This window comes from Thalia democratica, chromosome 2, assembly GCF_965202585.1.
Source record: "Thalia democratica chromosome 2, ktThaDemo2.hap1.1, whole genome shotgun sequence".
Lineage (NCBI taxonomy): Eukaryota > Metazoa > Chordata > Thaliacea > Salpida > Salpidae > Thalia > Thalia democratica.
This window is the reverse complement of record NC_139166.1, coordinates 68,451,534-68,523,622: the sequence shown is the minus strand read 5'-3', so window position 1 is coordinate 68,523,622 and position 72,089 is coordinate 68,451,534. Positions and strand designations below refer to the sequence as shown.

The window sequence follows — 72,089 nt, the reverse complement described above, 5'->3', positions numbered from 1 at the left end:
ACAGTGCGGAGAGAAAATAAAAAGTCTTGATTTGATTGCAGAAAATTAGAATAAAAAGTCATACTGTATTATACTAATCAGTCAGAATTATTTTATGTGAGCAATCGCAAAATTTTGATATTTGTAATTAAAAATAAATATTTGATTGCCGACTTGGGTACATTTACTGATTTAGTGAGCTTTTAACATTTATACTGATAAAGTTTAAATTAGAAGTGAGTACAAAACAAAAACACACATTTAATGCTAAGCTTAGGGTTCAATTACTGAATTTTCTTTATAAAACAAAGGTACCGTGGGACGATCTTCGGTACTTGTTCGGCGAGATCATGTACGGGGGACACATCACGGACGATTGGGACAGAAGGTTGTGCAGGACCTACCTGCAGGAGTTCATGAACCAGGAGATGTTCGATACCACCATATACCTTGCACCGGGATTCCCCGTACCCCCATCGTTAGATTACAACGGTGCGTTTGGAATTTTATTTTATATTTTAATGATGTATATTGATTGATTTTTTAGATATCTTGTTTTTGTTTAATACGAGTTCTTTTCTGTAAAACTTAGTAGATGGCATTAGTTTTTTTGAATGTTCCAAATTTTTCAACTAAATTATTCAACCCTGATCCCTATAAGTATAAAAGTGTACTGGAGTGATTCTTTAAGTACTTTATATGGTACACGTTATTTTATATAAAACTCAATAAATAGCAATAAAACGATTTTGATGAATTAAGTTTATCCTCTAAAATGGTTTTGGAATAAAGCAATTATCAATTTATCCTTTTTAGAAATACAGTAATCATAATTACAAACAATTTGCTTAACATTGGCTCACCTACGACCCGTGAAAATTAAACATTCTTAAAAATATTAATTACAATATATAATTAGTTTCACATTTTATTTCTAATTTTTTTAATAAAATAGAATCTAATACTGAACAGGGTACCACCAGTACATCGACGACGCGCTGCCGCCAGAGTCCCCGTACTTGTACGGGCTGCACCCCAACGCCGAGATAGACTTCTTGACTTCGACCTCAGACAACCTGTTCAGGACCATATTGGACCTCACCCCCAGGGACTCGGGGACGAGCGGCGATTCTGGCGATACCAGGGAGGAAAAAGTTGGTTGAACTTGTTTGATCAAAAAAAAAAAAATTGCGGGTTTTTAAACAGTTCAGTGTACAGCTAGTCAATTGTTATTTTAATTTAAAAACTTTATTTCAACACCATCTCTGGAAAACGTCAAATTTGATATTAACATTTTTAAACAATGTTTAGACAAATGTTTACTTTGTGCAAATGTCTAATTTTTTTTTATTGCAGTTTTTAAAATATCTGTTATTTTGCTGAATATTGTTTCATCCCAGTATAAAACTTCACACTAACACACAAAATTGCACAAGGGTTGATAATCTGTTTAATAAAATATATGAGTTTTTTTTTCAAGTTTTTCAACTAGTTTGCAACAAAGTTTAAATTTAAACATCACGCAAACAGATAAAGTCCATATTAGACGAGATACTGGACAAGCTACCGGACCAGTTCAACATGTTCGAGCTGCAAGCCAAGGTGGATCCGAGCGAGAGAACTCCTTACATGGTGGTGGCGTACCAGGAATGCGAGAGAATGAACGTGCTCATCGGTGAGATAAGGTTTGAAAAAGTTATATCTTAAAAACAAAATAAATACTGTTTTTTTTTATGAAAATAAAACTTTAGCACTAAATAAAATATCATTGTTAAGTTTATGTGAAAGTATTTACACCAATGTTTTAAACATTGGCAGCATTTTGACTGTCTACTGACTTTGAAGTTTATAAGTATTAATTATTTGTAGTAGTTTTTAGCAACTTGAACAAATGTATTTTGCCAGGTCCACACTGAAGTCGCTCGACCTTGGTCTGAAGGGAGAATTGACGATTACTCCGCAGATGGAGGCGCTGGGGAATTCCCTGTTTCTAAACACCATTCCGGAAAGTTGGGCAGCCAAGGCGTACCCCTCCATGGCTGGATTGAGCTCATGGTTTGTTTGTTAAACAATGTTTTGTGTTTCTTTATAAATTTTAGTCTTATTATAGTATTTAACTTATATTTCCTTATATTTTCTGTGTTAAGCTCGAAAAAATTGAATTTTTATTAACTTAAAATACAGTTTCAAGTTCAAAACTGTTGTCACAATGAACTTACAGTTTTATAACAAAAACATAAAAATGTTTAATTAGACATTCTGGTAAAATAAAATAAGTATACTATAAACACAGGTATGCTTACCTGCTTATTTTATAAAATGTAGCATAGCAAAATAGTAAGAATGTCAAACATAAAAAAATGTTTAATAACAATACAGAGTTGCTTACAACAGTTAGCTCTCACAAAATCTGGTAAAAATATTTGTTACAAACACAGGTACGCTGACCTGCTGAGCAGAATACGGGAGCTCGAAACGTGGACGACAGATTTCCAACTGCCCGCTGCTGTGTGGCTGGGAGGACTCTTCAATCCCCAGTCCTTCCTCACCGCCATCATGCAGGTTGGTTTTATATATAACTTTTGTGTCATAGCTCTTAATTGCTTTTGTACAAAGTCATTGACATTACTGCAAAAACTTTTTTTTTGAATACCATTCATTAATTATAATACTTACTTTACACTGCTTAAAACTTTGCAGTAATATTTTTTAGTTGTTTACTAAAATTAATTTAAACAAAAGCATATTTTTTCAAAAATTTCGATCCCTAAACAAGTAGACAATCTTTGGAAAAAAAAAATTACTTTTTCATTAAAATTAACAATAAAATTGTTTAATTATTGTATTAGAAAAATAATCTCTTCATTTCCAAAAAATTAACAAGAAATATTTTTTTTTAACAGGCAATGGCTCGAAAGAACGAGTGGCCATTGGACAAGATGTGCCTGCAGTGTGACGTAACAAAGAAAACTAAGGAGGACTTCAGCAGTTCGCCGAGGGAGGGCGCCTACATTCACAGCTTGTACATGGAAGGTTTGTGTTTGCAAGTTTTTGTAATAGATAAAAAGTTTTTTGTTTTATTGTTATAACCACGCAGGTTTATCTGGTAGTTGCTATCAAATACAAAGTTTTTTAAGTAATTTTAGATGTGTCTCAAAACTTTTGAAAAAATCTCACATACTATGTAATGTTTAACATAATTCCTTCTAATTTTTCACACTCATCATCATTATTGCACCATGAAATTATTTAAACTTTAAATTTATTACAACAGACAAGTATTAAATTAAAACGTTTTTACAAATTTTACTCAAAAATGATCGAAACTAGTTTAGGTAACATCTAATGTTTAAAATAATTCCTTCTAATTTTTCACACTCTTCATCGTTAATGCACCATGAAATTGTTTAAACTTTCAAGTTGTACATTAAACAAGTTTCAAGTTAATATAAATATTTATTCACAGGAGCCAGGTGGGATCCTCAGGCCTCTGTGATATCTGAAGGAATCCTGAAAGAGCTCACTCCGAGCATGCCAGTTATTTTCATAAAGGTACATTATGTTTGTAAGCTAATAACAAAACAAAAATGTTTCGTGTTTTGGCACTTTTTAAGGTACTATTTATCATACTTCGCTTAAGCATGCTAACGAAGTTTTAAAAGCTGTTTCTTGTTTCTATAAGATTTTTATTTACCATAAGTTAATATACAAAAAAGCTTAAAAACAATATCAATCTCATTTTTGTTAATTAAACTTTATGAGTTTAAAGCTGTCCGTTTTCTCAATAATGGGAATTAGATGTAATTAAACTGTTACAATTGATTAATGCATTTAAAAAAAAGAAGTAGTGTTCACAATAACAAAACACTAACAGACGGTACCGGAAGCGAAAAGTTATCAAACTATGTATATTTTTAATTTTTTGAAATTAATTCAAATTACATAATTTTCAAAAACACAGGCGATCCCGGTGGACAAGCAGGACACGAGGAGCGTGTACGCGTGCCCGGTGTACAAGACCAAGATGAGGGGACCCACATTCGTGTGGACGTTCAACCTCAAGACCAAGCTCCCGCCGAACAAGTGGACGCTTGGTGGCGTGGCCATACTGCTCCAAGTTTGATTTCCCGCGCTTTTGTCGTTTACAGCTTCGAACTTGTTTCTTCGTTTTGTATAGTGTATATAGTATAATTATTACTGTGAATTGAAAAAAAGTAACATTTGTTTTTAAAAAAGCTGTGGCAATTTATCGCTTTCTAAATATTTATCTTATCTTAACGCTCATTTTTAATCATCTAGCAACTGTGAAACAACATATTCAAGATCGCAAGTACTTTAGTTAGTATAATTATATTAATTTTTTGTTTGCTATATATTTAGTTGTAAATAAACCTCACCTTTTGAAAATACTGGATAATTGCAATTAAAACTAACAAAGGTAGTTGTAGTTGAAAAACGATTCTTCAGATTAAGTAAAACAAACTATTTACTCAAATAAAACTGTTCAATAGATTCTTTGAGAAACCGTTTATTTTTGAAATCATTGCAAACAAGGTAACAATTTATTATACTACATAATTAAGATGTAATAAAATCTAAAGTGATAACTTTAAAATATGTTGATGTTCACGAAATACAAACGAAATATTTTTATTCAAGAAATATAAGAATTCTTGTTAGTTATCTTTAAAATCATTTTTTAAATCGATATCATTATTTTAGTAATTTTTAAAAGTTTTAATAATATTTATTAAATCTTAAGAACTCTACAAAATCTAATATCAAACAAAAGCTTAATTGATATGTTGAAAACCGAAAAGGTAAAGATTACTTTGCTCATTATTTACAAATTTCTGTTGAGTTTAACAGAAGCGACAAATTTTTATTACTATTGTTAAAAAAAAGTTGGACTGTAGTAAGGGTATATGTATTTTGAAAATCATTTAGACTTAAAATCTTTCACACTGAGCTAGGTAAAGTTATCGTGTAAATATGTGAAAAAAAGTGATTTGATTTAAATAGTTTTATCATGATAATAAGGAAATAATTAAAGAATTGTTTCAAAGTGTTATATTAAAAGCTATTATTATTTTAATAACTGCTGATTGTTATAGAAAATAACTTACAGTAAATTAAGCTAAGCTGTTTTGTCATTTTCGATTAAGTTTTTTCACAAATAAAAGTTAAAAACTATAGTTATACGACTGAAAGCAAGTAAAAAACCATACAAAATTTCTCGACAGCTTATTAGAGTTGAAAATTAAAACTTGTTTTTGATGAGATTAAAATAATCTTTAACAAAAACTAAAATATTTTTATTAGCTATAGGTTTTTAGAAAAGATTTAAAATAGTTGCATAAAAAGTGCAGAAGTTTTTACAAAAGAAATAAGGCTACAGATTTTGTAATTATAACTTTAGTTAATTAAAAAAAATTATTTGCTTGTTTTTAGTTAAAGTTTATAACTAAAAATTGTAGTAAAAAATATTTTTTAGCTATACCATTTATACATGATAAACTGATTATAAAATTTACATACTTAGAAAATTACAATAACAGAATAAATTTTACAGGTTCTCAGTTACAATATAACATACAAATTAAAATTAACAATTGTTTCATATTATAATGTGTATTCATAACCAAAAATGTTTAGAATGTTCCTAAACTTGGTTATTTTGAAAACAAACACTTTCAAAAGGTTAAATGTTTTTGTAAGCTGTTTTATTAATACCAGACATTTTTTCGAAGAGTAACCGTTGGCACATTTTATATGATTAATAAACAAAAAGAATTTAACCTCTTTTTGCTAACTCTTTTAGCAAGCTATACCTTTGTTAAATAATATTTTTTGAAGTGAAAATTGAATCACTGTACTTGGTGTTGTTTCACTTAGAAAAAGAATAGTTAAAAACCATAGCTTCTAATTAACAACAAAAAAAGAAACAGAATTTAGTTAAACTGGGTGGAAAAACGTATAAAAATTTTAGTAAAACAGTCATACGTTTAAACGCTCAATTCACTGTATTTAGGTGGACTGCCTTGAAATTGGTTTGTATTAATGGTACAATTGTCGCGGTTGGAAAATGGTTGGGGTATTGGCACCATTTGGCTAAATTTTGGTTGGTAAGCGGAATTCGGAAGCCAATTAGAATACGTTGGTGCATCTAGAGAGATTAATTAAAAATTAATTCAAATACTCTTTTCAACCACATCTAAACTATTACCTAATTTTAAAAAATTTAAATTTTTAAATCCATAAGTCCTAATTTAAATCCATAATTTTTTTTTTAAATAAGCAATCAAAATATTTCTTTAAATTTACAAAAATAAATTAAATTTCTTTATAAAGGTATTATGTTAATATTTAAACTGTAATTAAAGCTTAAAAATATAAGTCTAGTTTGTATTAAAACATATTTTTTTTTAAACAAAAAATGTTTAAACCTGAATTATTCTGCCGGTTTGAGCAACTAGAATTATACACGACTCGTTCTGATGAAAAAGTTTTCTGTGAATATACATTTTTTAATTTGATGAAATGTCTAAAAACTATAAAATCAAAAAAAAAAGTTTTCTTTAACTTTAAAAAGAAAACTTATAAGCTCCAAAATAAAAAGTTCTATTAATCTTTAACAAAACTTATTAGTAGAGCTCTAAAAAAAAACAACCAAACTTCAACAATACAAACTTTATTACATCCTATGTAACTGGCACACACTAACAGAACAATCAAGTTTACAAAGGCTATCAGCGTAATAAATATTTGAAGTACCAACAGTGCTACACTATTTCCATCATCAAGATCCTAAACAAATAACTTTTAAATTGGTCAAGATTTAAATTAATTAAACTTTCTAATAGTACTCAATAAACAAATAAAAAATTTAATAGATGTCTTTAAAAGTAAACAAAATAAAACTCTACTTAAAATAATTTACTGCTTTAGGTGTTTTTAAATACAAGTTATACTTTTTGCTAGCTGAGCAAAACTTATGACAAATTTAAACTCACAATTATTGAAATTTTTGCAACTATTGGTTGAAGAATTACCAATAGGAATGTTGTTACAGCTCCAGCAACATTGAATCCAAGTGTAAAGCTAACCTTATTTTAAAATAATTGTAGACTTGATAAACAGTAAACTTAAAATCTACACTATAAAATTTTCATACTTCTGCTTACTTGAGTTTTAATAAAACTAAGTGTTACTTAAGTAAACTTCCTACATCATAATAAACTACCTGAGTTTTTGAAGAATAGTTTGAACTGATTTGAACTCCAAAAGTTCCAGCGATCAGAGGCTAAAAATATTTGCAATGTTGTTTAGCTCCATTTCAAGTAAAAAAATAGCTAAACACTATTGTTATCATCTTTTTAAAGCTTGCATACAAAGTTTAAAAGTTTAAACATGTATTAAAATATACTAAATGTTTTTAAAAGCTGCCGACGAACAGAAACTGAATCTATTTTTACAAATTATAAACAAAAAAGTTATGTTTGTAAAACATACGATGACAGAGCACCATACTGCTTGGCCAACTGATGCATTATGAAACTTGTTTGTTTTGTATTTTTGGCAAGGAACAATTATTGCTTCTGCGGTTCCAGTTCCTAGTAATACTACCGCCAGTTTTATTGTGACTAACTGTATTTTTAATTTTGCTTTGTTATTTGGTTTTAAACATATAAAGTGAAGACCTCATAAAACTAAGTTTAAAAGTCTTTGAGATATTAAACTACCGTTAGAATATTAATATTTTTTTCAAATGTTTAAGTTTAGAAGCAGTGCATAACTCAGAAGAATTTAGAATTTATACTACCGTTAAATCTAAAACAAAACCAAATACTTTAATTAGTTCATTATTGTTCATAATAATGTTAAATTTCTTATTATTAATTAAAAGCACTAAAACTCATAAAAACATTTATTATAGTTCATTATATTTATGAAAACATTTTATTTCTGATTTAGTTTAAGTAGTTACAAACAAACTTACACTGAGGGCTTTAATAACTTTGTTGATATGTTTCATTCTTTTTAGTCTAGCACGAGTTTCGTTATCTGAGGTAGACTGTAGTGAGTAAGTTAGTCGGTAACTTGTGTTAGATGATGGTGTTTCTTCCATTCTGATGAAATCTTTCTGCGTTTAATCTTTAACAGCTTTTTGTGTTATAAAATTTTCAAGTTGAGCTCGGAAAGTGCAGTTGATCAACTTAAACAAAACTTAATTGTTGTAAGTAAGCGTTTTAACTAAAACAAAGGTTTAAGAAAGTTTATTTGTGGCCCTTTCCATCTTCTTTAAGAATCTGAATTGTCCGAATTTGAACAGTCATGCACCCCTTGAAATCTATAAATACTAAATAGTACATAAAACTTTACAAATCAGTTTTTTATTGTTCTATACCTGATTAAACTTTTAAGTTTCTGATATTGTTAATTAAACGACAAAAAAACACTCAAAATATTTGGTTCTAGGACTTGGTGCACAAAAAATATTTCAGTTATCGAGTCGCACACCACTTGAATAAACGTCTTGTCAAGGACCAAGAATGTCTGATAAATTTAATTTATTAAGCTGATTTTTATAAATAAAAGTAAAAGCTATTGTATTTATATAAAATAAATCTTAAAAATCAGTCAGGTAACTATATAAGAGAATATATTTGTTAAAATATTTTTTGGTTTTAAGAATGAAATTAATGATATATAGTAAATTATATTCCAAAATGTTTTCATAATCTTTTTTAAATAAATAAAGTTCTAACAGGTGGCGACAAAGTTTTAAATCTTTTTAAGTTAATTAAACTACAACTATTATGCTGATAAACTTTTGTTTAACACAGTTAACCAAGTAAAAGAAATTTCTAGATAACTTTGCATTATCTATAGAAACATAAACAAGAACTTTGTTTTTCTAAAAACATAATTATTGTTCAAAGAAAAAATTGTTTTCGATATACTATATTATGTATACACTTAAATCAGTAAACAAAGTCGAACTCATAATATGTTACTGATATAAAAGTTATTCAAATAAAACTGATATATAATATTGTACTATGAAAACTATCAGATAATATTGTATAAAAAACAAACGAGTTGATTTTTTACAAAACTTTAATTAAAAACCTGTATAAACCGTTTAAAACTAAAACACTAAATACGAAAAGAAAAAACAATTTTAAAAAATGAAGTACTAGAAATTTTTTAAGCTTTATAAATTTCAAAAAAAACAAATATTTACAAAAACTAACAACAATAAAGTTACCTCAAATTAAAAAAAAAATTAGTAAGAACTTTACTTAGACTTTTAAACCAAACTTTTTTGTTTTATTAAATTTTACAAAATTTCACATACTAAACAAACTAATGAAATCTCACTAAAACAAAGCATTTTGAAACAGTTTAAAAGTTTCAATTGCAATCAAGATGTAACAATTAATTAAGTCGTTTAATAGCTTTTTACTTGGAACTTGAGTTTCATATTAAATGTAAAGCTTTAGTTTTTATAAGTTCAATTGCATTGTAAACAAAATTATAAACCACTTGTACTAAAAGTTTTGTTGTAACTTTTTAACTATTTATTTAAGTAAGCTAAATTTATCTTTTTTATACCACTTTTTTTTTTACTTTAAATCGATATTAGTTTTAAATACACCTTAAACGTATAACAGTTTTAATGAACCTATGAGCGATACTTTAATAAACCAAGGGCAATAAGTAGTAAGGTATACAACAACAAACTTGCACTATATATTTCAAAGTTTTATTTAGCACTAAAAAAAGTACCAAGAATAATTGACGACACATTTGAAATTTACATTAGAAATTTTTGGGTTTGTAATGAAGGGAGGCATTCAAATTTTAACTTTATGAATAAGGAGCGACTATGTAAAAGAGTTTGGTAAACCTAGTGAATTTGAAAAGCTTATTTCTTTGTTAGCTTTAAAAGCGGAAGTACTTTGACTATATTAAGTAATCCTAAAAATTTAACGTTGCTTTAATCTTCAAACAAAAAGTAAAGTTGAAAAATTTTAGAAATACAAGCTCTGTATGTGTTGACCAGGAATATACTTTAACCAAAAGTTATTTGCAAATTAAAGTCACTACATTTTTGTTTAAATTTATCAAAAAAATTTACACAACTTTTATGTAATTCTTTTAAATAATTAATGATTTTAATAATGTAAAACAAAAACAACAAAACTACTGTTAGAAAAATTTAAACATTCTTTTATTTTCAATAAGTTTATTGATAAGTTTTCTAAACAACAGTTTTATCTTTCAAATTATTTTTGATAAGGAATTGTAAATAAAGGCTAAATGTATTGAATAATTTTGTAAAAAAATATAGTGTTTATAACTTGCTAACGAAACAACAAATTTCTTTCCTACAACAGAGTATGTTAATTTTTGTAATTGAAAATTTCTAAAAAAATACTTTTACTAAATATTTTACTGGCATTCTTGTAAAAATCAAGTTGTCTGTGCTCGATTAAAAAAAAAGTCATGATGCTTTAATTTCGTTTCTTTTTGATTCGTTTTTCAAAGTAGTTTCTTATGAATAATTGTGGCATTTAGCCGGTGGTTTACGACAAAAACTATTTTTTACAAAGACTCATGTTGTTTGAAACCAAGGTTTCCCCACACTTGGCCATTTCAGAGATTTAGGGGGTAATGAGCAGTAAAGGGGCCAAAAGGAGGCCTTGAGCAGTAAAGGGGCCAAAGGGGTGGTCTTGAGGTCATAATTTGAAAATTACATTAAATATTCTGGTTTTGTCGAGGAGGAGCAAAAAAAAGATTTTTGTGCTTTTAATGGTAGTGTTGAAACTTGTACTAGATATTATGGAAAAATTTGAACCTTTTAAAAGAAAGTTTGGGAAACCCTGGTTCAGTGGGAAGTTTAATTTTTGCACTGAAATTTGTCCTCTTCAAAATTTCTAAGCTAGCTCATAGTCTTTTTGTTTAGTTTATAGTGTTTTTAATTAGTATAATTTTTATGTTATGTTAAGCATATTCCAGATCTATTCGAATTGCAGCTGAGGACTAAAAACAATTTTTTTTTTTTTATGAAACTTATGTACTGTTTTTTTTAAATTCGAATAATCGCAGTAAACTAAATAATAGAAAAATAGTTATTATCAAAATTGCAAACTGTCTACACTTTTTTCTTCTAATTGTTCTTTTTGTAATAGATCTTTCAGATCGACCAAGTACTTTTGAAGATGACCCTGATTTTTTAGGTCATTAAGTATATCAGTAACAATCAGTACACAGTTCACTATCCGGATAAACTAAATATTTGTACCACTGTCTATTTCAGATGTATTACAGTACATCATAAAAAACAGTTTTTTTTAATAAGATCAATTGTCTACTTTATCTACATTTTAAAAACAATTTTAAAAAAAAAAAGAAGTTATGTTTGAGTATTTACTTGAAGACAGCTAGATCATAAATAAATAAATTTTCAGTATTGAACATTATATGTTTCATTTTCGAGCTTACACTTCATAATATATTTTTTTCTGAAAACGTCGAAAAACTTTGTTACTAAGTACATTGAATTAATTGAGACTAGTTCTGTTTGCTCTGCCTTATAAAGCACAAAAAAACTGTATCTTATGTGGTTTAAGAAGGGTAAGTTGAATACTGAATAAAAATATATTTTAGTTTATACATAAACTAATTGTACTTCGTATACTTGATTTTAGTGTATGTGAATATTCTGTCTGTATAGTGTATACTATTATTATCCATTTTTTATAACTAAGTTTTTATAACTGTTTCATCTGTCTCTGCAGCAATAGTTATACTTTTCCAAGTTCGTCTTTATAATGAACAAAAAAGAAAACCTCTTGTTTTTTCGGGTAGTTTTGTCAAGGTGTTTTATCAAGAAAACATATAAAAAAAAGAAATTAAATTGCGTAAGTTGGTTAGTCATGTAATCGATTATAGTTAAACCGAAAAAGAAATGACTTGGGTGTGCTGAAATCATTTAGTGTTCGAGCTTTGAAATTTATAACTCAAAAATATTTTCTGCTTCAGTGTTGTACTTTGAACACAGCACACAAGAGCGTACTCAACAACGTGTTTTTCAAATAAGAAAGTTACCTAAAATACAGAGTTAGTTAATTCAAAAGCGCGTACTTATTAGGAAGTACGTACTTGAGAAACGAACAAGTTGAAGATGACTTCAAGTATGAAATATTTAAAAATAACATTAGTTTGAAACGGTTCTTTGTATCGATGATGACGCTTTATTATTTGCAGTGTTATACCAAATACTTAAACCCAATTTTGTGTTACCACCTTAACTTGAATGCTGATGAATGTTCAGATTTTCCTTTAGAAAACATATATAACTCAATATATACAAAACTGATGCCTATTTTATCTGCAAAAAACCAAGATTTTAGAAAACTAAAGTTTATACTTGTTGAAGAAACTATTTACTAAAAAGTTATTACTAACAAATTCTTTATTTATTAAATGATATATTAAAAAAAAAGATATATATAGTATTTTTGACTTTAACTATATTGGTATACTATTATAATTTTAATACAACAAGTGCAAACATAAAAAAAAACATATAAAACAATCACTTTGTAAACTGTATTACTCTTCTTTAACATTTATTATGTAAAACCTAGACAACTTAAATATTTTTACAACTAACATATATTTATGTATTTAAATAAATTATTAGCAAAAACAATTACTTTAAGTAAATAAAATGACAAAATTTGAGTTTTATTTGTTTTAACTCTATTTTAAGAACAGCTAAGCTTTATTAGAAAGCTTTAGTTTAAAAAAAAAAGGCAACTTAATTTTTTACTGAAATAAATAAACTTTATGTTAATCAGATATTATAAGGAGTAATTTCTTAAACATAATAAAATCATATTCTGTAGTCATAGCATTAAATTTGCCTTAATTAAATAAAATCAATTTATTAAAAATTGTCAAATTTCGCTGTAAAAAAATTTCAACTATTTTTGATAGTTAAAACACTTGATGACAAACTGTTTTATTCCTTATTCATCGTTTTTATTTTTCGGATGATTGCGTTTCACATGGATTTGCAACGATTGTACGTGTTTGTAAGCTTTTTGACAATGAGGACATGCGAAATCTCTGTTTTTGCTATGAACCCTTTGGTGAGCTGTCAAGTGGACTCTCCTGTAAAATGTGGACGTGCAATTTGGAAATGGGCATGCAAACGGCCTTTTTCTATCAGTATGAATCTTCTCGTGTTTTCTGAGAATTTGTCTGGTTGCAAATGTTTTGAGGCAAACGTCGCATTGAGGCCTTTCATCGCCCGTTTTCGCATCTGGAGCAAGTCTGTTCTTTTCTTTGGCTTTGTTTGTATCTTTACAATCTAAAACAAAATTATAAGCTTACTATGATTAAGGGCTTGATAAGACGTATTAAAACAAGTTCAACTGTTTGTTTACAGCGTTAAGTTTTCTCAAATATAAAACTTAAAATTATGCAAACTAGTTTCGTTTCAATAACTTTTATAGATTAAATTTGAAATAACTTTTAAATTTACAAATAAATTTAGATAAAAATTGAAATTCTATTAATCAGAAACATTAATTTCTTAGTCAAGCATCAAATATATAAGCATAACTAAACTAATAGGAAATTTAGGGTTAGTTTAGGAACTACAACAAGTGTGAAAACTAGGTTTTTAATAAAGACTTTTAATTTTATTACTTAAGTCAAAAACCTTTTATGTAAAATATATAAACTTAAAGTTATAAGAAAAATATGATATAACTCAAAATGAAAAAAAAAACCTTTCTTACTGCTAGACAGATCATCAACTTCAGCTTTTCCTGAATTACGTAAACTTCCTTCTAAACCTGTTTTCGATATGTAATTTTTACTACTTAACTAGGAGATTTGAAATTTTATAACTTTTATTTGTTTTGAAACTGTTTTTAAGTTATTAATGTGATATGAAAGTAAGACATTTGGCGTAAACAAAAATTGTTTTTTTTGTTTTTAGAAAATTAGTTCAACTTTTTTTAACTTTATGTTTAATTTTGTAACCTTAAAGTCTGAATAGTTTTTGAGCTGAATAGACTGTATTAAACAGTGAGTTGAAAATAAAAATCAACTGTTTTACCTTCGTAGTATAGTATCAAAAGTGTTTAATTGTATTTACTTAAATTTGTCTTAGCAACTTTTACAGATAATCAAAAAAAAAAAGTAATTAAGAAATTTATACTTAAAATATACAATCAAGTGTTAAAAAATAACGGATTATCAATAAAATGTAAATGAATACTTTTGTAAAATATAACTTTTTGATGAATTAATACGAAGTTAAGACTAAGTTAACGAGTTCACCAAGTGTGTAAACACTTTTTAAATAGGTAAGGTTTTTTAAACTTGTCTAAAACGTAAAGATTCTAAGGAAATAAGTGTATTATAAAGACAGATTAAATCAATTAAATTCCAGTACTACCTTCTATTTTCACAGATAAGTCGTTAAATGTAGCTTCTTCCGGTTTAGGTAAATTTTCTTTCAAGCCTGTGTTTATTTTGTTGCTTTATTACTACTTGACTTTTAATTTAAACCTCATAACTTTTACAACTTGTTGGCTGTAAATAAGTTATTTAATGTAATAAGTAAGATATCTTATAGTTGATTGTAGTTTATTACATTTAGTTCATCAAACTAATAAACTTTTGTTCATTTTAAAGATACAGTATAAATTGTAAATTATAACTACTCTGGCTTTAAACAAAAAAAAAACACGAGAGTTTATAACTGTTTTTGTATTATACTATTATATATATTAGTTTCGTTCATACTATTTTAGAAGAATTTAATAAAAGTAAAGTTTTATGTGTTTGATTTAAACTTCTACAAATGCTAGACAACAAAAATAGACTTACTAATATCAATTTTACAAATATGACATAAAAACACTTGATTTGTTTAGTAAATAATCATTTTCAAACAAAAACTTTTTATATCATTGTTGATATTTAAATTTAGATAACCTATGGATGTGTTTAGTATTTTACTATTATTATCGAAATCGAGGGTTAAAACTAAACAAGAGTTTCCCGAAACTCTAACCGCCCCCTTCAAATAAATCAAATAAATATTAGACCCTTAGTTAAATGTTATTACCCACATTATTAAAATTACCTTTGCGATTGTTACCAACACTATTAATTATAACCCTTGATACCAAAAGTTGCTTCAAGAAGACCAATATAGCCCATTTTGGGAAAGCCTGTTTTAGACACCGTTTTCATTTGAAATGAGTAAAAAAGCCTTGTTTTTATTTTATTTAAATTTACGGTATAAAACTGAATAGCTTTGATAAAATAACAAGCCATAATGTAGTACTCTATGACTGCTAAGAATTTTATAATCGCCCAGAAGGAAATTCGACAAAGGATCTTGATCTTTTTTTTCACAAAAAATCCAACTGGATCCGCAACTTAGCGTGAAAAGCTGGTTTGTGGATCGGGTAAATCACTTGTAAATACTTTAATTTTATAAGTTTTTTAACTTTTAAGGGGGCTCAAGAAAGTACCTAAAAATATTTTTGCTATGCTCTTACTGCTTGTTAAAAGTATTAAGTTTAAATACAAAAGAAAAGACAGTAAAGAATGATTAATGCTAACCTGTTAGGTTGTTGAGTGCCAGTTCACTTTTTTCTTTGTCATTCAAGTATTTGCTAGTATCACCACTAGTTTGATCTGTTTTACTCCCAGCTCCACAACTTGATTGTTGATTATCGGTACTTACTTTTTGTGTACTTAGCTCACTTTCTGTTTCACAAGTAAGACTGCCATCATATTCAGAAATTCTTCTATAAAACAGAGAATACGCAGCGGCTTTCAAAGCAAATTTCAAATCAGTTTTTCTCACCGACGTGTCGTTGTACACATTCCACCGACCATCAGGTGCCTTGCAGTAAGCATAGTAATGCCCATTGTCTGTCCTACGGTTGCCCACGTAAACTATCACGCTGTACAGCTCATACAACGCCGTTTCGTCTTGTTTATCTCGTAGATACGAGCTTATGTCAATAAATTTTCGGAATTTTATCGGTTTTCTCACTTTCACAACCAAAACTTGCGGGCAAGATGTGATCACATTTTGTTCAGTCCAGCTCGTTTGTTTGTTGCATTGATCACAATTTTTTTTACAATCTTTTACATCAAAGTATTTATTCAGGTTGTCTACAACACCGCCTTTTCCTGAGCCAAGGTAAGGAAAGCCTTTAATTCTACTCTCACTACCGCAGGCCTTACATTGACTTATTTCTTCTTGCTTGCACACAAAAATATCTTCCAGAAAGTTTCCTGAACAGCTTTTATCATCGACTCTTCCCATTTGTTCTTCCAAAAGAGTAAGAAACTCTATCGGGTCATTTTTGTCGTTAATCTTCATACCTAAATTGTTTCCATCCATGACTTTTTTCAAACAGGCAACTGGCTCAATGGTAACTGGCTTCTTAATTCCAGTTTTGCTCAACTTGTCTAAGTTGAAAAAAGTTTGCTTCATATTGCAGTAGTGACAACCTTTTTCGCAGGTGCAGTCGTACTTCAAAAAGTGGTTGAACACCGAAGGTGTGTGCATAAGGGTCTGCATTACAGAGTTTGCGTAGCAATTTAGGTTTTTGTTGACCAATCCTGGCATTCTGCTTACTAATGCTAAATCAGATCGCCATTTCGATTCAATTTTGTAGATCATTAAAGTGTATATTCTTTTTTTGGTCTGTAAAAAACAAAAAATAAAAAGAATACTTTTTAATGGATGTTAAAACGCTACTTAACATACATGTATTAAAATGAATACATATAAATGTTGTAAACAAGTATATAACTTCGTAGAAAGACTGAGATGGCGCGCAAGTTTCTTTGAGATTCAGCAACCCGACAAAAGAACTATCAAGACGAAGACAAACACCATCAAATAAATGTTTTACCAGAAACACACCACAACCGGACGCAAAGTTAGCTGATTTTGAAAACGCTTTGTACAAGTTGATAAGTACCAATAAATTATAAAGATACAACAACAGTTCATTAAATACTATGAAAAAAGAAATCAAAAAATTAAAATCCTCCGACAAATAGTTTATTTATTCTGACAAACTAATTAACATTTACGAAATAGACAAAAACACTTACAACAAATTTTTAAAAGAAAACAGCACATAAGAACACAAATAATCAAACCCGAGAATAATCGAACAATTAAATGAAAAAACTTACCAATTTATCAATAAATACAAAATACAAGGCAGAACTAAAAAAATTGAACAAAAATCCGCATTTATCACAATCAAAGGCCACTATGTTTTTTACAAGTTGATCTTATTTTATAGAGTTTTTTCTTAGTTTCAATTTTTTTTTTATTTTTTTAAAAAATTCAAATTATTTTTTGAGATATGACCAGTCAAAGTCGGGCCGCATAATAGGTTCCCTATAGGAAGGGAAAACTAAAACAGCGAAAAAAGACTATTTCATTTAAAATCTATCTCCTCCTACATTTTTTGAGCAATCTTCTTCAAACTTTCACAGTCTAATCTTTATACAATAAAAAAAACGTTACTTTGGAATTAAAAAAAAAATTGTAAAAATATATTTTGTTTGAAAAAGAAACACTTTTTTTTAATTTTTTTGATAAAATTTTTATTTTTATAAATTATTAAAATTCTAAAGTAACGCTTTTTCCTTATATTATAAGGAACGTTTCCTGAAAATTTGAAGAAGATTGCTTGAAAAATGAAGGAGTAGATAGATTTTTAGTGAATTTAAAAATTCCAAGAAAATTGACCCCGAAAAATTTGCGGTCGATAGGTTTATATTGGAAAATTTTTACAAAAAATTAAACATCTCAAAAGTTAAATGATATTTTTGAATTCTATTAACACTGGCTTGTAGTTTATACTTATAACTTTCATATAAAAGCCTAAGTTATTTTTTGCAAAAAAAATGTTGGACCCCCCTATGGCCTTAATATTAGCTTGTTATCCTGCAATGGAACCGAAGTGTGCGATATGGTAGGACTCTTTATGCTAAGAAAAAACAAAAAATATATATTTAACAACAAAGAGTTTGAAATTTATAAAGACGATGCCCTCGCGGTCATACAACCGAATTCGGCAAGAACCGCAGAAAATACACCCCAGGGACGTAGCTAGCTCAAAAAAGTTACGAATCTGCAAAAACTAAAACATCTGAAATAACACGTCCTAGCGGGAACACAGCAATTTAAACTACCTCTAATATTATTGAATTTAATCTGAAAATATGCAGTTATGTTAATACATCAAAAATTGAATGTTGAAGTACGAGTGATAACTGTATACAAGGCAATATATTTTGCTCCACACCCCATATGACTTTTTATGCCATGCCACTTGTGTAAATACAGAAAACATTCATTAAAAAAAATCAAAATTTAACTCAAAACATTAATATTGTTTTCATTCAAACATTTAAACGTATAAAATAAAACATTTAACGTAGTCAATAGTAACAACAAGTTATGCAAATTTTTGTATTATAAAATTCATTGATTTTGATTTTTGAAGCTACAGCTTCCAATAGGTTTAATTTTGCATTGTAGCTTTTTGACAAAACAAAGCTTTAACGCGCTAAATGTTACAATTTGGATGTATTTAATTCGTTTAATTTTTTTACGACACTAAAAGTGCTAAAGAGTACATATATGTCAAAATTATCTCTCAGGAGTGCATAACTAAGCATAAATGAGTACTAAAAGCTAAGAAAGCCGAGTATTTTCAAGCTGAAACAAAAGCAAGTTTTTTCGCACATAAGTATACGTTTCTGTAGATTTGCAGAAACGTACCAAGCCACGTCCCTGATACACCCTAAGGGCTTCAATAGATTTGTAATAATTTGGGTTTCAAAATAACAACAGACGCAGACCTAGTTCAAAAAACCTTTCTAGACATAGAGTTTAACCTAACCAACAACAAATACATCCCATTTATAAAACCGAATTCGGATAACCTATTTGCGAATAAACAATTAAACCACCAAATCAAGTGTTAAAACAACTACCTACGACTAAAGAGTTGATCATACCGATTCGATCATTAAGCCAAAAATACTTTCACTAGACTGAAGTCTACACTGACCAGTCTACTGAGGGTTTGTGGTCTGATGGTCGAATTGGTACTATCAACCCTTTTGTTAAACTTTAGCTTGTCTCATGGCATACAAAAGTCCAAGCTTCTATAATACAGACTTTCGCTGATAAATACAGTTTCAACTTAAGTCGCAAAACTGTAACTACACTTAGTTATTTGTAAAAGAAATTGAATAACTTAACTCTAGCAGAATTGAAAACAGTACTATGTAAATTTATTTTCTATAGATGCATAGTTATATCGGTAAAAAGCATTTTCGTATATTTTATTTAACATTAATTTAATAATTCTTTTAGCCCAAGTCATTTCTATTTTTTAATTAGCTTCACTGAAATATTTTTTACTACTTAAAAACTGTTAAAATGGAAAACTAGTTAATTATTTCATATACATTTTTTATTAGAATGTAAAACCAAATAAATTAATCTAATAATTCTGTTTGTCAAGTTACTATATAAATAAAACAAAGTTGTTCTCATTTTCTTAGCTTTAAAGTTTTGATTTAAAATAAGATAGTGAAATTTACCTTAAAGTTTGAAAGTTATTCTAGTAGTAAAACAAGGCGAAATTGTACAGAAAATAAACATTTTTAGTTAAAACTAGCTAGCTTCCTAAAAATAACCTTTCCTATTGCTAGAAAAATAAAAAAATGTGAAAATAATTTTTATAAGTAAAAAGCCTATTTTATTTATTAATAACTTTTTGAAACTGTTTTTGTGTTTTTAAGCACATTAATTATAAACATTTAAGGGTATAAACTTAAAATTGTAAATTCATAATTTAAGAGTTATAAAATGTAATAAAACTTATAACAAAACACTACTAATTACAAGTGGAGGATAATTCAAAAATTTTTCTGACAAAATTTCATTCGTTACATAACAAAACTAGCCTTGCTTACAAAATAAAAATTAAAAATATACAAATAGCTAAAACTTTTTGCTAATTTAAGTTTAATAACATAATTTCAAAAAATCCAAATAAAACTGGACAGTTAATACATGAACGAATCAAGTTTCATACCCGTTTAAATGACATGGATTATTTTAAGTAAAACTCACCTAAAAAAAATTAATGATATTTTAAAAAGCGCTGTTACTCGTTTGAACTCATTACAAGAACTAAACTGAAAGTGTAGTTTTTTCAAAAAAAAATAGTTCTCTTGAAAAAATACTTTTTTGAACTTTGCATTAAAAAAGTGTCAATCTCTCATTTTGTTCTCACATTAATTATGAAAAAATATAAGCGAGCCTAAGGCGTTGTTCAAGTGTCAAGTTACTAACAAGAGTCACCCTTTCATGAGCGTGAAAAAAAACGAGTTCATAAAAAGGTGATTAATGTCAGCTAACAGTTTAACTATTTATAATTATGTTTGCGTTTAATAAGTTTGAAGTAATTGTACAATAAAAAGTTAATAAATTTTAATCAAATAAAATTACCTGCTTTGTGTTTTGCTGAGCTTTTAAAAAAACAGTTTAAACTAAACACTTATTAAAACATGCTTTTTCTAAAAATTAAGTCGTAAGTTTACATTAAAACACACTAAACTTAAATTTCTATTTTCTAATTAAATTTAAATTGAAAGAAGAAATTTTGCTGTACAGTTCGGAACGCGAATTGCTTTTTTTTTTCGTGCTGTGCGTAAACTCAAGCTAAAGTACATAGGTAAACGATATTTATTGAACTGATTAAGTAAACTTTTGGCACATTTAAATTTAGTTTATTGAACGATAAAAAAACGCTCAAAGTGTTTGGTTCTAGGACCTGGTGCACGAAAAACCTTTTGGTTATCGAGTCGTACACTCTTAGATACCTTTTAAAGTCTTGTCGAGGAAATAATATATTAGGTATAAATAAATACATAGATATATATTTAAAGATTGAATATTACCCACTAAAATCAATACGATTACTTTCCGCCAAGTTTAATTTTCGCAATAAAGACACTTTAGTTATTTAACTTATAAGTACATTTTTTTGTTTACTTTTTATATACTTTTTATAAATTATATATACTTATTGAACTTTTTAAAAGTTTTATATAAAACCAAAAACAAGTTGTTACTTACAACATTTAAGATATTAACGTTTATTTTTGATATTTAAGAATTATAATACGTTGCGTTCTGTTGTATGTACCAGCTTTAAAAAAATTACTGCTTTAAAATGACAGTTGAATTAATTTTGTAGATAATAATTTACAATTGTGTTAGACTGAAGTTACATACTTTTGTTTGATTTTAAAGTAGTTGTTTTTTAGTTTGTGATAGTTTTTTAGCAAAAAGTTTATTCTAAACTCAAAATTAACTCAAAGTTACTGCACTACAGAAATAAAAAGACATGATAGAACTTATTAAGAGCTTTCAAAAACTTTAAAAAAAATATAAATGATTCACAAATTAAAAGCTCAGGACACGTTCAAAATCCACCTGCGTTAATTCACCTGGGTTCAAAATCCACAAAATAAAAATCCATCCAGTCAAAGTCGAGAACCGCTTACTGATCGATGTTAAGGGTTAGGACTTAGGAGTAACAGTGTTAGTAAAAAATAAATAAAATAAGTGCAAAAAAAAAAAAATTATAAATAAGGAAAAAAAATTGGTGGATTTTGATAGTATACCAAAAGTTCATCTTATACCAAATGATAACCTTATTATTTATAAAAAGTAACTTATACATTTAAAGTAGGGGTGGGCAACATAAATAATTGACGGGCCGGATCCAAAGAAAAACAGTCCTCAGCGGGCCGGAGCATTTCGAGTAAGTGATCTACCGGATCAGTTGGATCCTTTTTTTAGATCCGGATCTTTATTCAAAAATGTTATCGGATACGGCTAAATACTAATTTTAGACAAGGTTTCGTATCCGAATAGAACTAATTTCAAAAGACTTGGTTCCGGGTGGATTTTAATTGATCTGGTTTTTTAAAATTTTGAATAAATTTATTAATTACCAAGGTTCTTAAGTATAAAGTGTTAAGTTAATTTTTATTAAGTACTCATAATTCTGTATTTATAATAACTCTGGACTGAATTAATACTAGTTAGTTTTATAAAATAATAATTTACTTACTTAAAGTTACTCGAGCCTAAGATTTGAAGCAAAAGCATTAAACATTTTTAATTATTCGAAATTATTTAATTTTTGTAATCCTTGGCTTAAGGCTACATTAATAATACTATTCAGAAGTTAATTAACATTTCAATATTAAACTACTATCTTTTAATTAAAAAAAATTAAATTAGAAAAAAAAAAAAAAAGATTCATTCAAAATTTTGTTAGATTGTAAACTGTTATTACAAACATACATAAATAACTTTCCTAAACAAGTAATACTTAAAGTTAATGAGATATTGTTTTGAAATATTGTCATCAGTTGGTCATCATTAAACTTAACCTTTTAATTATTCAAAAATTCCTTAATTAAAATATCAATAGCAGAAAAGAGAGCAAACTGTAGTCTCAACTTGGAATATTCTACCAAAATGTAAAGTTGAGCAGTTTTACTTAAAGTAGGTGTCAATGTTATTTTAAACTACTTTTCTTAACATTCATAAAAACAATTCTCTATACATCTGGGAAAGACATCAATTTTTTACATGTCATTTTTTATGAAAATCATTATGATAGGTAAGATCATCAAAGTGAGTTCAGCAAACATTTTTTTTGGATAATTTGAAAAAGAATGCATTCAACTGACTTGAAACAGAACAAGGTGCTATAACAAGAGAGTGTTTTTAATACTACAGAAATTAAAAGCCATTTTTAAAAACGTTTTCAAGTTAAAGTCTTACAGTTTACTTTAAGAAAATAATTCTTAAAGATTTTGTACCAATTTTGTAATATCTTAATTGGCTTGTAGGATTTCATATAAAATTTAAAAATGCCTAGCGGGCCGGATCATACACTTGCGGGCCGGATAAACTTTGTCCGCGGGCCGGATTCCATTTAAATTTAAAAATGGTTTGGGGCCGGTCATTATGACTCCGGGGGCCGGATCCGGCCCGCGGGCCGTACGTTGCCCACCCCTAATTTAAAGTAATAGTAATATTTCTAAAAGTTGTTATGTAATGACCACTTATACGCTCAAGTATTTATTATCAGTGTGTCTTTTGCTTGTAGTTTTTAAAAAAAAATTGTTAAATTTCCAAAAACTATGACAATGACTAATTCAGTTTTAATAGTATTTTATCGGGAACGGGTCAGAAAAGCACGGTGTGACACTTTAGCACGGAATGACACTTTAGCACGGAGTGATTTTTTAGCACGGAGTGACATTTTAGCACAAAATTTATTATGCATTTTATTTTTTTTGCTTAAGTCACATTAGGTACTGTATTGTTTAAGATCTCAAAACAAACTATGCAACATGTAAACTAAAAGTTAACAAGCTTTAAATGAGCTACGAGATTAAGCTTTATTTAAAACTAAGACAAAAGTAAATTTATAAACTTTATTAAGTTGTTTTACTATTTATTTTTAGATGAAAATATTTTGATACTTTTACTTTAAATTTTTACAAAAACATTTTAATGAATCTAGCAATAGATACTAGCTCTAGGATTATTAAAACACTTTTTGAAATGCTTTAACTAATTGTGTTAAGGCTAAACTTTAACCGTAAGTTTTAAATAATATGTGAGATATGCAAACGTTTTAAACTTTCTTACTTCATTTTAAGCCCATGGTAATAACTTCATTTATAATTTTTTCAAGACGATATTTTAAAGATGTTAGAACTAACTTTCACAATTATTTATTCGTTAAGCTAATTATTTTAGAACATTTTATTCATTTAAAGTTATTAAGAGCTAACATGTCACTCCGTTCTAAAATGTCACTCTGTGCTCAAGTGTCACCCCGTGCTTAAGTGTCTACCCATGCTTTAGTGACGGTGTGCTTTTCTGACACTTACCCTATTTTATCAGTTAGAAATCATCTTAAAAATTTATGCTTTTATTAAGTTCATGATACTATTAGTTTTAATAAAAATACATTCTTTTCTTACAGTTAATGACTTATACCAATAGAACACGTTTAGTTTTAGAATGTATCGTTTTTACAATCCTACTTCTTAAGTATATTAGATTAAAATAATTATTTGAGATTAAGAGAAAATTTTAATAAAGGGTTAAACCAAGTAATATCGTGTTTATTGACTAGCTATCCAATTGCAGTAAACAACTCTTAACAAATTAAATTGCAAGATTTTTTTCACTCGTTTAGTTTTTAATGTTTAGTTGTCTGTACAACGTAAAAAATAATCTTCAATGATGTTTAATAGTTGATTTTAATCTTTTTTCTTTATGTCTCAATCTAATCGTAAGTATTTCAGTTTGATAAGTTGCAAAGATATTTATTTTCATTTTCATCAAATAAAAATAATATTAAAAAAAAAACTTATCTTAATATGCTTTTTTAAAGATTTCTATAAATTTTCGTAAAAAATACTAGTTTTAAAATGTGTACGAACATTAACTGTTTACTTTATACACTGTGTGCCAACTCAGGTGAAAGTTTTATCAAAAAATTAAAAAAAGGGCATATTTCTATTACAATACTTTAAAGTGAGTTTTATAAAACAAACCAGAATTAAAATTCTTAACTGTGTTATAATATTGTAAACATTACAATTACGAGTAGGAAAATCATAAAAATTGTGCGGGACAACAGAGAACTCGTTGTCAAGGGTGTTGAGAGATCCTCAACCTGTGGTAAGAGTCACGCTGGTGCGGATTTATTGTTTGGAATACCAACAGTGAATGTTTGTTCAAAACACGTATTTTGATTTAGCAAAGATGTACAGAATAAATAGTATTAGTTGGTATTTTAAAAATTGTATCTATTTGTGTTACCTTTATTAGTAAAACCGACACAAAAAAAATATTTTAATTTATTTTTGAATTTCTTTTTTTTTCAAAACTTTTAGTGATAAAAATTAGGTAACCAAATCTGATGGTTTTCTTTAAACTGCACAAGTACATTTAAGCTAAACTTATCAGTATTAAACTAAAACAAATTTGTTTAACAGTGAAGAAATAGCAGATTTTCTGAAAAGTTAAAGTAATTTGTTTAGAGTACTATTGTTTTAGTTTCATAAAATTCACTACTATTATTATTTTTACATTTTTATTCTAAATTTTTAACTAGTATAGGTCAATTTTTTTTCGATCTTTATGCATTTAATTATTAAGCCAAATTCTTCACCATTATTGAAACTAGCTGTAAATATATGGCAAAAATATTTCCGGTAAAAACTTTCCTCAGCTAGTTTTACTGTTGTAATGTTGAAGTTAATTAATCTTAAAATAATTTACTTTTGTTTTTCCTAACAAATGAAACTTGATCACAGAAATATCGTGTAGTTTTTTATTTATCAAGAACTTTTCATAAAAACTAAGCGAGCAAAATTTTTTTAAGGACTTATAAAAAAAAGAGTTATTTTGTTTAACTTAAAACATCTGAAACGCCACAAAAATGTATACAAAACTGAGCATTTAAACAATAAAACTTTCTGTCTATTTCTATTTAATTTTTGTATATATTAAATCAGTTTAAACTAACATTGAAGTTAAGAAAATTTTCAAACTAACCAATTTTAATTCCAAAAATTACATATTACCTAAATTTTTATAAAATCATGAACATAATTATACATATTTATTATTGAACGATAAAAAAAGCGCCAAAAAAGTCTGTTCAAGGTGTAAGAAAAACCTTTGTTATAATATATATTTCAAACTTGAAAAATTGTTTTTGTTTACAGGCAACCACGCCACACCTGTTTCCTGATTGATCAATTCAGCAATCCGAACGACTTGGTCAGGTGGACGAACAAGATAAACTCGTTTATCATTCTATTGAAGTATCTCACTTTTTTGTTAAATTTCAATAAACTAGTATTTTTAATAGTTTTTGTTTCTTAGCACCTGCTGCTTTTGCGCTATCTATTGCTTGAAGTACGTTATAACACTGATTTCAAAGTAAGTAAATCAGCTGAATAAAAAATTTAAATCTGCTTAAAATAAGTTTAAAGATAGATGTTGTATGAATTAGTTACATTAAATTTCTACGAAATCAAATATTTGTATTTTTGAACAAATTTAAGTTAAATAAAAGGTTGACCAGCTTACGATTAGTTTGATAAAACTTGAAAATTAAGGTTTTAGGAAACTTTTTTGTTCTAAACTTAGTTATATAAACAAAAAAATCTCAATAATACTTTTTTATTTTATTTATATACTTCGTTTGTACTTATGACTTGTCTTAATTTTTCATTTTAAAATCAGCAACTAAAAAACACATTTTTAATTTTTTTTCATACTACTATTGTTTTTAACTTAAAATTTTTGTTATCTACAGGTACTTCAACTGTTTTAGTAATTGTTTTATAAACAATAGAATTTTTTTCTCTTCGTTTTGGTACTTACTTTTCTTTATCTTTTTTTAAATTTTCTAGAGTACGGATCCGTTCGGCAACTGATAAATAAGTAATTCTTTAAAAATCTTTTTTGGCAAATATAAATAAAAACCTTATGCTTTACATTAGTCTTTTATAAATTTTCTCTAAATTAAAATGTAGTACAGCTATTTAAATCGAATTACTAACAAACTAAGTAGTCTTCAAGTAAGGCTCGAATTTTTAGGCTTATTTATTGGCAGTATTCTGAGAAATATTGTCGGAGAGGACCATAAATTTTTTTTAAAGGGGGCCTCTTGACAAAAAGTTAAAGAAAATTGTATAAATGATTTGTAGTATTTAGGAAGAAATAAAAAGTAGAAACAATTTGATGTTATAGTAATGTTTGATTTTTTTTATATACTTGCTAAAAAATTTTGTAATTACGCAGTTTTTTAACTATTTAATTCATTCAATCATAGATGGATATAAACAATATTAGTTTTTTAAGAATACATTCTTAACCTAGTATAATAGTATACTACTTTTTACTAAGTAATTAATAGTGGCAATAATCAAAATGCTTGTACTTTATGCATGATTAAAAGTAATACATACTATTTTATGATTTATTTAATATGGTTGACTATATTTTACAGCTTCTCATTTTTTAATGGTTTTATCTTAAGTTTTCAAGTTTTTAACCCAATTAATTTTCAACCAATTTTTAAAACTTACAATTTTAGCTTAATATTTTTAATTCGATTCGTTTAGAATTTAACATTAACTTCATTTTAATGAAATTGAGTTCTATTTAACCTCAGTTTAAATACATATTTCTATTAAGATAAAATCTTATTTTAATTTAGTCTACCCTAGATTTAACTGCATACCAATATTAATGCCATGTTTTAAAAGTTTGCTGCACACAGCAATAGTAATAAAAATTTGTTGAAATTACAGTTTAATAAACGAGAATTAGTTGCAGCTATAAAGTAAAAACTTAAAAATTATTGAAAAATTCAAGTAAACTAGTATTGTATAAAAAAAATTATTGAAATTAATTTAGATTAGAAACAAATTAAAATATAATACATTAATTTAGGAAACAAAAAAATAGAAAAGTTAGAGTAAAATAAATTGAGTCTAAAACGTAATTTTTTTAAACGAACGCAAGTTAACATGTAAAAAGTTGGAAAGTATTGGCTTCCATTTAATCTAGAAACTACTTTTTATAAAACATCTACATATTTTTTTAAATTCGTTTCTCTAGTTGAAACATAAATTTATTAATTTTTACAATTACTAACGTTGTACTTGCAACGAAGTATGTAAAAAAATCATTAATATGTTTCATCATTCAAAGCTTTTCTATATTTTAATCAACATCTTAGTCAGCAAAACTATTTTCATACCGAAATAAAAACAATATAACTAATCAAAAATTTAAGTGCTTCATCAGTTATGACTCATGTAAACAATAAAATTTGTAAAAATTTAAATCTGTGTAAACAAAATTAATCTGTTGAATCAATACAAAAACTTTTATATAAATAATTAACATTTGTTTATTTGTATTCGTTGATAAGTTTTAATAAAACAAACTTTAAAACCTTTAGACGGTTTTTTTATACACTTAAATTATAATTTTGAACAATAAGTCTTATAAGTTGCATAATATAAAAGAAATATTACAATCATCTACTGCTTTTAATTACATATTAACCTAAACAAAGAAAAGAAAAAAAACATATTTATACAAATTACCTTTAAAATAAATAAAGACATTTTTTTCAGAAAAAAACAAAAAGGAATTTTCTTAGAAAAAAACAAAATGTAATATATAATTTACCTATTTTTACTAAAAATTTATTATTAAACCGTAGCACTGTTTTTTAATTGTTTTTGAAAAAAAAAACAGCATTTACACACTTTTTCAAGCTTTAAAAATAAATCAATAAAGTAAAATCAATTTAGGTTATAACAAAAAATATTCATTAATTTAATATCTTTAATTTTTTATATGTTTATAAACATATTATCATGCACTTTGTTAGAGACTTATGTTAGTTGTTTGTTTTTTTCAATTTAAATAGAAACACGTTTTGAATAAAAGATTAAAATTCAACTTGTTTTAAACTTGTTTAATAAGTATACTTTGAGTTGAAACATCTTTCTGCCGGCGTTTTACTTACTTTTTAATAATCCAATGACTATTAGAATTTAATAAATATAGCTTAATTGGTAATTACTTTTTAATCAACTCAGTAACAATTAGTATCAATTTAACGAAACATAAGGCCTCAAAGAAACTCAATCAATTACTTTTTGAAATTTTTTTTTTTAAACCTATTCAATGTACATTTTTACAAAACAACAGCTTTTTGGTTAGCTTTCTGCTAACTAAAAAATCTCCTAGCAGTATTCGAAAAAATTCGCTCCAGCTCTTCTTCTTTGTTACGTCACAACCCGTCGCCTTTCTTCTTGGCGTCCTTCCTCATTTGCCTCCTCATCGTACGAATCGACTCGCTCGAGCTGAACAGGTCCGGATGCCTGGAGTAGAGCACCGTGGAAGGTTCCCCCGAAGCGACCAGCGACTTTCTGTAATCTTTGATCAGCTGACCAATCACGCACGAGCAGGGCACCGTGGGCTTGGTCCCGGTGAACACCGTCAAGCTGTGGTTCATGACGTGGAAAGTCACTTTGTTGAAATTTGGCGCGCAACCGCTACGCTTGACCGCTTCTCTCCTCAAGCGCGCCACCGTGTTCCCGCGCTTTTCGTCGAAGCCGTACCTGGACACGAACTCGTTGAATTCTTCGAATATTTGCACGTCCCTGATTTTCCGACCTTTTTCGCTTGAAAAGTACAAAAAGTTAACATAAAAATTTAGACAAAGCAAAAACTTAAAAATGATAAAACATTTGAAAATATGGTCCTGTAAAAGCAAAAAAAAAATACTTGGGTTTTTTACTTACAATACAATAAAGAAATAAATTAAACTTTAAATGTTTTATTTGTAAAAAACTACGCCTAGGTTTTTAAAGCACCAATAAACTCTTTAGATTACTTATCTACAATTTATATCTAAAACAGGGTTTCTCAAACTTTTTCATTAACACCCCCTTTAAAGAAATAAAATAAGCAATGGTTCTCCTCCAATAAGATTTTTTTTTAAATGTACTGTGTTCACTGTTTTATGCACTTTAATCAGTGTTCTACCGTTTGCAAAAAATTGATATCCAGCCAGATACGGATCTGAACACTTTTAATAAAAAACTCCCTAAATATCTAGTGCAGGGTTTCAATTTTATTTTCATAATGCCCCCTTCGATTAGTTTTTTTTTCAATTTATTTTTGTTTAATTTTAAAAACTTTATCTAATTCTTACACTTATTCTAACTTCATTCTAAACACATAAATTAAGTTCAAGTACAAAAAAAGACATTTAAGAAATTGTGACCAAATAAAAGTATGTGGCAAAGAAGTTTGATTAAATACAATTAATCTAACAAACTTATATGTTATTGTTTTATTTCAAATGCATAAATTAAACTAGAAATGAAGATTTTTTACAAAGTTTAAGTTTATTATATAGTAACTTCTTAATTAAAATCAACAATATGTACAACAGAGAAACCATTCATTTTTTAATTTTCTTTTCGAAAAAAAACTTATCAAAATTGTGTTAAAATTAGCAGTATACTCAATTTTTTGAACTACCGATTTTTAAAAATGGTCAAAAATATTAAAAACATTCTTTTTTTAACATTTTTATCATGTGTGGTACACCTTCCGGCCTTGGTTTATGACGAAAACACCCAAAGTTCCCCACATTGAACTGAAAAGATAGGTCAAGCTTTTTAACTTAATTTTAATAGAGGGTTAACTTTTTTATCCAAATGTGAAAATTAAATCAAAAATTTTACATAGTTTTTTCAGACGGCATCTTTTTATGTTTGGTTTAATAGTGAAGTGTATTTCAACAATATTAAACTCAAGTACAGTTAAATTTTTCTGTTTTTTAATCCAAATCTTATTCAATATTTTTCATATTTAGCATATTTAGTTTTTGTCAAAAAAAGGCATGTAAAATCTACGCAAAAATACTTGAAACACTTATTATAAGTATTTTCACAGTTTTTATTAATTATATTTTTAATTTTATCAAAAAGTATTAAAAAATGTGTTAAAAATTTAAGCTTTAGTTAGAACTTTTGATTTATTTTTAAACTGCTACTTTTTCAAAAAAGATTTTAAAATGCTGACATTCTAAAAACCTAAAAAACGTTTTATATGCCACTAATCAGACTTTTATAAAATATTTTATTTGACTTTTCTATCGCATATGCTCTAACCTAGTAATAAAAAGGTGATGTTTCCTAGTTGAATTTGAACTATATGACATTCAATATAACTTTAAATTGCCCTTTTAGCACTTTAGATATAAAAAAGCAAAAGCTGAACATATGAAGTCTCAATTTCGAAAAGCACGAAAGAGGATATGTTTTAAACAAAATTTAAACTTCCAAAAAGTTGACAAGACACTTTATAAAGATGACTAAATCACAAGAAATAATTAAGTTTTTTATATCCTAAAAAACTTGCTTATAGTTCGCACTTTAAGCTTTCATTTAAAAGACAATGATAAATGTTTTTGGCAAATTTTCTACAGGTTTTTAAAATTTCTTCCAGGTTTCAACAACTATTTTTTAGGGTTTATTTTAAACTTAAAATTAAGTTTAAGGTAACAAACTATAACGACATTAAAAAGACTAAGTAAAGTTTCTTTAAATATGTTTTAATAAAAAAATTTTTGATGATGACAAAAATTTTTTATTCATACGAAAATTATTTGTATCAATTCGAAGCTTTACTATCTAAAATGTAAAAGTTGTTTAAAACTCCAGGCTTTCCCAGGTTTTTTAGTAATTTTTATTTAAAATTCCAGGTTTTTTAAAAATTTCTGGAATAGGGTTTTCCATATTTTTTAGCCTAAATTGTTAAATTCCAGGTTTTTCCGGAGTTCGAGGATTTTTGAAAACCCTGGTGTAAAATTTTTTAATAAAAATAGGTAGGAATCCCAATATATCCTTAATGTAATATTATTACTTAAAAATCTCCAAACCATCTCAAACAAAAGTTTCAAACTTGGGACATTCAGTTTTTATTTTGAACTCTGTGCGACCCTTACCAAAATAACAACACATCGCCACTGGTAAAAAAACACATTACAAGAAACTAAAATTCTTCAACAATGTGTGTTTAATACTATCAACAGGGTTCCGACTAAAATTTCACAAAAAAAAAAATAACAGAAAATTCATAAAATATAGCAAGTTTATAGGGAGACTATTTAAAAACAATGTTTTTTAAATGTTACAAACATATTTTTAAGGTGCATAAGGTAAAATATGTCATAAAACGTTTAAAAGCACAGTCTTAATAAAAAAAAATACGAAAGTTCGAGGGTTTTTGAGCTCTAATTTTAGTAAAATAAATCAAGTTTAAATAAACTGTATTAAATATAAAAAAGTAAAAACCGCTAGGTGGCACAATATAATCACAGCTTTGTTCTAAAATTGCAAAGTTTTGATTTAAAAAAAAGTTAATATAACGTGCTTTTACACTACACGTTGTCCCTGTTTTGACTATTAAATTTCAATCACCAAGCAAAAAAACGTAGTTCACAGGGAAGCAGGAACTCTGAATAAAAGCTTACTCTTACTAAAACTTCAAAAACCAACTTTATGTTCTTCCAATCGCACGACGTGTTGTCCGAACCCGTGTTGCCCGCGCTCACGAACACCCACTGGCACCTGGGCCTGAACTCGCCCATGCCGAAGTTGAGCAGCATCTCGCAAGCCAGCCGCATCCCCTCCATGGTCTCGTGCACGAACGTTGCCGCCGCCAGCGACATCTGGTGGCCGCTGTCAGGCACGTTCCTGTAAACGTACATGACCCTGAAATAATATAGTGTTTATTCTAAATTGTTACAATTGCAATTACATAAAGAATGGAAGAAATGTTCTGAAAATTCACACCAAGCATTATTTATACAAAAGGCCTACAAACTTGTAGGTAATAAGTTGTTTGTATGCACATAAATTATTAGATTTATCACAAAGAAAACTGAAGTAAATAATTGGTTATAAAATGTTAAAAGTTAATTCAAGTAAGAGTTAAACACTTTTTGATAAAAAATATTTGTAACATTAGTTACAGAAAAGCACAATTTTAGCTCTAACTATTGTATATTTTACAAAGTAATGAACTGAAAATTTGCACTTTTTGAAAATTTATGTTTTGTTTGAGGTATCAAAATCATTAAACTTGCACTAAATTATTTACACCAGTTTTCGGTTAAACCAAGCTTTAAATGAAAAGCTTCTAACCTGTCATTTATTCTGTAAGTCTCCTTGGTGCAACTTGGATACAAACAGTTAGATTTGAGCTCATAGTGGCAGACTACACCTGTTAAATTTAAAACAACTTTGAAATACTAAGAAATAAAATTTTGATTATAGTAAATAAAACTTTTGTACCCAAGTTTATGAATACACATCACTTTTGTTTGGACCAGGGTTTTCCAAACTTTTGTTCATATGGCCCCCTTCAAAGAAAATAAAAAAGTTATGGCCTCATCAGACAAGATGTCCCAAAAAATCTATTTTTAAATACTCCTAAGACCTTTTTTGCTCTTCATCATAAACTCTAAAATATTTAATGCAAGTTTCAAATTATGCCCCCCCCCAAATGGCTCTCTAACTACTCTCGCTCCTTCCACCTTTGCAGCTTATAGCCTCCTAAATTTCTAAAATGGCCCAAAGGGGGCAATAGGCTTACTTTGGAAAACCCTGGTTTAGACCAATGTTTCTCAAAGGAATCTGTGCACAAAACTATGATGGTACTTAAAACCTTTATAAATAATAAATAACTTTTCCTGTTTTACTTTATAAACAATGAACTTCACCGCACAATCATTACGTTGCGGTGAAGTTCACTGTTTATATTCGATGGCATAAAACATCTCAACTTTGTTGATGATGGCCGAAATAAATACTGGCTATTTTACTTTAAAGTTTTTTTTTGAAAGTTTACAAGTTCTAATTTTCTTTATAAAAATAATGTTACAATACAAATACGTATACACATAATTTTATTCTTATCGATTTACTTATTATGAAACAAATATTTTTATTGTATTTTGTTTTTATTTTGAATATTATTTTATTGTTTTTTTTTTTATTCCAAAAATTACTGATAATTATGACTCTATAAAAAAACTAAAAACACAAACCTCTACACACAACGATCTGCCTGCTCTCCACACCAACCCACTTGCCTCCGAAATGCTCGGCAAAGTTGAGCAGGTGGTCAGCAACAAACTGGCAGTCCTCCTCCACGTTCACCATCCTGGACCGCACGTGGTCGCACGCCAGTATGTACTTGAACCTGTCAACGTCACCGTCAAAATTGATCACCTTAGAAACTCCATACGTCTGGCTCTCAATGCAGCTGTCAATGCGAACGTCGCCTCTCAGCTCGGAAGCCGTCGCCTCGCTCAAGTCCAACTGCTCCCAGAGGACTTTGTTCGGCACTAACTGATCCAGGAAAAAAAAAGTTGCTTCTGATTGGACTTTGTTGGTGATAGAATGTGAATTATTTGATTTGTTTTTCATCTCTTCAAGCCTGTTGAGTTTTTCAATCAGAGTGTTTGGTATTTCAACCTGTCTGAATGTTGGGTCCAAAAACTCAAGCTTAGATTGAACACATTTTGGCTTTTCGTCTGGTTCATACTTTAAACACTTAACTGGAATCTGTAAGTCCGAATTTGAGATTGGAACTTTTCTTTTCAAGCTATTAGAAGTTGAATGTCCACTCTGGGAAAATTCATCACAGCTGTCTGTAAATTTTAGTATGTAAATTGTAATTAGATTTATATATTGAAAAATAAAATTATCATTGCTCACTGAAACAAACTTTTGGTTAAAAAACATATTAACCAAAAGTATAATTATCATACTTATTTTAATTTTGAGCACAAAACTTTTGGCTTATAAGTTTGTAATTAAAAAATAATTCTCATATTTTCAAGCAGAACTTAGCTGTACATGGTTTTAAAAATCAAAAATATCAAAATACAAAAAAAAAATCAGATATAAAAAATCAACTTATTTAAGTCAAAAAGTCAAGGGTTAAAAAAAGATCAAAATTTTTGGTAATTTTTGTTTAATTCAAGAACTCCTAAACTACTTAAGATTTATAAAAAAGAACTGTAAGTAGAATTCACATATATTATATTTAGTATAAAAGTTTGTTAGTGTTATTTTCAAGGAATAATACTTTCAAGTAAATAACTGGTTTAATATACAGGGTTTACAAATATTTTTGGCAAATTTTTTTCATGTTTTGAAAATTTTTTCCAGGTTTATAAAATTACATGTTTTTGGGTCTATTTTAGTTTAAAATTTAGCTTAAGGTAAAAAACTGAGTTAAAAAGTATAACAACATTGAAAAGATATCTTAAAACTTCTTTAAATGTGTTTTTTGTTTAAAAAAGTTTTGATGATGACAATTTTTTTTAATCTATACAATAGATTTTTTGTGTCAAATCAAATTTCACTACTTAACATTTAATATCGATTAAAATTCCAGGTTTCTAGTGATTTTCTGTTTAAAACTAAGATTTTTTAGTGATTTTTCCTCAAAGTTCCAGTTTTTTTTCTCTCAAATTCCAGGTTTTTTGCCAAACCTGTATATATACTGTTTTTTTTTCACAAGATATATATAAAACCAGTAGTTTATACAGTAATAAATAAACTTTTGAATTTTGTTTAACTTAATAGACTGGTTTCAACACAGTGTTTGTCAATATCAAAGTTCAAATACAAGTTTAATATAATAAATAAGATTATACAAACAGCAAAACGACTCTACTAGTACTAAATAAATCTTAAGTGCATAGAGGGGTCCAACTTGATTTTTATAAGTTGATCTTATTTTATAGAGTTTTACCTGAGCTATCAGATATTTTTAATTGCTTGAAAAAAATTAAAACTAATTTTGAGATATGAGTGCTCAAAGTTGGTGACCTCAACAGGTTCCTAATTAAAGGCGCAAACCAAAAAGGCAAAAAAAAAGGGTATTTCATTACAAAAATATTTACTCCTTAATTTATTAACCAATCCTCTTAAAATTTAACAGAAAGTCTATAATTAAGTTTCGAAAAGATTGAACGCAGGATTTTTTTTAATTAAAAAATAATAATAATAATTAAAAAAAACACCTAGCTTTTTTTTTTTTTTTTTTTATCTGAATTTTTTTTTTTTTTGATATTTTACAATCGCAATATTGGAAGTCTTTTAAACTATAAAATGAATATTTCATGAAAATTTGAGGTCTCTAGCTTAAAAAATGAAGAAGGTAGATTTTTAGTGATTTTTTTAATTTGAAAGAATTTACAGCAAACAATTTGCACTCCAGGAAACTTTTTACAAAAATCTCAGAAATTAAAAAAAAAAATTCAGTTTTTACAAAAACTTGCTTGTAGTTTGTACTTAAAGCTTTCTTATAAAAGCCAATGTTATTTTTAAAAAAATGACCTCCTATGCCCTTAACATGAAGTAGTACACTTATATAGATCATTAGTAACAAAATAAAGCTAGCAACTAGTCAAAAATTCTTAATGTATGTATTGTTCATGGTTTTATAAGTTGTTTACTTAAAATAGCATCATACTTTTAAGTTAACATGCTTAGTAAATATATCATATTGTCAGGTTTCACTACATTATTTTAATAATTTACAGGTATTAACTGTTATTTTTACATTTATACACTTGTCAAACTTATCATTTGTTCTGATACAGCTCTTTTCCATCTAAGCAATTAAGTGTTGTTAGTGTAATGTTTATTTGTTATTGTATTATTTTCTAACAATATTTAAATGACTTAATTCAGTTTGTACTTTGACAGTGACTAATGTCATGTTGAAACCAGTCAATGGAGTTTAATAAAATGTAAAAACTTATGTGTTTCTGTTTGAACTGGTACCTGAAAGTTAATTTTTACCATAATTACTTTATATAAGGAAAATTGTATTTTGATCATTTATATCTAGGTTCAGAAGACATTTTTATTTTTGAGTAACATGTGAAATTAAATCGTTAAAGTGAAAAAAAATATCCTAATCAATTTAAAACTTTTGATTCACTAGTGTATTCAAAAATGCCAATTTTCAACATCTTTACCAATTTAATCACTCTACTTTTTGAATTCAGAAATTCACAATGATAACTTGCATAAATGTAACAATTAGTAAAATAATATATTATCAAAAATAGTACTATACTTGCTTTCAGTAAAAGATTCAATTGTGCTATTTCCAAGCATATCAGAAACCTCACGGTGGAAATTCAAGTCATTAGTCTCTCTTTTAATCTCCATTACATCTTCTTCAATAGAACTTTGAACTTTTTTGCTGAAGTTAAAACTTGCAGAGTCTGTAAAATTGATTAAATTCAAGATCCTGCTGAGTATATTGGTACTGACCTGTCAATTAGCTGAAAGTAAATTTATGTGTATTATAATTTTAACTTTTTCAAAATTGATGTCATCTGTACTGGCCAGATGGGTGAGAAAACATGTGTGAGTTTTTTTTTTGTTTTGCAAACATTAGAAGAGTTAATTAAATGCAAAAATAATTAACTTCCCCTTTTAAAAAAAACTTCACAAAATTTTTGTATGGCAAATATATCTGTCAACTTCAGCAAAGTAACAAAATGAAACAAAAAGCAGCCTGAATTAGCTGGATTTCAAGAGTAAATTGTTATAAACAAGTTAAAGGCTACTGAAAAAGTATCAGTTATAAATTCAAATATTAGCTACAAATTACGTTTTGTAATGAAGAATATAAGGAAGAAGAATTACACAAACTTAAAAATTAAAAAAAAATAAAATTCAAAACAATATAGATACAAAAAATATAAATAATAACAAAAACCATACTGAGATTTTTAGTAAGATTCAATATGGCCTGATTTTGAAAAATACTCCTGAGCAACAAAAATCATTGACAGTTTTTTAAAGACTTTAAACAAGCTTTTCTTTTAGTAAATTAAATTCTTTTAACATTACCTAGTCAAAACTATTCTATTAACTTTATTCTACTTATACATTGTAGTCATAAAAATTGTCAGCTTAATTTTTCTTTTTAAAACTCTTATTTAAAATCTGACTTATATTAATCATTTTTTTCTAATTTCATGTAAAATATAATGTGTTTTTTTTTTTTAATGCAAAGTACTAAACCTATGTTTTACAAAAAAAAAAGTTGAAAACTTTAATTTACAGATCTTGTCAAGCTACACTCAAAAGTTTGATTTTATAAATGTTTCTGTGAACTTATACTTTATACTTATACTTCTTGCTGTTTAGTAAAAACAAACTTAAATAAATCTTTGTGAACTGTTTATATAACTATATATTTGTTCAATTTGTAACACTAAAAAATATATAGTATCATTGTAAGTAGTTGCTACTTTTCTTGTGTACAATATTATGTTTGAAAATTTGCAATAATACAAGTATTAAACTTGTTATCATCAGATGAAAATTTAACTCATTTTGACTAGGATATCAACTGTTTTGGGTATTTGTAGAATAAATAAAATTATTGAAATTTTTGTTTTAACCATAATAAATGCTTTAACTTATTTTCTTCACCATTTATAGCAGTTAAAACAAAGAATATTTAGTATACTATCAAAATCCACCTGCGTTCAAAATCCACCCTTGTTCAAAATCAATCCAATTTTGTTTAAGTCTCTTTATTTATTAGTTTATTTAATGTATATTTTTATTTTTCACTATCACTGTTTCCCCTAACCCTTACCCTCGATTGGTAAGCGGTTCTCAAAATTTACCGGGTGTATTTTGATCAGGTGGATTTTGAAAGTGGCCCAGAATATTTAATTATAAATAAAAATTTACTTGTTTTTTGCTCTCCATTTCCGTTACAATGTCGTGATAGTTCAAAACTGTTGGAGGTACTGTCAGTTTGTTCTGAGAAATTTTGACCAATTTCATCTGGTTTTATTTCAACATGACTTTGCTTTTCATCATTCTTTTTGAGAGAGTTTAAAATTTCAGCTAGTAAAATAGTTTAATTTAAAAGATACCTTAATTCACTGATCAACTTTTTTAACTCATCAGAAAAATATTTTTTCAACTTCAGCATTAAGTACTTCTGTTGTGCATTATTTTTTTTTAATTTACATTGATATGTATATTACAATTAAGGATAAAAATAATTTGCTTTGGCAAGGTCAATAACTCATCTAGGTATTTCTAGAAGTAAAAAGGAATCAATTAATATATACATATATATATATATATATATATATATGTTTTCCATGAGACTAAATAAACATTTGATGACTTCATTTGAAATATTCGTAGCATAAAAAAGAAAACTTTATATCAAAATTTACTTGTGTTTTGCATTCCATTTTTGTTTAAACTTTGTAATAATTTTAGACTATTTGAAGTAAGATCAGTTTGTTGTAGTATATTGTCATTTGGTTCTAACTTTATTTCAGTTTGATGCAAATGATCCTTTTTTACTTTGTTTGCTGCTGCCTCTAAAAACAACAGTTTCAAGTTACAATATAATGCTACAAAGATTTTAACCTTTAGAAAATTTTAAAAGAACAAACCATTTTCACATTGAACAGTGCTGCTGTCATTTGAAAAGTTTTGACTTGTGTTCAAAAATGGCTTACTAATCTTACTACTGTACCTAAAACATGATATTAGTAGTGATATTATAAGTAATTAAAAATACATTTTACTAATTATTATAGTATAAACAAATATATACCTTTAAAATAATTATTAAGTTACTACAATTAACTTAAAATCTAATAAAAATTTGATGATTTTAAACAACAAAACAACTAATAAATTTTAACTTAAAATTAACTTACTTTATATTAGTTCCTTTTTCTTTTGATAAAACTTTATGTGATGTCTCATTATGTTCCTCAATTAGCAATTTATTTGTTTCTTCTAAAGTTTCAATTTTGTTACACAAATTTGAAAATTCCTCGTTTTGTTTTTCAAAAAGATGGTTTTTCAAACTATATATTAAATACTGAGCTTGATTTAGATCTGCAAATGGATATTTACATAAGGCTTATAAATATTAACTGAAAAAAAAGTCATAAGTGAAACAGATTTTTTCTGAAATTCTTGAAAAACCTAGTGATAATTTATTTGCTACAGGGTTGCCACTAGTTTTTTGCAATTTTTTTCCAGGTTTTTAAATTTTCTTCCAGGTTTTTCAAAGTACAAATTTTTGGGTCTATTTTAGTATAAAGTTAAGTTAAAGGTAAGAAACTGTGTTAAATAGTAAAACATTGAAAAGATACTGTAAAGCTACTTTAAATATGTTTTTTAATAAAAAAAACTTGATGATGATAAAAAAATTTTATTTGTATTATAGATTTTTTGAGTCAAATTGAAACTTTACTACTGAACATGTGAAAATTGTTAAAATTTCATGTTTTTCCAGGTTTTTTTAGTGATTTTTGTTCAAAATTCCAAATTTTCCAGTTTTTTTTTGCCTAAACTGTCAAATTCTAGGTTTTTCCAGGATTGCAGGTAAATTGGCAACCCTGTTGCTAGTAGAATATAATTGAATAAACTAATGACATACCAGTATTTATTGTATTGTACATTTCCAATTTGTTTTGGAGCTTCAGTAAGTTTTCATCAATTTGTTTTTCTATTAGTTCTTTCAAACCAGTAAAATAAAATTGAAATTGTACTGAATCTAAAATAAACAAAAGTGTATACAAATAATAAACCTCTTATTTAGAATAACCACAAAAGTAAGTTTGTATGAGTGTTGTGTATATACTTTTAAATAAAACACAAAAACGTGAACTCTCATAAGTACAGTCAAAGAAATGGAATGGAAAATACCTATAGGTCATGAGCTACACACCATTAACTTTAAAATACTGGGTCAAGTTATTTTATTATTTACTGATAAGAGAACATTAATTTGAAAAAAAATAGTTATATTCCTTTGTAAGTTAATTAAAACATTTATTTTTATATTTTTTAATTTAAATTTGTAACATACATTCTTCTACTTCATGATTTTTCTTGATGAACTCCATTGAGTATTATCTGGTAATCAAGTTGTTAGTTTTGCATTTTATATGATACATTGGAGAGCTTCTGCAAAATTTTTCTTTAAGGGGAAGTTTTTTTTCTAAGCATAATTACCTCTTAAATGTTTACTATAGTAAAGTAAATAAATATCTATAAATTTTTAAAATCTAGGACAAAAACTTTAGATTAGGGGTGGGCAATGTACGGCCCGCAGAGTGAAAATGACCGGCCCCCAACCGTTTTTAAAACTTTAATGGAATCCGGCCCGTAAGCGAAGTGACAGGTACGCAAAGGGTCAATATTACAAAAAAATTACAAAACTTTGTATCATAATTTTACAAAATAGTAAGAATTTGACTTTAAAAACATGCTAAAAAACTACTTTATAAGTTAATGTGTACTTATAAGTACACTATTTTATCCTAATATTTTGTGTTATTCTAACCTAGTTGGAATATCTTTTTGTCAAGTTACCCCAGACAAAGTGCAATTTTAAGTGATATTTTACATACATACCTTTGTCATTTACTATATCAATTCTATTTGTAGACATTATTAAAACATCTGACATGTCGTAATCTACATCTTAAGTTGTCAGACATGAGAAAGTTTTGTGCATTCGAAAGGTTCAAAAAAAAGATCTACTGAATCCATAAATTTAGACTCGTCTGGGTGGATCCAGATCTCGACTTAAAATAAGTATCCATTCGGATTTGGATTTAAAAAGTCATTATTCGGCTGGCTCTGGATACTTGATCCAGTAAATCACTAATTCGAAATGCTCCGGCCCGCAAGAGACTAATTTTTTTCCGAATCCGGCTCGTTGATTTAAAAACGATGCCCTCCTTTACTTTAAATAGATATGTATATATATTAAGTAAGTTTCAAATTATGGCCTTATGGCTCCTTTGCTAATCAAAATTAATTAATCCTTTGCTAATCTTTGCAGCTAATGGCCCCCAAGTGGGTCATCTGACCAACTTGAAATAGTTTTCGTTTAAACTCTTTTATTTTGATTATAGTTTTGTATGCTCTAGTATTCTACTAGAAAAGAGTTTTTCCAGTTTTAATCTAAGTCGCACACAACTTGTAGCTTGGAGAACAGGTCAAAATTTTACAAAGACAAAATTGTACGAGGGCACAAAATTGCACGAAGACAATTTTGCACCGAGGGTGAATTTTGCATGGCGGGTCATTTTGCACAAGATTAAAAAGATATTTAAAACAGCAAAAAAATAAAACTAATTAATAAACTAATAAACAAAGAAAAAGAAAAAAAGTTACTGACCGAATGAAAGGGTTAAGGATAACAGCTATATAAAAAATAAAAACAAAAAAATAACTAATAAAAGTTATCATTATTAAATAACAAGAATAAAAAAAAATAAAAATAAAGCTACCGACCGAGGGTAAGGGTTCGGGATAACAGTGATAGTAAATAAAATAAAATAAAATGAAATAAAAAGTTCAACCCGTACAAAAATGTCTCCGTGCAAATTTGTCTGCTCGTGCAAAAATGTCTTCGTGCAATATTATCTGCGTGCAATTTTGTCCACTTGAACAATTTTGTACGCTTATGCAAATTTGACAGCTACCCCTTATTTTGAAAAGACTTAAAATTTTAATTTTTTAAACTGGGGTATCAATTAAAAAGAATTTAGTTTGCCTTAAATTTTTATTATGTTCTGTTTAAATCTCGTCAAAGTATTCAACAATAACATACAAAAATTTGGATCATGCGTGCAAATATAGCAGACTAGTTTTTATTAAGAAATGGTTTAACAGATTTAAAGTAAGCACTCATTAAACCATTTTTCATAACTATTGACGCAGATCCATTTTAAAACAAATGGTTTCTCAATGGAAGCGAATTTTTCCCCCTAATCGCCTTTCACTTTGGGAAAAGTACCGTTGTAAAAAAAGACAAAGTTATGAAAGGACAAAATAGTTTAAGAACTTTAGACACGCTATGTTCGGGATTATATTTCATAATTAATGACTGTTTTGTTTTTTGAAGACATGAATGTGCCTTCAGTTAAACTTGGGTTGATTTGCTAAGATATCTGTTGGTAAAAAGCAACTGTTAGTCTCAATTGTTTTCTCTCTACATTTTATTATTTTATTATTTTCAACCTCGTAGTATCAATTAGTTTAAGAATAAAATGTTGTATTTTTATAGCTGTTTATATAGTTTATTAGGAATTTTTGTTAGTATTTTATTGATAGTTAAGTTTTAAGTTTACTTTTTTTTTGTTCATTATTATTAATTATTGTTTAGAATAACTTTGGAGTAATTGATGTTCATTTTCATTTTGAAAATTAAGTAGTATTTAACCTAAAATCTTAGTAAACTTTGGTCAAATATTATTAAATACTATTCACCTATCTTTAATTTAAGATATTTGTATTTTTAAAAACGTTAAAAAGTATCCGTGGTGTGCGATTCGAAAACCGTAAGATTCTTCGTGCACCAGGTCCTAGGACCAAATATTTGAAGCGTCTTTTTTTATCGTCCAATAAACTGGTATGTCTTATGTCTGATATTTGACATTCTGATGCTTAATATTCTGATATCTGACATTCTCTTACTTTAAATTGTATTTTAAGATGAGTAAAAGAGGTGTAAGTAAGCGTAACGTAGGGTACTACAGTGCTTCTTAAATGGGGTTCCGCGGAACCCAAGGGTTCCGCGAAGCCCTTCGAAATTTAAAAAAGAACATTTATTTAATTAAACATTTTATGTAAAGTAAAAGTCAGGGGTTCCGCCGAAAAGTTGAACTTTGGAAAAGGGTTCCGCCACTAGAAAAAGGTTCATAGCACTGGGGTACTAGACTATTAGAGTCGCAAGTGACTCCGAAGCAGAACCTGTTTCTCCGGTGTCACCATGCCCTCCGAGTGGACAGAACCTCTACATTGAAAATATTTCGTTGTGTTTTTTTCTTGCGTTTAGCTTGTTGACATTAAAAATAACAATAAGCAGCAACGCCGCGGGTTTAAAATGAAATTAATGAAGTTTGTTAAACTAGTTTTGCAACTATATAAATCAGGTAAGTCAAAACATTATTTAATATCAACTCATATAATATAAAAAAGTTAGTAAAAATTAAACTTTAATTATTTCTTTTTATTTTAGCTACTACAAAACAAGTTAAGTCAGCAAGCCTGGTTTTGAAACGCTTGCGGGTCGTTTGATTCAGTTTAGTGAAGAACTTTTATGAGCACATGCATTTTAATTTGAGAAGGAGGTTTGAAGTTTATCGACGACATGCGGAAACCGCAAACGTTAAGTTAGGTTTCAGTACAAGTCTTGATAATCTAACTCTGAGTAAATGACTTTATCAGTTTCGAAAAGCTGTGCAGAATAAATGTTTAATTTTTTTTAAATTTAAAACATATTTTTTGTTACTTAAACTTATATTGTCGAAGCAGTGCATGCTTTATTTTATCATTTAACTTTCTTAGCTAAACATGATAAATCTATGAAAACCCAGCTATATAAAGTCTTAAACAAAGTCTTAAAAAAATGGAAGTTTGTTTAGTACTTATAAATAATTTTATTAATAAAGAAGAATAAATTTCACGCATACTGTTAAGTAAATATATTGAACCGACTTATTTTATCTATGATGTAATAGTTTTTGTTTAACAGCGCAATACTCGTTTTGCTAATCAACTTTGTATCATTACTTCTTTCTTCTACCTCTTTTATAGAAAATTTGGCGAACTATGGAAAAAATTATATATTTTCATCATAATTTGTTCTTTTTATGATTTCTAAATCATTTAAACAACAAATTAATAAACACAATCCTTTTTACTTCTCTTTAAGATTTATCCCAGTTTTAACGATTTTTATTAAGCTTGTATACCGTAATATACTACAATACTTTTTTGCAACTCAGAACAAATTAGGTTGTTTAAAACTTTTATAAGCTTGTTGTATATCCTTATCGAAAGTAATAATTTTAAATTAAAAAATGAACAGAATAAGGAGTGTGATTTAATTCTTAACTAGTATTTATTAATTGAAACATTCTTAAAATATTTTAGCTTTATCACTTCAAACATTTTTTACTGTAGCATATACCAATAATGTATTTAAACGAGAGTAATAAAGTTTATATAGTTGAATATTTTATTACGTATCGAAGCTTTACTATACATGGTTTTTTATTTTTTCAAATTGTTTGTATTCCAGAAGTTGTTAATCATAAAGTTATAATTCTGTAACTCAACTTAAAGTATTAAGCTTTTTAAGACTTCTAATTACAAACTTCTTTGAACTAATTGTAATAATACTTTTTGATATCTCTTTTTAAACCAAGATAGTAGCATTACTTTTAATAATTGGTCGGAAACTGTTAACGGAAATTTGTACTAGCAATAAACGCCTAAACTTTGTGAGCTTTTCTATTTTTCGAACAAGATTTACAATTTTTTCTGTTGTACATTACGTACAATTTTTTGGAACTAATTTAGCTTTTTTGTGGCTATGACGTTACATCATGTGATACTGTTCAACTAGTTGGTTTCAGGTTCCGATATAACGTTTTAATAGCTGTTTTTCGACCGTGCACCAAACGTGTCAATTATGTTAAACTATTATGCACCAGTTGCAGTTGTTTACAATGTTTCACGCACAGAGCATAAGGCAATAGGCCTTATTTTAATAAAGCAATACATTTAATAACAGTGTACTTTTAATATTTTAAATCGACAAACTTTTGTAAAGTATATGGGAACCACAGTTGCCGTCGTGTTAGTTCAGTCTTGGAAATTAAGTTTCAATAGCATAAGTTTTAGGACCACTAGACTTAAGAAAATTTTATTTATATTATTTCTCCTATCAAGAATCGATGAGGATAACATGAAGGTAAAATTAGTTTTAATAAACACGGGAATGTAGTGAAACGAAAGGTACAAAACCCTAAATTAAACTAGAAATTATTATAAAATGTAAATTGTGTGCGGCTTGAATTAAAATTTGTTGAAATTTTTTTTAAGTAAGGCTGATTGGTAACTCCTTTAAACTAAAAACTAAACAACTTAAACCACTGACATCAACTAACGATTGTTTTTTTTAAAGATTTCTATAAAACTTGACCTTTATCACTTAAATGAAACATTAATAATAAAGCTCATACTAAAGAAAACAACAAAATCACACAAGTTGCTTTTATCATTATTTTATCGTTTCCTCGCGAGAACCTCAGCAGTCCTCCACCACCTCGCAGATGGCGGCCAGCGGCGTCTGCGAGACCTTGTCCACCTTCTGCGCGCACGCCCTGTCGTCCAGGCACGGCTTGCCCTCGGCGCTCGACGGCCGGTTGCCCGCCACCACCGTGCACTCCTCCCGAATGCCGCCCCCGCTGTTGTTCGGTTCGCCCTCGCACCACACAAAGTCCCCGCCGACGAACTTCTCCCCCGTGCTCGGCCACGAGAACGACCTCCTGGCGCCCGTCGCTTTCGCCTTCTTGTTCGCCTCCAAGTCCTCCTTCAGCTCCGTCCACGCGTAGTTTTCTCCCAGCAGCGCCGTGAACTGGCTGCCGAAAAAAAGTGTCAAAAGTTTGTTTTCCGAGCTGTCTGTTGTTTCGCAAAAAAAAAAAATGCCCTCACTCGAAAATTCCCTTCTCCTGCAACACTTTTCCGATCAGATTGCCGCCAAGGTCGGCGCACGCCTGCACCGCCTCGTCCCTCGACACGCCTTCCGCCGCCTTCGACACCCTGATGCACTTTCCGTCGTCTTAAAAACGAAATGTTGATTTTATTGATTAACGACTATTGTTGTCAAAAAAAAAATTAACCGTTAATAAAACAAGGTTTGACCTGACAAAAAAAAGTTTACTTTGAAACGGTCTAAACTGATATGTTTATTTGCAAGATTTGAAGTACCTGTTGTGAAGAGGCCTCTTTTATCGCCGCCTTCGCCGCCTTCACCTCCCGAAAGGACGACCACCGCGGCTCCCACGCCTCCGACCACCAGCAGAGCCGCGACTATTCCTCCGATCACGGCGGGGCTCATGCCCGCCTTTTTAGCTCCCCCGCCCGAATAATTCGAATAACCCGAGTAGTCAGACATTTTGAAGTTTCACTTCACCTGGGCTCGCCTGCTTTTTAATTTTGAAATGTTTGATTTTTGTTATTAACTTATAGTTTTCAATATACGTCATAATAGAGATTATGTTAATTTTTATCCGGTTTAAAAACGCAATTTTCAAAATTTTAGCGGTTTTGATAAACTATTACAAGTTTTTCTCAAGTAAATGATTTAGAAAAGGTTGGTTAACATTATCTCAGTTTTTGTTTTGCTACTTAAAAAAATATTTATTGACAGTGTCCCGTTTTTTTGCTACGGTCTTTATATAAGCTTCAGTTCGATCAGTAAAAATGTTGTTTAGAATTATTGTTTTAATTTAAGTTATTTTTTAAAGATAAACTAATGTCTAAATTTTTGACTAACTTCTAGTAAAGTTAGGGAAATATTCTGCAATTTAATACAAAATACATAAATATTAAAACCCTTGTAAAATTATAACAAAAACTTGAATTGTTTAAAGTTATCATTAAAACTGTTTGTTTATTTCTACTTAACTTTGATAACATGTATTGTATACAAACTTTTTAAGTTAGTGTTAGCAATTGAAAACTATCAACAACAACAATTAAAATTTAATAATTTAAAGACGAGTGACATGTTGCAGTTGAACAATTAGAACAAATTTCTTAGTTTGGTTTAAATTTGCAGTAACTGGCTTCGAAATCTATGTCAGAGTTTTTAAAAGCGGGCATTTCTTTTTGGTCAATATTGAATATGTAGGGGTAATAATTGGTAAGGCGGTAAAAAAACTAAATAAATCAATGCAAGTAAAGGGCTACGTTTAACAACGTAGGGTCAAAAACTCAGTTCAGTTAGGCCTTTTTGTCTGCTTTTTCAATTTAAAATATTCTTTTTTTTGTATGTAGTTTTTTAAGGCACCTCTTAATTTAGATATTTAAAATTTTCAGTTTTTATTTTTTTTACTGTTTAAAGCCGCGGGCCGCACTGTATAGAAAAAAGTCTTGTAAGGGCCGCAGTTATTTTAAGATAAATGTACTAATAATACAAAAAAAATAGTATTAAGCCAAAAATGTGATAAGAAAAAACTGCGCACCAGTAAGTAATAATTATTAGATTAAGAACTTAAATATAAATGATTAAGAAATTTTTAAACGTTTTATAAAAGTATGGTTAGAGTTAAACAGTACGTCGAGGGTTGCATATTTTTGCTTTGCGGGCTTTGTTTATGAACATAAACAATTGCAAACCTTGTTTATGTTCCAAAACTGTTCTAACTTTGCGATCTGAAAACGGTTTGTCGTTCTAGAATGAACGAACTGCGGCCTTTTGGCTTTGATCTGCAAAGCAAAAACCTGTGGGTCACAAAATAATTTTGACTTGAATCAATATATTCAAATGAACTACAGTTTTTTCATAACAACTTATATTGCAACTTTCAAATCGTTAGTTGGTAATTTTTTGTGTTTTCTAACGGCAAACGTGATTAAATTTTTGTTTTAAAACAGTCGTACTTTTTGATCACTAAACTTTTTAAAACAATTGCCAGCCGCGGGAGACTTTTATATAAGCGAGTTTACCACCAAGCGGCTGCCGACTTTTGTCTTTAAAAAAAATATTTTGAAAGTGTCTAGTTTTTCGCTGTGATTTCAAAACAAGCTCAAGCTCGATAAGTAAAACTAAGTTTAAACCCAATTAAAAGATTACAGCAACTAAAGTAGACTGCTTAGTTGTAAACTCCTAACAGTTTAACCTCAGTTTTTTTTTTCTAATATTTAGGTTAAGCTTATGTTTAACCCTTTTTCAACCAACTTTTTGGGAAATTTTGTAAAAAAAATATAAAATATGTAAACGCTACAGTAAATAAATAAGTAGATTAAAGGAACATGGTTATACGTTTTTTTTTTGATTAAAACTGTCACTTTTATGACTAGTTAGCTTTAACACTATATAGTATATATATATACTAATAAGCTAGATAAAAGTTGAAATCTAGTATTGAATAATATATGTTTAAACATTCAAAGATAAAGGTTATAAGAAAAAGTGGGCAGCTAATCACTACAAAATTATTCGTTAGATCTAAATCTACAAAAACAGCAAAATTTACTTTCTAAACATCATACAAAATTGAAAGTCATTTTGTAAAGTTTATTTGTGTATTTAGATTACTATGAGTGCCTTAAGTAATAACTCATTCTACAAAAAATATTTCAGAAATGTGTCGAAATGTTGAACTTTTTTTTTTATCTTAACCTCAAAAGTTTAAGTGATACAGTTTTAGTAAATAATACTCCTTGATGTTGATAGCTAAAACACTGATTTAAAAATTTGCATTAAGTTTTTTTTAATGAAAAGTAGTAGCTCATTGATGACAAAAATCTTGGTTGTACCAAGCCTTGTCAAAGCAACTAATTTTATGTGCACTAACTTGTTCTTACTCAAATCACTCAACGTTTTATTTTTATTTTGCTCATTTCAAGCAAAGCAAAAAAAAAATACGATGTTGAAAAAATCCATAACGAAGGACACATGTTGCACTCATAAAAAATTTAAGCATTTTTAAAAAATAACAATAAATTCTTATAATATAGTTAGTTTAAATAATCTAATAATTTGTAAAAATGAAAAAAAATAATGCAGTTTTTGTTTTACAGAACCTTCTGTACCGTCTTTAGTGTATTACAACTTTTTTTAATTATTAATTTAAGAACATAGTTTAAATACTTTAAATATGAAATACATTCTCAAAATTTATTAAAGTTTTAACTTTAGATTTCCTGATACATTTAGTCCTACATTTTTTAAAAGGTATTTGCTTACTTGAATTATTTTGTTTAAAGTTTAACAAGTTTGTTATACAAATTTAAATTTAAATTTAAAGTATATTAACTTAACAAGCGCGCTTTTGAATAAAGATTTAAACTTTTATTTTTAAAACTTTCAAAAGACTCTTTTTAGTGTTTTCCGCGAAGGACGTTTTTCAGTAAACATGACCCGTTCCTTATAAAAGGCTGCCGACCCCTGACTTAAGCTTTATTTAAATTTTGCTGTGTCACATTAAGAAAAATATTGAGTAATATTTTTCTTAATACGACAATAATATTGACATAATAATATGACAGTAATATTGAAAATATGCTGTTTTTAGTCATATTGAGAAAAACGGCTAGTATCGTATTACTAGTTTGCACAGCATATATATACGTTATTTAGTGTAAGGTAAGTAATAAACTATACAAAATAAAAGTAGGTTGTAGTTTATTATTTTTATTAAAACTTCTTCCTCTTTAGATCTCACATCAAGGGCTTGGTTGAAAGCTAAACTGTAAAAACAAAAGTGTGTATTACATCTTGGATAATGATTACTTTAAGTTTCTAGTACTTCTGCTTAATTTAAAGTAGTAGTGTATCAAATTTTCTTTAAAAGCGTTACCTTTTACATAATGTTTAGCTAGTATTTTAGATTGATTGGTACTAAAAAAAACTTTGATTAAGATAAGTAATAGTGTTTACAAACTAAAAAGCTAAAAATAATCTAAACTAAGGGTAATAGTTGGCAAGCTAATTTATTAAAACTAAATAAGAAAAAAAAAAGTTTGTTCAGTCTAGTACGTAGGAAATTAAAATCTTACCATATTTACTGACTATAATAATTATACTTTAGAAAAATTACAACAACTTTAAAAGTACTTAGTTTATTTTAGCTAAGAACGATTTTTTGTTAATTTGATAAAAGATAAACTTAAAAATATAGCTTGAAAAAAACTGCTAGCTACAAAAGAAAAATAACTTTCTAATACATATTTTTAAACAAATTTTCGTTTAAACATTTTCTTACGTTTTTTTTACGACCAGCGGCTTATCCGTTGTTTTTTTTGGATTAATCAAAATCTTAATAATTATTTCCAACATTTTATACAAGAAAGCATGATATCACGGCTAACTGAAAACTTTTTACTATACAAAAACCATTAACCAACGACTTAAAGTATCTCCATAATAGTTTGATCGATTAGTCAAAACTTTCAGTATAGTTTCCATATGCTTAACTATACTATATACTTTCTTTACACATGTTTTTTTTCAACCAACCACTTGCAGTATCTCCATGCAGCTGTTCAGGGTGTTATCGTGCCCCTCCAGCTCGTTGATCCCCTTTAGCTTGCTCAGCTGCTTGATGATGGCGTGCACGAAGTCGTAGTAGTCCTCCTTGGAGTAGTAGCAGCAGGGTACTTCCCCTCCGCTGCAATCACTGTGATAATTGATATTTTTGAAACAGGCTAAATAGGTTATTGTTTACAAAATTTTAGGAGTGAGTTCATGGCAATTAAGACTCGGTGATTGCGAGGATTAGGTAAAATTGTTTTACAAATTACAAACTAATTACTGGTTAAATTCATATAATATTTTGATTCATTTCTTGGAATAGCAGCAATGAACCTCCCCTCTGCTGCAACCTGAGTTGTTAAAAGAATATGTTTTAACGTGTTACGAGAACTAACTGAAACAATGAAGTATTCGGGATTTATTATGTGATACATTATTGGAGTAGCAGCTACAATTACTGAAATTATTATGTGACAATTTGATTTATTTTATGCAAAAATAAATGCGGAACTAGGGAAGTCAGCTTCTTGGTTTGTTAACTTTTGTTGCCTCCGGAGCAATAACTAGAACCTTTACTACAATAATAACTAGAAAACTTTAAAATAACTAGAAAAAAATACTATTTCCAATATCTCTCACTATGCGTCAGTAGCTTTTTAAAAACTTAAAGACACAAAAAAGTTTAAAGCAACATCAGTTGACCAGGTTAAGTGCAAAAGCACAAAAAATCCCCTAACCTAAAAAACTTGGAGTGGGGGTCCATGATTAAATGAAGGAAAATAATATTCTATTTTTTTTAAAGAAAATCAAGTTGTCCAATTATACTAAAAAATAAAAATAAAAAACCAGAAAAATTTGCAGTGTATACCCATCAAGATGCAGGCCAGTTTATAAAATAAATAAAAACTTTACAAAACTTCTACCTCCTTTCATTAGTCGCTATTTAAGTTTTAAGTATAAATTTCAAGCACATTTACAAAAAATCCCCCAACCCGAAAAAGTTGGCGTGTATGTCCATTATGGTGCACGCCAGTTTGTCCCTGGCCTGCTGGTCCGACTTCTTGTCCACGTTCAGGTTGGCGTAGCAGTGCACGTACCCCAAGACGTCCCTCGAGAACGACATCTGGCGGAAGTTTTTCTCCTCCAGCGTTTGCAGGGAGGGTTTTTCGTTTTGAAGCTGGAAATTTTCGGTTTGATAGAAATCGATAAACTTTCAGTTTATAAGAGCTAAATCAAAATTACTTTAGAGAATTAAAAACTATAATAAAACTTATATTTAATTCTAAAACAGCTATAGGTGTATATAATCATCGAGTTTGCAATTTTTCTTAAGTATTTTTAAGGCTTGCTGTGTTAATAATCTAGTTATACAAGAACAAATGTAACTACATAAGCCGTGATAAAGCTACTTAAGTTTAATAAAAACTGAAAAATTTTAAGCTAACAAAACAAAAAAAAACAAAAAAGATTACATCAAAAGATAAATGTTGGGGTTAAATTTCAATTTTAAACATAAATCTATTTTTTCTTTTAACTATTTTTTAAAGAAATAAGGGCTTAAAAAGTACTATTTAATTTTAGTTTTTCAACAAACAAGTTTTCTCTAATAAAAGTTCCAAGAAACAAACTTTTTTAATGTTGCCCAGATGGAACAGGTACGGTGTGCTCGGGCTGCCGTACTTGTGCAGCACCCGGTCGTCCAGGTGACGGTGCTTGGTGGGGAACTGCTTGAGGTGGGCGGCGAACTCCAGGTACAGCCGGATCCACTCGGAGACGAACGAGGCGCGGTACTGGTCGGGGACGGTGAGTAAATGGTGGGTGGAGTTGACAATTTGGCGCAAATCGTTCTTGGCCTCGGTCACCTGCCACGTGTCCTTCTTGCGCGGCTTCGGCAGCTCCTCCTTCATCAGGTCGCTGTTGAAGTGGGGCGGTCGTGAGTTAGTCGAAATGGAAAAAGTGGAAGGGAGTGAAGAAATGGTAATAAAAACTAATTGATTTCATGTGGTGTACAGTTTTTGTGTTAGTTTGTCGTGTACTTGAATAAAGTTAAGTCAATTGTATTGCAAATATATTTCAAATACAGTTTTACTTAAGTAGTAAACCATGTTTATACTCTTTAAATGTGCAATAAATTATTCTTTTTACTTTACTTTATTGTGATAACAAGCCACATATATCTAAGTTGAAAAAATAAACTAAATTAATAGAATACTTATGTCATTTTGTAAATATAAAGTTGTACTAAAAGAGAACAAATTTTTACGACTATACTTAACAAACTTTCACTTTATACATATACAGTCCTTTTATCTACTCCAAAAAGTATTAAAAAAATGTAATAAAGTGTTTTTTCTTACTGCACTAATTTCTGGATGGTGTAGCTGAGCTGCTCCTCGGATCCGTGCTGCTCCAGCTCGTTGATTATGACGTCACAGAGCGACTGGAAGTTGTTCATTTCTCCGCTCATCAGCTGGTCCATCTTGCTCAGAAGAATCCTGGAAAGTAAAATTATAGTTATCACTTTTTACCTAGTTTAAATAGTTGAGAGATTCTTTTGTAAAACAGTCGAGTTTTTTGTTATTTTATAAATCAATAGAAGCATCTAAGTTGTAATTGAAACAATTTTCTTAAATTTATAAAAAAAAAATATTAAACTTTACTGTATTTATTTGTAAAAAAGTTATTAAGAAAACATAAAAAGTTTTTAATATAAGTTTGAATCACATAAAAAACTTTTAAAAGTAAATTCTAATCTTTCACGAAGCAATTTCACTTTTATTGTATGAAACAATTCTAATTTAAATTTTCAATTTAGTACCTCATCATGAACGAAACCCTCAGTAGGTAAACAAAATTCGGATTCCACTCGTCCATTACTGCTAAGACTGTTAATAAAAAATGAATATATGACTAATGTAACTGCTAAAACTGTACATGAAAGTATTCATTTCATTAGTTGTTAGAATGATAGTTTATAAAACGTTTTTTAAATGATTGGCCTACGTTTTCTCATTTTAGGAAAGTTTTTTTTTTATAAATAGTAATATTACAGTTACACGAGCTGTAATTGAAAACCTGTGATATTAGTACACATACTTAAAATTTTTGCTTTAATAATACAAGTGATTTTCAAGTTTTAATCGAAATCGTTTTGAAAACTTAAGAGCCATTTTACAAACTTCCAAAAAAAAAATCAACACAACCTGCTAAAACCCTTAAAGCAAAACACAAACATCAGACAAATAGCAAAATAACATAGAAACAGCATACAAACTTTTTCTTCCATCAGGGAGGTCGTGCGAGTTCGCTTCAACGTCGTCGTAGGTGTGCTCGAAGTTGAACTTGAACCCGGTTTCGCCCGGGTCGGCCAGCCCCAGCTGGAAGTACAGGTCGTTCTCGTGGTCTTGGGGATTTTTCTGTGTTTTTTTAAATATTTTAGTTTGAAGAAATTTTTCTGTGTTTTTTTCAGTTAAGTTAGTTTAAAGAAAATTTAAGTGCAATTGGGTTTTTATGTTGACCCAGAAATATTCGTTTGGAAATTTTTATTCAAATTTTATGGTTTACTTTTTAGTTTAGAAAATTAAGTTTTTGAGTAAATTAATATAGTTTTTGTGGCACCGTTGGGAATTGCTATGCATTGCAACTAATTGATTTTTAAGCAAATTCTTTGTTGAAGCTTTGTTATCGAGCTTCTTTGTAAAAAGCTGTTGGTGTATGCCACAAATACAAAAACTAAAAGCTTGAAAAATAAAACTTGCTTGTGTAAGTCAGATAAAAAAAAAGTTCATTAAAGTTAAAATGATAAACAGAATGTAAACTTCATAAAAAATGTGTAAATCACTATTTTGAAACAACTAGCTGCAAGGAAAATAAAATTATAGCTGTTTTTAAAAACGTTTTGTAAAAAACTAAAAACAGAAACTAGATGTTTATTGATAAGTTATTAAAAATATTATTAGTTGTTATCAAAACTAGTACTTTTGTGTTAAACTTTTACATATAGTAAAAAAATTACTCTAAATGCATTTAAAAATATAATAAAAATGCAATTATGACAAAAGTTAAATTGTTAAAAAGTTTATTACTTAACAATTGTTTCACGCTAGTGCGATGATCACAAGTAAAAGTAAACAAACTAATAAGTTGCAACAGACAAACATTTTATATAGTTTTAGATAAGTAATTAGTTGATTAGGTGATTAGTTAACTAATTGAATTTTAGTAATATTCAGCAAGATAAATTATAATTAACGTAAATACAATCATAACAAAAATCAAACGATAAAAACAAAACTATATAATGAAAACAAAGGTAGATTAAACTTAAATCTAGCAAATTAAGACTTTAAATAAAATTTTGTAAAATGTCTACATTTTCCCACCAGTTCTGATCTCAAGTTTAAAAGTTTGTTTTTATCCGCAAATGCGATTTCGAGTCTTTCTAAGTTACATAGGGTGCAAATTTTACTGGGCTTGTTTTGGTTACTTGAAGTCCTTGAATGGTTTAACAATATTAAAAATAAGAAACTATACGCTTTCATAAAATTTGATGTCGTAGATTTTTACCCTAGCATTTCCAAAGAACTCTTAACAAAGTCTATTGAATTTGCGAGAAAATTTATTGATATTAGTTATGATCAAGTTGAAATTATTTTTCACTCATGTAAAACTATCCTATTTTTCAATAATGAATGCTGGATAAAAAAGAATTCTGCTCATGATCTTTTTGACATCCCAATGGGAAGCTTTCATGGAGCAGAGATTTGTGAACTGGTTGGATTATTTATCCTAAATGAGATTATTAATGATAAGAAGATCGAAATATCCAATTGCGGCCTTTATCGAGATGACGGTTTACTTATAGTGAAAAAACGATTACCAAGATTTATTGATCAACTGAGAAAATCTCTAACGAAAGTATTTCAGCAACATAACTTAAAAGTGACAATTGAACTCAGCACACAGAGGGTGGATTTTTTGGACATAACTATGGACCTGGAAAAAGATGAATACCTTCCATTTAGAAAAGAAAATGCTAAGAATATTTATATGAACTTTAATTCAAACCATCCATACCCAATAAAAAAAGAAATCCCATCAATGATACAAAAAAGGTTATCATCACTATCCAAAACTAAAGACATATTTGACAAGATAAAAGATCCGTATGAAAAAACCTTAGAAAACAGTGGCTTTAAAACAAAACTATTATATGTTCACAGTAATCCTATTGGAAAAAGTAGAAGAAAATTAAGGAAAAAGAAAGTTTTTTACTTCAATCCTCCTTTTAGTAATTCTATAAAGACGAATATAGGGAAAGAATTCCTAAAATTAGTATCCAGACATTTTCCCAAATCAGGCTTTTATGGTTCTATATTTAATAGAAACACAATTAAGATTTCATATTCTTGCATGTCCAACTTGGAAAAAGAATTGTCCAATCACAACCAGAAACTACTTCAAAACTCAAATGATACAACTGAAAAAAACCGCAAATTATGCAATTGTAGATCAAAAAACAATTGTCCAGTTAAAGGTGAATGTCTTACCAAAGGAGTTATTTACAAAGCAACAGTCATGTATAACAAAAAAGAACATATTTATATTGGTTCAACTGGGAGACAATTTAAAAATAGATTTTACGAACACACACAATCCTTTAATGATGTAAAGAAGAAAGAAAGCACAAGATTAAGTAGATTAATTCACAAAATAAAGAATAGTAACCCTGATTGGAGAAATATGATAAAATGGGAAATTGTTCATCGCAGTAACCAAAACAAGCCCAGTAAAATTTGCACCCTATGTAACTTAGAAAGACTCGAAATCGCATTTGCGGATAAAAACAAACTTTTAAACTTGAGATCGGAACTGGTGGGAAAATGTAGACATTTTACAAAATTTTATTTAAAGTCTTAATTTGCTAGATTTAAGTTTAATCTACCTTTGTTTTCATTATATAGTTTTGTTTTTATCGTTTGATTTTTGTTATGATTGTATTTACGTTAATTATAATTTATCTTGCTGAATATTACTAAAATTCAATTAGTTAACTAATCACCTAATCAACTAATTACTTATCTAAAACTATATAAAATGTTTGTCCGTTGCAACTTATTAGTTTGTTTACTTTTACTTGTGATCATCGCACTAGCGTGAAACAGTTGTTAAGTAATAAACTTTTTAACAATTTAACTTTTGTCATAATTGTATAAAGGCTCCTTAATTGTGAAGCTCTTTAAAAATTTATTGTTAAAACAACTTCAATATATAATAAAAATGTATATAATGTATTAAAATTCAACCAAGCTTTTTAAAGCATCATTACAATTTGCTCAATTTGTTTTTGTTCTTTAAAAAGTTTGTTACTCAAAACACTTTGAAGTTTTAAACAGCGATAAAGTTACAAAAACTGATTTTCCAGTTTAAAAACTACTGCATTTTGTACTTTGCTAAACTGTAAGTAAAAAAAACAATACAAAGTAAAAATACCTTGAATTTAAACTTGGTGTCTAGTTTGAGAGTTTAATTGTAACTTGACAAGTAATTGTCCAATGAGCTCAGTTCCTGATTAAAGTTCCTTTTGCAGCCTGTTCATATGTAACTTTTTAACTTGCTATTCTGGCTTGAAAAATTATATGTAAGTTATATGCACTTATGATAGCTAATCATTAAATTGTGTTAAACAAAAAAAAGTTTGTGTAATTAAACTTTGTAAAATTTTAGTCTTAAACAACTGTTTATTGGTTAAAAACTAAAATCTTGATTACTTGTAGCAACTTTCTAAACCGGATATATAAGATAAACATTCGCCACAATTCACTTTGACAAGTAAAACACAGTTTACAGTTTCACATAAAATTCAAGTAATACTTTTATAATAACTGAATAATATTTTTTACCTGTGTTTCTTGGCTGGTATACTGCAAGCAGTTTAGTTGAACTTCTAACAACTTTATTTAAATTGCATTTGTTTATACAACGAGATAACATTTTGTTGATGTTTCAAAACATTACTAAATAGTTTGTAAATATTTATACAAAACAACTTGTTTAAAGATACGTTTGAAATGTTTCCTAGTAACGAGCTTAATTTTATGATAGTTTTATGCGGTTTTGAATTTGTTGGATTTTGTTTATTATTGATATTTAATTAACAGGTTCTAAATTATAAACCTTGTTAGACTCTCTGTTACAATTTAAATTAGAAAAATATAAGTTAAACAAACAAGTGGGAGATATTATTACTGGGCGGTAACTAGTATGCTAACAACAGCTAGCGTATATTAGATATTCTATGTTTTTATGAAGAGAAAAAATAGGTTAGACGGACAATTAATTAAACTCTAGAAACTTATACTACATATTCAAAAGTTTGCCTACCGATCGTTGAATAGGAGGGCGATTACATTTTATTTTTCTACAAAAGAGGAAATTAAAGACTTGAGCTTTGGAAACCCTGCTTTAAAGCATAATACTTTTTTTCACTTAAAAAACTAGACAGTAATTGATGAATCAACTCAAAGTTTTTAATTCTTAATTATTAACTTTATGACAAAGTTGTTTAGAACATTACAAACATCACTACATATGATCATAGCATTGTTTTGCTTTTATTTATACTTATTCAACTAAATACATAAGAAAAAGTATAGAGCTTAAATCAGTAAAAAAGCTTTGCTACTTTTGTCATAACATTTATACTTAATGAATTACTTTATAACACATTAACTTTAAGCTGGGTGAAATAATTATAAAGAAAGGTTCCATATTTCATAAAAATTAATATCAAAGTCAAGCAAAGTATAAATTTCAAACAACGAAAAGTACTTTACTTTTGGTAATAAAGTGTTAGGTTTTTATAATCGAGTTTAGTGTAGTTAAAGTAAGTAAGTTTGAAACTCGTTATTGAAGCTACTTTTTATAATTACAAGAGAAAGAAACTTTCTTTAAAATGTTTATTATTTATACTATTCAAACGATTAAGTTAGACTTTTAATTGTTTTAGTTTGACTTAAACAAAGGAATAACAAAAAAACCTTTATTTATAATCTGTTTTCAAGCCGTAACAACCTTTAAATGGAAAACTTCGTTAAAAAATTCTGTTTCATACACTGTTTTACAAATAAAAAGTAGCCTTAACGAGGGAGAACAGATTAAAACTCAAGACAGTTTAGTAAAAGCTAAAACTTGTAGACTTTATAATTTACAGTTAAAACCAGAAAATGCTGTAAGAATTATTGAATTTATCAAAAACGATTATATAAATAGTAAAAAAACAATAAGTAACAATAATATGGCAGGTAATTTTTATTAAAAATGAGTAAAAAAATCACATTGCAATGTTCAACAAGTTCTAGTTAGAAAAAAGAACTTTAATGAGTATTGAAGAAATCATGTAGTAAAAAATAGTTAATTTAAACAAGGCAGGCTTGATAAACAACACAAATAAACAAAATACTTCAATGCGTAATAAACCACAACAATAAGCAAAAAGCTTTTAAAAAAATTTGAAGTTGTCAAAATAAGTTTTTAAATAATAATAGAAATTAAACTTTAAGCGGAAGGAAAGGTTACATTTAACACAAAGTAATTTTTAAACTACGACTTATATTACAACTAAAAACAGAAAAGTTTCACGAAGATGGCAGACAGATGGAAAGGTTTCAATTTTCAATAAATTGTTAATAAAAGCTTAAATTTTAATAAAAATTATTGGAGATATAAAAAATACCTAAATTAAATAAAAATTGATAGGTTACCATAACAAGGTAAAATGAGTAAAACTTTAAAACAACTAAAAAAACTGAGACACTTAAAATTTAAATTAAAACTACAGACTTCAATGTTCAATAAACTCAAAAGCAGAAAACTTTCACGAAAGTAGCCGACAGGTGCGAGTAGAGAATTTTCCCGCCGAAAACAACCTGCGCGTCGTGGCAGTCGAAAACCCCCTCGTTCGAAAACTCGCTCAGCACCGCGCCCCGGTACTCCCCCTGCTTGGAGAACTTGACCACTCGGTGGTGCCCGAGGTCGCACACGTACACGTTGTCATGGCGGTCGCAGCACACCCCCGCCGGGTACTTGAACGCGTGGGGGCTCCGGTGATGGGGCGAGATGATCATGGCCCTCGCCCCGTTCGGGTTGAATATGTGCACCTTGGGAGAAATATTTCAAAGTGAAAAAAATCAAGAAGTATTTTTAACTATATTTTTATTCAAATGGAAAAAATGCTTCAAGCGTTACAAACATTACTGCGTTTGCTTATAAAAAAGCTTGGATTTTAAATTTTCTAAAATATTTTGTTTACACTTCAACTTAATGCTTTAGACAAAAATGCTTTAACTTAATGCTTAAGAAAAAATAGAGCTTAGCAGTCAGAAAGACTTGAAATTTCATGTTATATTATCTTAATTTTAACATTTTCTTTACTTTTAGCACGCCACCTAGCAATAAAATTCGTAAAAAACCTTGTTATCAAGGTGTTCGGGGATGATTATCCTTCCCATGGAGTCTGCTGCCATCCTCAAAATGTCCCCGTTGAGGTCATCGAGCGCAAACTCGTTCAACTGGCACCCGTCTGCGGTCCACCTGCTCACCGACGTGTTCCTTCTGTGACGTCATAGTAGGTGTAACAGTTAATTTAAAAAAATAAACACCATATACCTTTAATACAAAACTTGACAACTATGTTCAAAGGTTAGTAAAATGCTGCTTGTTCTCAAATGAAACTTAATAAGTTTTTAATCGTTGATGTTTATTAGCTTTTTAACAATTTAATCATAAAATGTAAATGTATATTAATAGTAGATATTAATCTATTATTTATTCAATACTTTATTTATTCAAAATCAAACTTGTTGTACACGATGACGATATCGCTAGGATCAACGGTCATCGCCGAAGGGTACCCGATCGATCCCTCACCGAAAGAACTCAGTAAATTCCCCTCGGGAAAGAATATGGCGATGCGGGACTCGTGGTCGAGTCCCACGCAACAAACGCAAATGTTCCCGTTCCTCAGAACGTTTATGCCCCTGGGTTGGTAGGAATGACGACCGACAGTCACCGGTATTGTGAACCTTTTGGAACGTTATAGGAAGTTCGAAGTATTTGATAAGATGTTTTTTTTTTTGATAAGTTTTATGACTACCAATCATTAAGTGCGGAGTTAGTTTTATATTTTAACTAAAACAAAAATTGTTGTATTTCAATTTTTTTTCCTAAGAATACTTTGTTGTAAAAGAATACATAAGAGTTCGTTGAAATAGAATTTCCAATTATTTTTTTTTCATTATGCAAATTTCTTTTAAACAAATTTTAACAACAAAACGTATGTTTTATTTTTTAAATATCAGTTTAAACTGAAAGTTTTTTATCACTTGAATTTTCTCGTCTTCAGGTCAAAAACGTGGATTCTCTTGTTGACGGGATCGCAGGCGTACATGACGCTACCATCTCTGCTCGCAGTGAAGTGCTGAACCCACAAGTTGAACTCCCCGTCCCCATTCCCTTTCTTACCAAGCTGAATCATATATTGTTTTTATATATAACTTTTAAAATAAAGTTATAATTACCAAGTTGATAAGAAGTTGTAGAGAGAATTAACATGGATTAACTGGAATTTCTAAATTCTTACCTGTAGTCTTTACATATCGATTATTCAATAATGATATACAATCTTGGTTATTTTTTATTAATCTATTTTATATATTTTTGTATGATATATTAATAAAACGCTTATTGTTTACTTAATACTTTAAAAGTAAAAGACTTCAACTAAAAGTTTTACATAGATATTTAAATAAAATTACCAACATTTGAGTTTGTAAGTTTACAAGTTCTAGTTTATACGTATTAATTATTTTTCAGGGTTAGTTATTTAAAGTAAGGATTATCTTTTTAAAAGTTAATTCTATAAACGCTACAAACTTTTATAAGTTATAGTTATTTCAATAAAAATTCATAATATCTGATTATCAAAGATGTTTTTGATAAAATACAAACAAAACTCTGCTCAGCTTTTTTTTGAATTATTAAAACCAAAAAAGTAACCTAAGAAATTTTAATCACATAAGTTGTTCAAATTAAGTTTTTTTATGTTTCATACATCATTACTTAGTTGGTTGAAAAAAATGTGCAAAACTAAACTTTCTTTCTAAAGCACAACCATATAACAAGTTAATTAAACATGAACTTAAAGTAAAGTCTGCTAATAAAAAAAAATGCAATGAATGTTAAACTGTTGTCAAGACATATATAAAATTTTTGTAAGTTCGTTTTAAAAGTTAAGAATAAAACATATGCTTATTTAAAAAATGTACTAAAATCAATTTTTTGAAAACTTTTGAATTTATTAAAACTCATCGGTTTAATGATAACTACTAAACCGTTAAAGAAAAAAAATTACATCAAAAGTAAGTTCTTGTTATTACTAAAATAATCTGAAAAAATATTTCAGATAAACTTACATCAAAACTGTATTCGACAGATCCCGTTATTTCTTCTACCATTACTTAAATGTGAATCAAATTAATTTATAGTTAACTAAAATTAAAGTTGATGTCAATAAGAAAGTACAGTTTGAGTAAATGCAATACTAAATAAACAATATTTAAATACATTAAACCACTAATATTATAATTACGATAACAAAAAACGTTTTTTTGCGGATGCTGCATAATGTTTGCTGTATAAAAAGTTTTAAGAAAAAACAAGATCAAAACAATACACAAAATTTGACTGTTGCTTTTTTAATATAACGAAACATGTAAAATCTAACTACAGTTTTCAATGAAAAAAATAGTTGATTTTAATTATTACATAAAGTTAAAACATAAAAATAATATTTTGCTTAATTTGCAGGTTAACAAACACCTTTCATCTGAATAGTAATAATAAGTACTTGATAAAGTTAAAGAAAAATATAAAACACTACTTACTTTCTTCAAACTATCATACTTTGCAAAAAAAAAAATTGTATGACAAAACTATATGTAACGACTAAAATGTTAAAATAAGACTCACAAAAACCTTTAAAAATGTTTATGCAAAACTATACTGCTTATTTAGCGGTAAAGGAAATCATTTGTTGTATATGTAATCGCTAAACGCAATAAATGACGTATGCTACACGCTTTTCTATTGTCTATTTGTTGACGCTTAATTAATAATTTTTAATACAAAATATATTACACTATTGTGCGCTTAAAATTACTTACGTGTTTTTATGAAATTAAAAAATGTTCTATAAGTGTACAAACTTGCATACAAGCAACTTGAAAGCTTTCTTATAATTTTGTGCTAAAACTAATAAAACGACTGAAAACGTTTTAAATAACAAAACATACTTAGCTTATAATGACACTTTATGAACAATAGAAAATTGTTACCGATGCAAATTCTTTTTTAATTTTTTAGTTTAAAAAGTTATTATTCATAAAACATTACGATTGACTTAGTAAATTTTTGCATTTTATCACAATAGATTGACAAAAAAGTAGGTAGTCAGCTTTCTTTGTACAAATATAATTTAAGTACCTAAATTTTTTTAAAGAAAAATTTTGACTGCATTTTATGCCTGCAGTGCATAGCATAATTTTTTGTAAATTTAAACTACATAACTTTATATCTACTTTATGGACACAAAAAAAGCATTCAAATACTTATAATCAGTCTTATAAGTAGATACTGATAATATTTTTACGTTAAAAATAAGCTAAGAGCCACAATTTATTATCAATTTAACTATAAATTTAAAGCACTTAAGGTATTTGACTAAAAACAGTACTGTTCTAAGTAATTATATGCATTAAAATGGTAAAACTTTTTTTTAAACTTTATTTATCTCAAATAAATTTACTAGATTAGTTTTACAAAAACTTACAGTATAAAAACAACTTTTTTTAAATATAAAAGTACTACATTTTAAGTGATGAGTTTACGAAAAAAAGTTTACGTTTTATAAAACTAGCATAGCTAAATTATTAAATATGAACATAACTGAAACACTTATACATTTTTTAACGTGTTAAACTCTGTATTACTGCTTTATATATTTATTTGCAGTTTTGTGTTATACCATCTATAAATAGTATAACACAAGCTTGTGTCAAAAAATTTGCATGGCTGTAGTTTTTTAGCCAGTAAGGTTTAAATTTGAAATGATCATTTGAAACTTAAAATTAAGTTAGACAGCTTCTAGCAATTAGCTAAAAATATGTACATGTTAATGCAAAACCGTTTGTACTTTCAGTTGTTTTTTAAACTGATTATTTACAAACTGATGCTATTTATTTTCCTAAATAAGATAATTTTACACCAAAGCTACTTTCTAACAAAAAAATTACTCTACGTTTTAGTACAACTTACTTTTAACACAAAGTTTATTTGTAACGAAGTTTAAGTTTACTAAAAATTATTTGTTATTTGAAATAAAGACAAAGCAAAACATTCAAACATAAAACTTGATATAAATATTAAAAAAATATACGTTAAAATGTTAACACTAATCTTTAATTATAAATATCCATAAAAAAAAGTTGAGAAAAGCAGAAAAAAGTTTTGTAAAAATATTACAAAAAGTTTTTTGATTAAGTTCAGACCGCTGTTAGAAACTTTGTAGGTACTGAAATGTCATACGGGTCTTTTCCTTCTGATTCTGACGTCACAAAGTCATCTTTTGACGCTATTACGTTCTCATAATGCTGAATTACTTCAGGAGACAACTTGCATACATTTGCTTTGTTTTCATAAGAAACTGCTACGCTACCAGTTGACGGTGTGAAGTAGAAATCGAGCAAGGTTTTTATCAACATGAACCACACCACTGCTCCTGTGAGAAACACGATAGAAATTACCACTATCGTGTACGCACTGTCGCCTTGCAAGTAGAGAAATGTCACCACGAATGGCCAGCTAATAATAACTGTTACCATGAGTAAAAGAGATACGTAGCAATTAACTGCTGCACAAAAACCCTTCTTGAGTAAGAGTAGGGCAAGCAAGCGTTTATAGTAACTTAATTGAATCAAAACACGTTGTTGATCTGACATTTTTATAGAATATTTTTTAGTGAATGTAAAACTGGTCTTTTACTGAAATTACTTTTTAGTCTATGACTACTCAATTTTAATTAATACTTTGCTAACTCGTATACTGCTTATATACTAGAAGTGTTTTTGTTTTTTCTAACTCGATCTACGTTACAATATAATCCTTTAAAAACAACTTGTCTGCTGTAAACAAACATGATGTTTTTGTTTTTGCAAAAATGTTAACGCAGTTATGTTATTTTGACACTGATGTTTTACAAATTGAGCTCGTTTTTTTCACAAACTTGCTCCAAAGCAGAAAAAAAAAGTATTAAGTTTGAAATTTTATGTATTTTGTCAAATTTTCTGAGTTACAAGGAAATAACACCTAGTTGTGAAAACACGGATGTTTAAAATAATATTGCGTAAATAGATAGTTTTGACGATAATTTATAACACGCTTTTGTTTATAATAATACTTTATCCATGTTTTGAATTTTGGTGCGTATGTTATGTATTAGTTTTTTTTTTGTTTAACAGTTTAAAGTTTATTTCCGTTATTATCTCTTTAATGTTTGTTTATAATTGTTTTACAAAACTATATTATAAACTCACATTTATAAATTATACACCTAATTGGCGTACACTTTAAAATGTTACATGTTTGATTTTAAGCATTCTAGTTTTGATCAAAAGCTTATAAACTATCACTATACTTTTAAATATGCTGTTTAGAAATCGTATATTTACAATTAAGGGTTTTTAGTAAACATTTTTAACACTAAGTCATATATTTTTCAGATATTTGTTGTATTTTAATATTTTATAAGGTGCATAAAGCATTTGTATCTAAGCGGCTTATGTCATAACAAACAACACTTTTGAGCTATGCCTTTAAGTTTAAATATTTTCTACACAAAATTTTTCAAGTGATTTTTTGTTTAAAGAAAGAACAAACACCAAAATGAAAATGCTTACTTTTACAGTTAATAAATAAAAATTTATATCGAAATGTGTTCAATGTTGTTAAATTTTGTTTTTTTATTTTTAGCAACTGTGCCGATGGTACAACTATAGTTCATTTACAAAACTTATAAATTGTTAATGAGTTTTGATCATTCAAATATAATATTTTTAAATTCCAATGTCAAAAACGTAATTATTTTTTTATTTTTTAATCGTTTAGCATATCAGTTGAGGGAATATATTCATAACAAACTTATAATTTAGCTCTATTTTTATTGTACTAATTTAATGAAAGCTAAATTAGTTTTTGATAGATGTTGTATTAATACTCGAAAAGTAATCGTAATAATTTAAATTTTTATTTTACACAGTTACTTTTTCTTGTAAAATAACAAACAAAATTTATTCTGGATTTTCACTTTTAAAGCATTAGTAAAGTTAATTTTTAAACAAGTTTTAACCTAAAGCTGCATTAATAAAAATATTTCAATAACATAAAAAGTATCTTTTAGTAAAGTGTACAAACAAATGAGTAAAGATACTATTCGCTTTTGAAAAATCAATACAGTATTTTTATTCAAAATCAAGGTAAAACTATAATTAAGGTTAACAAAAAAAATTTATACAAAATAGCTGTAAACTGCCTTTCGTGACACTGTTTCTAAAGTTTAACTTTGCTAACCACACAAAAATAGTACTCTTTTTTCTTCAACTAAACAATGAATAAACTCATAGTATGGCTTCTCATTTACTTAATCTATTGTTTTACTTGGTTTTAAAATACTAGAACTTATAAAATTGAAAACATAAAACAAATATGTTAATACAAAGTTAGTCGTATAAGTCTATAACGAATTTAAGTTTTTGTAATTAGTTAATATATTTCTATTTATATATTAACTTACATAGTATTATATGTTTTAAAGAAGCCTATTGCTTACGATGCTATGTAGATTAAAGCTTAGTTACTTTTTTTGGATAACTTAAATGAAAATCAAGTCTAAATAAGGTTTTAGATACATTCTATCTTAATTTGAGTTTGTTATAATAAAAGCGTTTGAAACTAACAAAACCTCTTGATTAATTAAGACAAAAAGTTCTGTTTAAATTTTGAGAAGTATAACGTTTTACTAGAACAGAATTTTTTTATTATATTATTGTAGCCACTCTAGTTACTAAAATCGCCAAAAAGGGACTAGAGCAGGGTTTCCCAAAGTGGGCAATACCGCCCTCTGGGGGAAATTTTAGCAAGTCGGGCGGCAATAACTAGTAAAGGGTCTGAAGGGGGGATTTTTTAATATTTGAGGCAGTCATATAATTTCTACTTTTTAGCTTACTATTTTACTAATTTTAGCTTGCTAATGCATATTTGACCCTGAGGTGATAATTTAAAACGTACACTAGATATACTTGAGTTGCAGATGAAGAGCAAAAAAAAAGGTCTTAGGTGTTTTTAATGGTAGTTTTTTTTTTTTGAGTAGCCTAGTCGGAGGGGTCATGGCTTTTTCAATTTATTTAAGGGGACTATTTGAAAAAAAGTTTGGGAAGCCCTTGACTAGAGACAAACAAATATTTGAATAGCTCTGCTAGACTCAAAATGAGTACAACAAATAATTTTAAAATGTTAGATAAAAAAACTTATTAAGTGCTTATCTATAAACGTTATTAATTGAACTTTTAGGTTATACTAATGTAAAAATTCAAAACAAGTGTTTTTATAATTAGTTTCACCAACTTAGAGAAAACTTTTTCTAAACATAAAAAACATGAACTTATATAAATAGCTTTAAATCTTATTGAACAGGTATAAAAATATGTAATAGTTTAAACAAAGTTTTAATTAAAACAAATACATGAGACTTTAATTTTCAAAATTAATGGCTAAAAATAATATCTAAGTTTAAGGCATATTACTTTTAACTAGCAGGCATATAAAGCACAATATTTATTTTTCCGTAATATTTTATTAATATACATTAAAAAAGGAATCAAAACAACTTTAATTATCAATTGTATCAAAGCATGAAAATATCAAAACTTTTAAAATACAAATATCTAATAAATTTATACAACTTAATTAACAAGCGGTTAAATAAAAATTTAGCTTCTGGTAAAAAAAACTTTTAAAATCTACTGCAGTCGTGTTTGACAATATATGAAGCGGCAAAAATGTTTTGGTAAAACAAGCTTTTGGATGTTTTCAAGTTAAAAGTACAAAGTTAAGTTGTTTGACAAAAATCATGTGATACATACTTTACTTAAAAAGTTTTTCTAGACACGTCAGCTAATAGTGAATGTCATTTAAATCAATTCCAACCGACATGATTGAAAAAAAAAACATAATTTCCAAGTAAACGATTAAACTGCGATAACTTTTTCCAAGAAACTTTACTAACTGTGTAAGTTGAGTAGTATAAACTAAAGTAATCAAAAAAAAAACTAGTATTACATAAGAATTGAAGTGTGTAGAAAAATTTTAAAATAGTAGCGTTTACAATTAAAACAAACAACTGTTTATCGAAAAACTTTATAAAAATTTTCTGTGTCATAATTTGTCATAGCAGCTTGGTAAATAAAACTACTATGCATAAGTTTAAATAAGAAACTAGTAAAAAAGAATGTAAACTTTTCTACTACTTATACTTTTAATTTGTTACATCATAAAAAAGTTATTGAATTTTTAAGTTTTACTGTTGCATACATATAAACTTAAAAATAATCTTTTATAGTAACAAACCAAAAACTTACTTGTCTTTTTTGAATTCCAACTAATTAACTTTTCTAATTTTGAAAGATTTTTAAAAGGTCAGCATAAATCAAAATAAAACCTATGAATATTTTAAATTAACATAAAGATTAATCTTAAATTATAGCAAAACTGAAAAGCAAAAATTTTAATTTTTAAAATTTAAAACTTAATTAATAAAATAATTTTCTCATTTTTGTCCGACTTTAAGAAGATCAACATAAAACATTAAAAAATATTTTAAATCAGCAACTTATACTTTAGAAACTTTATCAGCACAGGAATTAGAACATCAGTAAAAAATTTTAAAAACAACTTAAGCTTATTTCCTAAAACACCAATCAAATAAAACTCAGCTGCATTATCTCATTTTTGAGAGTTTTATAAAAGATCAACATTATATTACATTTGTATATCGTACTTGATCCAAAAAACTTAATCTTATTTCCTAGACACCATCCTACTTCTCCTGCTTCACCGATCCATTATACTCGTACATCTCCTCCTCGTCCTAAAAAACATGTAATTTTCAATTAACCAATTGTCTCAACTTTAGTACATTTATTGCAAAGCTAAAAGAAAACCACTTGGAAAAATTTTATTTTCTTAAAGATTTGCATACTTCACCAACTGTGTAAATTAAGTAATATAAACAAAAGTAATCAAAACAAATAAAAAAACAAAAAAACTAGTATTACATAAGAATTGAAGTGTGTGATTAAATTTGAAACAAAAATAGCATTTAGAACTTAAATTAACAACTGTTTATCGAAAAACTTTATTTAATTTTTAATTCCTCCTCATGTTCATTAATAAACAAATTATCTAAACTTTAATTAATCTATTTCAAATCGAGATCTAACGACACTAAAAAACTTTAACTTTATTTCCAATTAATTAAATATAATAATAATAACTGCAATATATAATGTATAATAAATAACTGTTAATCGAAAAACTTTATTTAACTTTTACTTCCAAACTAACGTCTTCCTCCTCGTCGTCGCTGATCTCCACGTAGCTCACCCTGCTCCTCCCCGCTGTCGTCCCCCTCCTCTCCTTTGCGAACGCGATTCCCTCCTGCTCGATCCGCATCGACGTGTACGGCTCCAATTTCTTCCAGTCGGGCACGAACGCCCCCGGCTCCCTGAACTCCGGATTCCGCGCGTTCCTCCGCTCCATCTCCGTCCGCTTCTTCCTCCTCGGAGTGCTCTGGTTGCTGCCGCTCGCGATCGGCGGGCTCCTCACGTGCACCGAGGGACTGGAGTGGTGGGAGGAAGGGCTTGGCTTGCTGGCAGAAGGCCTGTAATATTCATGTTTAATAAAAATGTTAAGTTTATTTTAGTTACAACTTGAACATAATTTTAGACATAGTGGAAATGTTTTAAAGCATAATTAGTACTACATAATAATTTTAATCTTATTCATAAAAAAATTGACCACCTTCTTGTCACTGGGCTGGCCATGTGAACTCGCGGGCTGGAACTGCTTACGGATGACCCCCTCCTTGCCGGCGGGCTGCTCAGAGCCTGGCTGCAGGGGAACGTGAAGCTGGCCGGAAACTTGTTATACAAACTTTGTATTATTGAATTAAAAATGTTAGTAAAAACAATAAGTTTGTAAAAAGTAAAATTTTGATCAAATTTTTTTATCATAACAAAAACGCTAGTTTCAGAAAACTTATACTTTCTATTACAAAACTAGATTTATAACTATTTAAATGTGTAGAGCAAACTTTAAATTCAAACCTTAAAAGTTCATATAAAATTCAATATAAACTTTTAGCAATAAAAAAATTGCTTTTCAAACTATGTTCATTTAAGTATACTTTTCTTAGAAGCTCATAAAAGTAAACGAAAGCAAAAAAGCAATTACTGTTAGAAACTAAATCACTAATTTTAATAGTTCCTTTTATTTCACATATTGTGTAAAAGTGTAAAGTATATTGTGTATAAAACAAATAATTAACATTTTTTGTAATAGAGTTTTAAATAAAATAATAATTAACTTTAAAAAATATTTTTCTTGTTATATAATTGCTAGTATATTACTTAAAACTACTTTTTTACCAATTTATCAATATAAATATTTCAGTTGTTGCATCTGTAAAAAATTGAAGCCTGGTTTCAAATCAATAGTAACTAATCTCTTTTTATACTATTTATTTAACTTTCAGTATTTGACTAAAATTTTCAGGTAAAATAAAAAATGAAACATGAAGAAATTAACAAATATTCAACTACTGAAATCATCAGTAAATAAAAATGCAAAAACTGATACTACTCTTAAAAATAATATATTTATTAAAAAATAAAAATAGCTATAACAAACAATAAAACTGAAAAAAATACACTAAAAGTAGAATTTTAGATCAGAAAACAATTTAAAAAATATAAAATTTGTGACTGAAAAAAAATCATAAAATTCTCAGTAACTTACATTAGAATAAATTTACATTTTTAATTAAAAAAAAAAGAACTTACTTTTATATTGATTTTAAAAATGTAAGAGAAATTAAAAAGTTATTTTAGCAAGAAGTTAAGTTTTGAACAAAACAGAGAGCTACTGTACATAAAAAAATATGGTTCCTAATCTTTGCAATCTTTTCATTCTACATAACTTAGAAAATGTCTACTTTAAATTACTTAATAAAAAACTTCTTAGAATCTTTTATTAGTCTAGCTATCACAAAGTTGTTCTAGTTTTTAAAACGGAAACTTGATGACTATAAACTTAATGTTAAATCAAAATTCTTTTTGACATTGATTGCCTTTCAAATAAAAATAATTGCAAAAATTTAAGTGAACTAAATTACTACACTTTTTCGCAAAAAAGCAACCTGAGTGATAAAAAATAGACTGAATTTAGGTGAAAACATAATAACAAATTGCTCAAAAATTAAAAACAAACAGTTTATCAAGTTTAAACACCTAAAATACCAAAATAATAACAAAACGAGTTGATATAAAGATATTTTTAAATTAAGAAAAATTTTAGTCCAAAAACCTGGCTTGAAATTAAAAAAAAATATCCATACTAGCTCAAGTTTTTTAGAAAAAAAAATCAAACAAGCCTGAATCAACCTGCGCTTTTCAAAAAATTTAAACTAGTCTATGTTATCCTTAGTGTGGGAGCCCCCAGTTTAATGTTACTAGTGCTAATTATGCTTTATCTAATTAATTAATTAAAAAATAGTTTGTCAGTTTCGTTGTGCCTCACTTAACTAAAGTAGTTGCAAGTGGTTCCCATCTAAAATATAAGACTGTTTTTATAACAAAAAATAGATGTTGAACCAGTAAGAAAGTTAAAAAATTAACATGCTAACTCACAACTTTACAGTTACAAATTTAAAAATTCATTGAATGTCAGACTTTTAAATGTTTTTTCACATTAATAAAATTACATTGAAAGATTTTTGTAATCTTAAAGCTGCTTGTGCATACAATGTACA

General features: G+C 27.9%; 3 protein-coding genes across 3 annotated transcripts in view; 1 reads left to right on the top strand and 2 right to left on the bottom strand.

Annotated features, from left to right (window-relative positions):
• Window positions 1-4,102, top strand: part of LOC145829329 (dynein beta chain, ciliary-like) — an 8,366-nt gene extending 4,264 nt beyond the window's left edge. The window contains exons 9-16 of the mRNA XM_082937094.1: window positions 291-471; window positions 952-1,133; window positions 1,510-1,664; window positions 1,885-2,034; window positions 2,418-2,541; window positions 2,883-3,012; window positions 3,446-3,531; window positions 3,941-4,102. Coding sequence (XP_082793220.1) covers window positions 291-471; window positions 952-1,133; window positions 1,510-1,664; window positions 1,885-2,034; window positions 2,418-2,541; window positions 2,883-3,012; window positions 3,446-3,531; window positions 3,941-4,102 — 1,170 coding nt within the window. The remainder of the gene's footprint in view (window positions 1-290; window positions 472-951; window positions 1,134-1,509; window positions 1,665-1,884; window positions 2,035-2,417; window positions 2,542-2,882; window positions 3,013-3,445; window positions 3,532-3,940) is intronic.
• A 24,520-nt stretch (window positions 4,103-28,622) lies between these two features.
• LOC145828891 (uncharacterized) lies at window positions 28,623-40,747 on the bottom strand. Its single transcript, XM_082936637.1, has 11 exons — window positions 40,697-40,747; window positions 40,265-40,381; window positions 39,534-39,717; window positions 39,264-39,346; window positions 39,039-39,188; window positions 38,539-38,697; window positions 36,903-37,049; window positions 33,846-34,451; window positions 32,941-33,019; window positions 32,293-32,508; window positions 28,623-29,403 (listed from the first exon to the last, which is right to left on the bottom strand). Exons 1-11 carry the CDS (start codon window positions 40,731-40,733, stop codon window positions 29,010-29,012), a joined length of 2,172 nt encoding a protein of 723 aa, XP_082792763.1. The 5' UTR covers window positions 40,734-40,747; the 3' UTR covers window positions 28,623-29,009.
• A 27,955-nt stretch (window positions 40,748-68,702) lies between these two features.
• LOC145829705 (uncharacterized) lies at window positions 68,703-70,374 on the bottom strand. The gene is made up of 3 exons (XM_082937564.1): window positions 70,082-70,374; window positions 69,626-69,941; window positions 68,703-69,149 (listed from the first exon to the last, which is right to left on the bottom strand). The coding sequence occupies exons 1-3, from the start codon at window positions 70,291-70,293 to the stop codon at window positions 69,099-69,101; spliced, it is 579 nt and encodes a 192-aa protein (XP_082793690.1). The 5' UTR covers window positions 70,294-70,374; the 3' UTR covers window positions 68,703-69,098.
• Window positions 70,375-72,089: the final 1,715 nt, after the last annotated feature.

Coding starts and splice junctions, on each gene's coding strand:
- LOC145828891 (XM_082936637.1), bottom strand. CDS start 40,733: ATGGAGTTCATCAAGAAAAATCATGAAGTAGAAGAAT. Junction 39,347..39,533: donor GAAAAAGGAACTAATATAAA/GTAAGTTAATTT, acceptor ATCATGTTTTAG/GTACAGTAGTAAGATTAGTA. Junction 32,509..32,940: donor ACTTACAGAATAAATGACAG/GTTAGAAGCTTT, acceptor ATATTATTTCAG/GGTCATGTACGTTTACAGGA.
- LOC145829705 (XM_082937564.1), bottom strand. CDS start 70,293: ATGATAAAAAAATTTGATCAAAATTTTACTTTTTACAAACTTATTGTT. Junction 69,942..70,081: donor GCCAGCCCAGTGACAAGAAG/GTGGTCAATTTT, acceptor TGAATATTACAG/GCCTTCTGCCAGCAAGCCAA. Junction 69,150..69,625: donor GCGACGACGAGGAGGAAGAC/GTTAGTTTGGAA, acceptor CATGTTTTTTAG/GACGAGGAGGAGATGTACGA.